The 72,089-nt window shown below is 34.1% G+C and overlaps 4 protein-coding genes across 5 annotated transcripts; 1 reads left to right on the top strand and 3 right to left on the bottom strand.

Moving 5' to 3' along the window:
* Positions 1-2,252: 2,252 nt before the first annotated feature.
* LOC145577894 (uncharacterized) lies at positions 2,253-2,729 on the top strand. Its single transcript, XM_081635315.1, has 2 exons — positions 2,253-2,625; positions 2,707-2,729. The coding sequence occupies exons 1-2, from the start codon at positions 2,253-2,255 to the stop codon at positions 2,727-2,729; spliced, it is 396 nt and encodes a 131-aa protein (XP_081491441.1).
* A 15,127-nt stretch (positions 2,730-17,856) lies between these two features.
* LOC145579080 (uncharacterized) lies at positions 17,857-32,704 on the bottom strand. The gene is made up of 7 exons (XM_081636359.1): positions 32,259-32,704; positions 30,799-31,022; positions 26,554-27,205; positions 25,416-25,788; positions 24,324-24,418; positions 20,545-20,739; positions 17,857-18,866 (listed from the first exon to the last, which is right to left on the bottom strand). The coding sequence occupies exons 1-7, from the start codon at positions 32,454-32,456 to the stop codon at positions 18,273-18,275; spliced, it is 2,331 nt and encodes a 776-aa protein (XP_081492485.1). The 5' UTR covers positions 32,457-32,704; the 3' UTR covers positions 17,857-18,272.
* Positions 32,705-34,928: 2,224 nt separating this feature from the next.
* LOC145579081 (putative aquaporin TIP3-2) lies at positions 34,929-37,498 on the bottom strand. The gene is made up of 3 exons (XM_081636360.1): positions 37,236-37,498; positions 36,040-36,293; positions 34,929-35,497 (listed from the first exon to the last, which is right to left on the bottom strand). The coding sequence occupies exons 1-3, from the start codon at positions 37,369-37,371 to the stop codon at positions 35,114-35,116; spliced, it is 774 nt and encodes a 257-aa protein (XP_081492486.1). The 5' UTR covers positions 37,372-37,498; the 3' UTR covers positions 34,929-35,113.
* Positions 37,499-39,451: 1,953 nt separating this feature from the next.
* Positions 39,452-46,231, bottom strand: LOC145580141 (uncharacterized). 2 transcript variants are annotated; one of them, XM_081637501.1, is made up of 6 exons: positions 46,082-46,231; positions 45,922-45,992; positions 42,065-42,113; positions 41,775-41,882; positions 40,492-40,573; positions 39,452-39,900 (listed from the first exon to the last, which is right to left on the bottom strand). In XM_081637501.1, the coding sequence occupies exons 1-6, from the start codon at positions 46,128-46,130 to the stop codon at positions 39,651-39,653; spliced, it is 609 nt and encodes a 202-aa protein (XP_081493627.1). In that variant the 5' UTR covers positions 46,131-46,231; the 3' UTR covers positions 39,452-39,650. The 2 variants fall into 2 exon arrangements, with proteins under 2 accessions (XP_081493627.1, XP_081493628.1); XM_081637502.1 differs by having other exon boundaries at positions 42,065-42,151; positions 46,082-46,150.
* Between the last annotated feature and the right edge of the window lie 25,858 nt (positions 46,232-72,089).

A 72,089-nucleotide genomic window follows, 5' to 3' on the forward strand; every position in this document is an offset into this window, starting at 1 on the left:
ATTTTAAATTTTGGACTGATTTAAATTAATTTAATTTTAATAAGTGTTATTTTGATTAAATTAAAACCAAAAAATAAATTTAATTAAGGCCGGCAGCCGCGGCTGGGTGGCACAGCCACGGCGGCTGCCGACCAGGTGGCAGTCCAAGAGGGGAGGGGGGAAGGGGAGGGCAGCGGTCTAGGGTGGCTGGGCAGCACCTGTGCAAGCGTTGCACACTGCTGCCGTGGCTGCCACTACTACTGCTTGTTGTTGCCTTGCGCAGTGGCTGCTGCAAAGCAGCCAGCCACCATGGCTAGCTTCGGCTAGCCAACCACGGTGGCCAGCAGCCGTGTAGTTCACGTTTTCCAAAAAAAAATTAAATTATTTTTGTTTTAAAATATTTCAAGAGAAATATGATTTATTTTGGGATAAAATTTAATTGTTTTGAAATAAAATCTTTTATTTAGGATAAAATCAAATCTTTCAAAAGTTGTTAAGTTTGATATTATCCATATTTAGTTTGTTAATTTTGGTGATTATTTATAATTAAAGTGGTTAATATTGGATAAGATTTGTGAGGATATTATGAGCATATTCCAAAAGGATAATAATTAATTTAAATAATATGATTATCCCTTAATTAGATTAGGATATAATTGATTCTAAAATTATTTGATTGGCTAGTAATTAGGATAGAATCTCCTAAAGTTGTTAGGATAATCATGGAAGATTAAATGTGATTTATCTTTCTAGATTAAAATATGATTTGATTCTATCTCATGCCTAAATTAAAATATATGATATTTTATAAACAGTCATGAATATTATATGATATTATCCAATTATGATTTAAAATATGAGATATTTTAGAAAATGCGTTGACTTAATTATGAACATTGGATGTTGTAGATTAGACAAGCATGTTGAGTGATTTATTATATGGCATATTATATAATATATGATATTATATTGCTATATATATACTAGTATGGCCCATATATTCTAAATATGATCTGCGCATTGTGATGTATTTTTGTAATCTAAATGCGGTCTGCGAACCGTTAAGTATTTTTGTAACTTTTATTTAAAGTAAATAGATTAGTTATATAAATAGTTTAGTCCAAAGAAGCCCATGAAGTGAAGGCCCAAAAGGAGCAAGGTGGATGGAGATCCACGATGATTCAAGTGGGAGCATTTTCATTTCTAGTTTTCTTAGGACTAAGGGGCCATACTATGTCATGTTTTATTGCATTAGTAAATTATGCATGGTAGATTTTATTTATGTTGATTGATGATGCGCTAGAGTTTACTAAATAATCACAACATAATAAATCGAGGTCCCAATATATTGAGATTGTTTTTCCAATTAGATACCCAACAATCCTTCGATCGTGAGTGATGGGTCGGCCTCAGCAGAGTGTCACTTGTTATCTTGGGTAATTTGGGTTAGATCACGTTCTACATATTTAATTGGTTATGCTCAACAAGGTTACCTAAAGCGTTTAGAACCTTGAAGCAAAGGGTAATAATTAAACATGCGATGGTTAATTATTCAACCAAGAGTTACAAGAGTTGTAATCAGTAAAGAGTTTACTCACCTTGAAATTGTAATGCTTGATGGTAGGGCCTCATCCGGTCAACTATTACACAAATAATTGGTCTTTGAATTACTTAAAATTCAATTGGGATCATTTAATATTGAAAAAAGTGTTGTTAAAGTTGCCAATTTAATTCGTTTATGGTACTTTAATTATTAAATTAAACATAATTATTAAACTTTGCCTTATTTTGACTTAGATGGGTAGCCGTAACAATGACAACAACATTTAAAATCTACGACCATTCCTTGAGAAGGATAGGTTGACAGGAGAAAACTTTTCCACTTGGGAAAGGATGCTAAGTCTTGTTTTGAAATCTGAAGGTAGAGAGGATGTCATTGACACCCTATTTCCAAGACCTTTGGGTGAGGATGCTACTGCAGCAGAGGTCCGTAAGTGCAAGGAAGCACTAGATAGGTTGTGCCTATCACTTGCTTGATGATTGCTACTATGGAGCCTAGTCTTCAAAAGTGTTTTGAGGACCAGGATGCATATACTATCATGCAAGAACTCAAAGCTTTGTTTAAGAAACAAGCTAGAGTTGAGAGGTACGAGCTCCATCGAGAGATTCTGGACTGTAAGATGGAGAAGGGTACTACAGTTCATGATCATGTTTTCAAAATGATCGGCCTTATTCAAAATATGGAAAAACTGGGTCACCCATATAGTGATGAGATGGCAACAGACATCATTCTCCACTTACTTCCAGAAACTTTCACCCAATTTATCATGAACTTTAACGTGTCTGATGCTACAAAGTCTATGAATGAGTTGCATGCTATGTTAGTTTGTACTGAGAAGGAAATCCCTAAGGAACCTAAGAAAGAGGTTCTTATGGTTCAGAAGGGAAATGGGTTCAAGAAGAAGGGGAAAAAGGCTAAGGGCAAGGGAAAGAAAGTTTCCAAGGCTCCTGAAAAGCCTAAGGCGACTCAAAAAGCCAAGGCTGCAGATGAAAGTGATTGCTTTTACTGCAAGAAGAAGGGGCATTGGAAGCGCAATTGCCACAAATATCTTGAGTTCCTCAAGAAAAATGGAGCATCCACCTCAGGTATTATGTTATAAACATTTTAACTTTCACTTAGGTATGTGATACCAAGTTGCAGTGCTTAACATTATTAATGTTGTGCAGAAGCTGCAAAGAGGGATCCATAGCCAAGGTAATAAATTGTTTTCATTTTTTCTAGATATGAGTTATTTTTGTTTTATAACATTGAAATAAGTAGACCACAAAAGCAAAATTAGATGAATTAAAATAAACTTACTTACAACAAAGTAATATTAGGTCACATAAACCATTTGCGGCATCCAAAGATTACAATTGGATGGACTCTTACTCTTATTTGATTATGAATCACTTGAGAATTAGAAGTCATGCTTGATAAGGTGACCAAGTTGCCTTTTAGTTGAAAGGGTGAAGGAGCTAATGATCTTTTTGGCACTCATACATATGATGCATGTGGACCAATAAGTTCAAGAATTAGCTAGAGATTTAACTATTTCATTGCTTTTACTAACGATTTAACTAAATATATCGATAATTACTGAATCAATTAAAGCTTGGAATCATTGAAATGTTTAAAAATTCCAAAATGAAATGTAAAATCAGTTTGAGATAAAAAAAAAATTAACACCACAATATGATTGTTGTGATAAATATTTGACTCAAAGTTAATGATCATCTAAAGGGAATTGTTGAAATAATTCACAATCAAGAAACACTACAATTAAAATGTGTGTTTAAAGCAAGAATCAAACTTTGCTTGCCATGGTTCAATACTAGATTAACTTTAATGATTTACAAATATCGTTTTGAGGGTATATATTAAAATAACAATTGCGAATATACTAAACATAAACTCAACCAAAGCAATTGAGAAGACGTCATATGAGTTATGAATTGGAAATGTTCCAAAAGTTGTCTTTTCTAAACAGGATTAAGGGTTATGGAATCAATGTAAAATGTTTACAGAGATGACATAACGCACCCTAAATCAAATAAATAGTTCTTCGTGGGTTTTCCCATAGAAACTAAGAGGTATTATTCCTACAATCGCGTAGATAACAAAGTGTTTGTTGCTCGCGATAGTGTCTTTATAGAAAGAAATCTCTTCCTACAAAGCCAAGTGGGAGTAAAGTTAGATCTCGATGAGATTCAAGACGAGCAACAAATGGATGTGGATAACACTACATCAGAGACAAGGGCGTATGAAATCAGCCAATTTGATATATCATATGTCGAAGCAAGCTAATTTAACAAGCGAGGCTTCTATCGTCCCACTTGAATGAAAGGCTTCAAAGAGTTGAAGAGAATAATTCTATTGTTGCTTATACCTATTGTAGGTTACTTAGGATCAAAACAAACAGTTTGTTGAAATTCTGAGAAAAGGTGGATTCTAAAATTTTCCAAGATGGAATGGTTGGAACCCACACCCTACAAGCAAGCTTTGGGTAAGTACCAACTAAGGAAATGGCTTAAGGCCATGAAATCCAGAATGGACTCCATGTCTATAGAGATGTGTTAGTTCGTGATCGTCTTACAAATGGGGTCAAACCTATTAGCTGCGTAAGCCTATTTGGATTCTTCTAGTGATTTCTAATTTTCGATTACGAAGTTTAGCATTGGATATCAAAATCACCTTCTTGAAATGTTCTCGATGGGTGGGATGTATATGATACAACCTAAGGGTTTTGAAATCCATAAATCAAACTTTAGAAATTCATTTATGGATTAAAATAAGCATCAAGGAGTTGGAACATTCGTTTCGATTAGGCAATCAAACAGTTTGATTTCCCTAAAAGAACAAAAAGGAATCTTGTAGAGACAAGATGTAATACCCCCAAAATTTCCTTTGCTAGTATAAACTCTTAAATTTATTATTTTAAAATATATATATATATATATATATTAATTATTTAATATTTTCGGATTTATTATTATTAAAAAAAAAAAAAAAAAAAAAAAAAAAAAAAAAAAAAAAAACTAACTGAAGTGACAACTGATAATTTCCAGAAAGTGATTTTGGATAGTTTTCAGAAACTGATTTTGAAAAAAAAAAAAACTGATTTCAACGTAGGATTTAATCCTATTGAAAAAAAAAACTAATTTTATCTACAATTTGAATTTTAATCTTATCTTAGTTACATGAATCTACCTCAATTTCACCCAAATTCCACCCTATATATATTGCCTTGACCGTGAGAAAGGGAGGACACCAAAAACAATAATACTACTTCTTCTTCCACCCTTTATCTCCACACATTGGTAAGCCAAATTATTAGGTAAGAGAACTCATAATCTCTTCTTTATTTTGATGACTTTAACTAGTCAATTAAGTTTCAATCTTACGATTAGTAATCTTTGATACCTTTCATTGCTAAAACCGTAATTCCGTTGACGAACCCTTCATACCGTCAAATATAATCACCTATCACCACCGCTGCGATCGTCCCTTTTGAAATTATGCCAAACTCAACAAATTATAATGACCCATTAATGAGTATTGATCATGGATTCTCGACCCACACAAACTTCCTACAAGATTTGATAATTCATCTTGCCGCCATTAAACCAAGCATGTTATTATACTTTGTAGAGATTAAATAAAAGGGAGGTGGAAAACAAGTGTTATCCTTGGGAATTATGGATAGCAGAGTATCATATAGGGTGATAGCGTGTTCTTTTGGTTTTGTTTTCTTTAAAGAAGATAATTTCTTTCATATATCTATATGTAGGCAAGTTGGAGGCGTGTATAGTATTACTAACTTAGTTTATCATCGGTTTATTTGTAGACGGAGGCTACTAGGTGAACGTTTCGGAGGTTAATTACCTTGAGTTTTATGCACGATCAAGGTAATTTTCAATGTCCATCATCTTTAGAAACCCGTTAGGAAATTGTTTTGAAATATTATGTGTCAAATACGTGGTTATGTAATTATATGTGATGAGTGTGCTATCGTATGATAATATGGAATCATATATATTATATATGAGTTTTTCTATTTTGTGAACTAGTATATGTAATTTTTAAAAAAATATGATTATTTGTTATCGTATGAGTTATTTTAAATAAATATAATCTTGGGAATTAGATGATTGATTATATATAATTGATGGTCTCTAAGGCCTATTGAGAATCGAGTTATAATTAGTATGTCATGTGGAATGACTATGTTCTAATAATATTGGAATCGAAATATTGTTACTTGGGATTAAATTGATGTGTGCAATGCTTGTGTGCAATGTGATCGGACAATGTAACCTAATAAAATGTACAGTGAAATATAACTTAAGAAGGGAAATGAAACCCGAAAGGGTGAAGAACAGGTTGCCCACTAGTGGTTATGGTTGCTACTAGTTGGTTTAAATTATTGTATGTTACTGTTAGTCTTCCTCCTAATCACTGGGTATTAGTGAGGGGTGTGCACACTAAGGACATTCTGTTTTATTTTATGGCCAATTGAGGTTACGCGCGACCCTCTATAAAGTAGGTGGTGACAGGGACTAGTCCCGGCTTACTGGCGTTCTCTTTCCCTTTCTTAAATAAAGTAATAATATGTTATGTGACTATTTGAACTTGGTTGAGTGTTAAAATATTTATGAGACTATATTATGTATAAACTGTTTTAAACTAAAATTTATTTATTTTACGGGATGGAGTTGGAATTACTCAGTTTATCTGATTTTTGGGAGTCTTCTCTCTTTTCTTGTTTCTGATTTATTTTGCAGGTTGGTAGAAAGGGGTACTCGGTTACGTGTGAGAAGACGTTAGAATAATCACGTAGCTAAGACAATTTAGTTTATCCCCGAATTTAATTATTTCCTCGCAGTTATTGGCTTCAAATAATTGCAGTTTGATGTAATGACTATTTTATTTGCCACAACTTAGACCACTTAGTTATTTTAAACATTATGTTATTTTTGCTTTGCATTTATTTTCTACGGAAAATAAGTGTAGCAGTAACACTTCCAGAGTTCGACGGTTGGGTTTTTGAAAGTTAAAGGTTACTCTTATTGTTTTTAAAGACTCGAATTTTGGGGGTGTTACACAAGAAGTTTAGTGGGAGCAATTAGTCTTCTCTGTCTTGTATGTAGATGACATACAGGTCATATGAAATGACATGTCAATGCTTGAATAAGTCAAGCAGTGATTAAGAAGTTGTTTCTATGTGAAAGACTTAGGAGATGTTGAGTACATTTTGGGAATCAAGATCCACGTAATGAATCTTGAAGAATGATTGGACAACATCGAGAGACTTATGTTGATAAGGTTATTGACAAGCTCATGAAGCAAGACTCTATGAGAGGATGTCTTCCCATGTTTCATGGTATTACGCTCAATAAAACTCAATGCCTTCAAAAGCTAGTAGAGTTGAGTTGTATGGACAGTGTACCTAATGCTTCTGCAAAAGGGTCCATTGTATGTGCCATGAAATGTATAAAACAAAATGTTACATTTGACTTATGCATGTGTAATAGATTTCAAGCAAATTCAGAATAAGCATACTGAAAGTTACCAAGAGCAAATCCTTGAGTACTTGAGAGGCACTAAAGGAATGTTTCTAGTTTATGGTGGCAAAAGTGAACAAGTTGTCAAAAGGTTATATGGATGCAAGTTTTCCAAACAGGCAAGATTACTTTAGATGGTGATCTGGATACATTTTGTGTCTGCATGGAGAAGGCCAGTAAGCTTGAAGAGTTCAAAGCATAATGTTGTCGCATACTCAATGTCGAAATATGTGTATTAAGCTACAGTAAGAGTAGTTAAAGAGGAAATTTGGATCAAATTGTCTTGTGACAAAAGGATACCTTTGCCAAAACAAAGGAGCCAGGGTCGCATCACAAATCCGAACAAATAGATATGAGATATCACCTCATTTTCGAGATCAATGACAAGCGAGATGTCGTGATTTACAGAGTTTTATTATGAATGAGAATATCATTTATTAAACCCCTTCCACAGACTAAAGTATGAGAGTCATATCAAAGTCTTGGATTGTAGCAAGTTATATAATTCAAGTTGTATATGTTTTGAGAAAACATATTACATAAGGAATGCATATATTTGCAGAATTATGTTTAAACAGAAATTTTTATTTCCCTTATTTAATTATGGTTTTGGAAATTAAATAAAATGTCCAAAATAATTATGAATTATAGGTTGATGACCTGGTGAATGAAACCCCAGAGGTGAACAAAATTCATACATTATTTAAGTTCCTAGTTTGAAATCATTAAAGTGGACATAAATGATTTCAATAAATAGACTAGCATGTAAGATTGATTGGATAGCGCAGTTTCATGGGCTATAGGGGCATAGTGATGCTCGGTCAATTACTTGGATATGCATAAATGATGCATGATCGAACTATTGACCTACTTTGAAGTTCAAGTATAGAGCTTCCGGATATATTAGTGGATTCCTTTGACATGAGTGGAACATTAATTCTATTCAATGATTGATTTAACTATGGTACATTCAAACGTCTACCCTAATTAGAGATTATAAACCCGTAACTGGAGATTGTAAAGGATGTTTCCTGGTTACTTCAAAAGTTGAGTGGGAGCTTTGTTGCTACAAGATTGGATTGAGTCTACCTATTAAATTAGGGAATGTGTCATGGCCGCTTGAAGAGGGAGAATTTAGAAAATACGTGGTCGTGTTCAAATGCATTACTCAGTAATCATTTGGTTTTGTAATTTGAACTAAGATTTCAAGAAACGATTTGTAGATTAATATGATCTCGACATGTGATGCAATCATATTATCAAATCGACACACATTGACTTAAGGAATTTGAATATTGCACACTTGTCTCAGACAAGTGGGAGATTGAAGGATTTATGTGTTCGTCATGTGCAATTACTAGATATACAAATGGATTAAATTATGGAGATAATTAAGTTCGTACATTTGGGTCGTCGTTATATCATAGCTAGAGGTACTAACAATCTTTGGGCTAGTAAACTAGGCCAAAGCCCAATTGGACGGATCCTATAAGGTCACACAAAGGGCCTAGATCGAGCACGAGAGGACGAGGCCCATGATGGGCCTCATCCCCTAGTATGGCCGGCCATATGGAGTGATATGGAGGGTTTTGGGCTTCGTGACTTAGTCTAATTATAATGGGATTATAAATAGACTAAGTGCCTAGGGTTTTTAGTATTGCAATTTTAGTGATCAGTTTGATCAACCCTAATTAGCAAACACGAGACCAACCCCTCTAAAACTCCCTCTCTCTCACGGCTCTCTCTCCACCTCGGCGCCGGTTGTGGTGGTTCGTGGTGGTGGTGGTCGGTTAGTCCATTAAAGGTGGTGATCGCGGTTTTGCTCTTTCACTCGATCAATCTAGTATTGGTGGACGGCTCGTTCGAATCCTTTAGACTAAGTACAGGAGCAACGCTTGGGGCTCTATTCTCTCCCTGATTTGCCTGTCGAATTACTACGTAGAATTCACGCTTCAAAGGTATGATTATGTGTCTTGTGTGTTATGCATGCGATCTTAGGATTAGGTGCACTATGAATATGATTCATGTTTTTCCGCTTTATAGTACCTATAAACTCCTACATTTCGTCCGTCAAGACTTGCTTCTCTTCGTCAAGTCTTAGTCTTCGTTAAAACTTGACCCCGTCGTAGACATTGGCTGACTATTATTGACTTTAACTTACAGAATTTTACCCATAACATCTAATATCATAAAATAATGATTGTGGGTATTTTATGAGTATAAAGCTTTGAACTTTAAAATCAAATCTCAAGAATGAATTTTCAGATTTTATAATTAATAGTTTGGAGCCTCTAACTACATTGAATTGGTGTATTTTTGGGTTTTAAACATACTAACCTACTATATAATGATTATTTCAAGTATACATGTTTATGGGGTTGTTTTATAATCTTAAACTAAAATTTCAAATTGTGTTCTTCACTTTAAAGTTGCTGGAATTTTATCTTATAAGCCATAATTTCATGATTTTAACATACAAACTTATAGTTGAATTATTATATTATTAACTTTGACTAATGGGAACAATTTAAAGGCATTATTTTGATGGTTTAAGAGGTTTTAAAATAGTTTGATATTGCTGTAAATTTAATTGCTTGGGTGTTGATTTAGTTCGTGTTGTTTGGTTTAGGAGAGCACTTTGTAGAAGGCGATTTCTAGTTTCTAAAGTGGCCAACCGACTCGTTTATTCAAGATACGTACAAGTTACGAAACCTTGCCTTTAGAAACATGTTTAGGGATGTATCGAAAACTTAGTATCATATATAGAGAAGACTTGGCTCAATTGTTTGGTTATACATTGTAATTTCCGTATGTTGTTTATTAATATACCTTGTATGTATTGTTTATGTGTTATTTTGCAAGATGTGCTTAGAGGCAAAGGTATGTGAGTATATGGAATGAATTATTTAATTACTCGTTCATGATTATTGAAATGGAATGAGTAAAGGAAGAATTAAAGTCTTAAAAGACGAGGTTAAGGTTTGGGGTGCTTTATGCACTTAAGGTGTTTATACACCGAGGTAATTAAAGGAATCAATAATAAATATTGCTTGTCACTAATAAATGAAGAATTGAATTGGAAATTTGGATTGCTTGGAATGATGTGATATTTGATTGATTATATTGTTTTGCATATGAGTCATCACCAATTCTAAACTTGTAAATCACGTAAAGTGCAAGATGGATGAGCAATAAAACTCTGGATTTGTGCACACCTAGAGTATTGACAATCAGGGGTTGGGGTTCACGGGGTATTAGCCGTGTGCCTTTTAGAGGCCGTTTAATCTATGGGTGAGCAATAAATCATGCTTAAATTATTTTGTTGATTAATCTATGGGTAAATTATTTTGTTGAATCCTAGTATCATGTTAAGATGTTATATTGCTTCCTAGTATCATGTTTAGGGTAATAACTAATATTTATAATATCATGCATGTTTCTATGATGCTTCCTATTTCTTTCCTAATATCATGTTAGTATCATCCTAGGAATAAAACTTTGATCTTTAATGTTTAGTGACATGCTAGGGTTTGTTATTAATCTTATTAGTATCATGTCTAGGATCTTGCTAATATTATTTTGCTTTATTGAGATTGAATATTATGATGATTATGATTGTGATTATTATGTTGCTTGATATATATTATTATTGTTATTGCTTGATCACGCCCTCTCTTGCAGGTTTAAAGGGAATTTGTACTTGTAATCACGCTTAATAAGATAATTAATAATCTTGTTTAAGCTAATATGATTATAATTCAAGTGATCTCCTATAATAGGTTTGTTTGTGCATTAATATTCAACCAACATGGATTAAACAGGTTTAGGGTAAACCTATTGATTGCATGTTAGTCAGAAAGCGCACATGAATACGAGAAGAATAAAGTAGATACCTATTTAGGGCAGGTTCAATCTCTTTTAGGTTGGATTTGTACCTTCATCCCCGAACTTCCAGTCATGGTTCCAGACCTATTGGAGTTAACGATCTCCTGGATCGTTAAGGGGTGTAACCTTCACCCTGTGAACGGTTTACAAGTTCCTAAAACTTGTTGGGTACTCTTTTACTCTAGCTTCCTTCAATTCCCTTTGGACCCCACCATGCTTAACTGTATGATCACAGTGGGGTTCAAGTGTGGGATGCTTGAAATATTCCCTACAAGGACGAAACTTCTTTTAAGGTACTGTAATACTCCGTAGTTTTATGTATTTTTATAAAGTATTTAAGAATTTATAAAATGTATTTTAAAGGCTCAAGTATTTTAATCAAATATTTTAAAGGGCTAAAGTATTTTAATTATAAAGTTTTATAAAAGTAAATTATATTTTGGGCCAAACGTTTACTAATTATTTGGGCTCATTTAAAATAACGTATGTAAACTAGTTCCACATACTCTTATTGGAATGACCCATTTTATTTAAATAAGCCCAACCCTTTATTTGAACCCTTGTGGTCAAATATTTTATAATTCAAGCCCATCTATTTATTAAGCCCAAATTTAAACCCTATTCCCTACTCTATAAATACCTCTCAAAATCCCAAAATTTTCCCACACAAAGAGATCAGAAGTCAAATTATTTGGGGGTAAGTATTCTTTTCTTATTTTCTTATTTTCTTTTCTTCTTTTTTTTTTTCCTCTTTTCCTTCTTTTCTTATTCTTTCTTTTTCTTTTCTTTTCTCTTGTTCCACCTGATGGTGTGTGAGGTTGGATGTAGATGGGGTGCCTTCCACCTGTCCATGTCATCACTTGCTGCCACATCATAACCACTGGCGACCCACCTCATCGACGTTGCCAGCGACCCGCAAGCAGCCGGCCAGCCACCACCACCGTGAGCCACTGTTCTCTCTCCTCCTTGTTTTAATTATTATTCCTACAATTATATATTTTTGGGTATTGGTTTTGGTAGTTAAATTATTACTAGTATGTTTGTAACTGTGTTTGATGATTAAAGAGTATAAATTTTATATAATTAAAGTGTTTTAAATTTCAAATTTTATAAAGTATTAAAAGTTAGGGTTTTAATTATTAAAGTTTTGATTTTTAGGATTCTAACTTGCAATAGATTTGGGGGTTTTATATACCCATTGATTATAAGTGGTTATAAAGCTTAAAGATTATATCTTTATGGAGTTTTAATGAGTTTTTATTAAAAATAAATTGCTGGAATTTTATTATAAAGTACAACTTTTGTGTTTTAATAAAAAGGGGTTGATTACCCATAAGTAGAGAAGGTTTTAATTGGTTTTAATGAAATTTTCAGATTTATTTGAGGGGTTTAGACCTTAAAAAGTGTGCTGGAATTTATATATAAGCACTATAATTATGTTTTTACTTTATGGTTTTAATTGCCAACTTAAAGAAAGAGTTTTAAAGGTTTTAAACCAAAATTAGAGAGGTTTTAAGATGTTTTAAAAGTTGGTGGAAATTTGTCTAATCAAGGGATTAATTGAGTTTATATCCTTGGTATTGTAGGAGACTTTAAGTTGAGTAATTTCTAGAATTGTGGCTAGTTGGAAAGACGATTTGAGATACGTATGCGCGTAGGATGTATTAATTATGCGTAGTACCATATTAGGAAGTTAAATTGGTATCAAGTATGAGATTAGTATCATGTTAAGTTGTGTTGTGATATTTGAATGGATTGATTGATTATCCATGCCTTATATGTAAGCATGTGAATATATTGGATTAATTATTATGAGCTTGATACAAGTTGAAAGTAATTAAATCATTTTATATTTTTTATTATTCATTATCAAGAAGACATGTAATTATTAAGCAAGGCTTATGTTTATTGAAAAGAGCTAAAGTATATTTATTGAGCATGATTCATGATTTTATTCTCACCCATTTATTATTGGAGTTGAGTCAAGAAAATTAGTTTATTTATTTACTCACCCACACAATTGAGGTCGAGTCAAGAAATTAGTTTATTACTCACTCACATAGTTGAGATTGAGTCAAGGAAGTTATTAAGTGCATTTTATGCACCAAGGTAGTAATCGTGCGATAACTCATAACATCTATCATTGACATTGAATTTTATGCACCAAGGTAGTAATCGTGCAGTAATAGTTGACATTGGCTAAGTATCATTGGCTTTTACTTACAGAATTTTACCCATAACATCTAATATCATAAAATAATGATTGTGGGTATTTTATGAGTATAAAGCTTTGAACTTTAACATCAAATCTCAAGAATGAATTTTCAGATTTTATAATTAATAGTTTGGAGCCTCTAACTACATTGAATTGGTGTATTTTTGGGTTTTAAACATACTAACCTACTATATAATGATTATTTCAAGTATACATGTTTATGGGGTTGTTTTATAATCTTAAACTAAAATTTCAGATTATGTTCTTCACTTTAAAGTTGCTGGAATTTTATCTTATAAGCCATAATTTCATGATTTTAACATACAAACTTATAGTTGAATTATTATATTATTAACTTTGACTAATGGGAACAATTTAAAGGCATTATTTTGATGGTTTAAGAGGTTTAAAATAGTTTGGTATTGCTGTAAATTTAATTGCTTGGGTGTTGGTTTAGTTCTTGTTGTTTGGTTTAGGAGAGGACTTGGTAGAAGGCGACTTCTAGTTTCTAAAGTTGACAACTGACTCGTTTATTCAAGGTACGTACAAGTTACGAAACCTTGCCTTTAGAAGCATGTTTAGGGATGTATCGAAAACTTAGTATCATGTATAGAGAAGACTTGGCTCAATTGTTTGGTTATACATTGTAATTTCCGTATGTTGTTTATTAATATACCTTGTATGTATTGTTTATGTGTTATTTTGCAAGATGCGCTTATAGCCAAAGGTATGTGAGTATGTGGAATGAATTATTTAATTACTCGTTCATGATTATTGAAATGGAATGAGTAAAGGAAGAATTAAAGTCTTAAAAGACGAGGTTAAGGTTTGGGGTGCTTTATGCACTTAAGGTTTTTATGCACCAAGGTAATTAAAGGAATCAATAATAAATATTACTTGTCACTAATAAATCAAGAATTGAATTGGAAATTTGGATTGCTTGGAATGATGTGATATTTGATTGATTATATTGTTTTTCATATGAGTCATCACCAATTCTAAACTTGTAAATCACGTAAAGTGCAAGATGGATGAGCAATAAAACTCTGGATTTGTGCACACCTAGAGTATTGACAATCAGGGGTTGGGGTTCACGGGGTATTAGTCGTGTGCCTTTTAGAGGCCGTTTGATCTACGGGTGTCTTAGTAGTGTAAACAGTTGAGTCATGCGTTTGAGTCTATAATTTAATTGTATGTGATGATTGCATAATAGTGGCATGCTAGGGATTTTTTTATTACATTTCGTAGCATGTATGTACTCGGCATGGCTGATTGTGTGCTTTTGTGTGTCTTCTTTGGTCATGGCCTTCGCCTTTTAGTGACCTTGTGACGATCCAATTTTTACACGTGTAATATTAGTGAGCAGATTAATTACAGGTTTTTACATATTCAGAATTTGCATCAAGGTGGTGGGATTTTGAGTGGAGTGTTGGTTACTTTTCACAACTTATTTTGCTACTTACTTTTGAATTTATTTAAACTCGGTTTCATTTATATACTACTTTACTAATTTGGGTTTTGAATAATGGCCTTAATGGTTCCAAGTTGTAAGACTTAATTTGGTTTTATTTGTTGGTTTTGAGACTTATTTATAACTGCATTAGTTTTTCCACTGCTAATTTCTGATATAGCCTTAACGTTTGAACACGTGGTAGTAGCACGTCAGTAATTCTCTTGGATTTTGTTCAGGGTACTCATAGGTTTAAAGAGAGAATTATCGAGGTGTTACAGATTAAAAACAAAATTTAATTTTATATGATTAATATTAATTTAATCATGAATATAGTTTAACATGATTAATACTAACAATCCTTGTTTGTAAAAGCAATTTCATATTTCGGTTATTTTGGTTTTTTGGATCCAAGCAAAGTCAATCCGGTCCGATCCGAAAATCTGAACTATCAAAAAATTTCAATCCGATCCAATCCGATTTAAATAATTCGGTTTGGATTTGGTTGAATTTCGGTTTAAATCCGAATAATGGACACCCCTAGCTAACATATGCAAACACCTATTTACATAGTTAACTTCATGGTTCCTAAGTCATCATCATGCTTATCAACCATAACTCATCATTGTTCTTGTTTTTCTATTGCTTATTATATATTGCTCAAGTTCCTTATACATATACTTGTCATTGCTCGGGTTCCTTGTATCTTGTTCCAAGCATAGCTTGTTCTTTTTATGTACAACATAACAAACATGTTAGATAGATAATCATCATTAGTTTACAATCATCAAAACCTAGTTACTCAACATAAGATAATAATAAAAACCCATTCAAAAAAATAATAATAAAACATGAAAAAAAAATGTGGCCAGCCATACTGTGTGGTAAGTTGACACACACCAAAATACTGATTTAGTAACCCCTAATCGACCGAGTAACCCTGGCCACACCGTATGGCAACCACATATGAAAATATGTGATCAACTTGTTCATACATTTTGCTTAGTAAATAATGAGCAAATTCGTGATACATATAAATAAAGGCTTTCACTTCACCTTAATTTCATGTGTTTCATCAAAACAAGCTAAGTTTAGATAGTTAACTTTAGAAAAAGGGAAAATTTGTTAAAAATAATCCCAACTTTCGCCGATTCGTTTAAAATAATCCCAACTTTGAATTATTTTTAAATAATCCGAACTTTGGGGTTATTCGCTTTAAACAGTCCCAAGTGACCGGTAACCTAATAAAGAGGTTTTATTTGGGTTTATGTGACACATGTCACGTCGTAATTGGTTGAAAATCTTTTGATTTTTTTTTTAAATACCAGTTGACAACTCACCACCAACCTTGAAATCCGGCGGCCACTGACTACCACCCAGCCAGGTATCCTTGCCCCTTACTGTCGTTGCTCCACTGCCAGCTCCGTCGCCACCCTTCCCTCTACCCCCTAAACCACCAGAACTATCTCCTAAACCACCAAAACAAGAACCCCAAAACCTCCTAACCAAAACCCGAATCCCTACATAAACCCAGCCCCACCGCAAAAACACCACAATCGGTCCCTCGAAACCCATGCGACTAGGGTTTCGAGGGTGGGGGAGGACCGATTATGGTGTTTTGGCGGTGTGGATGGGTTTTTGTAAGGGTTTTGGTGTTTTTTTTTTTTGTGCGGTAGAGGTTAGGTGATTTAGGGAAGGACGAGGGAAGCGGTGGTGGTCGGACGCCAACGTGACGGAGAGAAACTCCAAGAGCTGGCATCTGCGGGAAGGAGGGTTGGCAGTCGAAAGTAGCCGGCATTGGTGGAAGGGAGGTTTTCGTGGGTGGGCTGTTTTTATTTTAAGTTTTAATATTTTTATTAGTTCTTTTTTTAAAAAAAATTAGTCAACCAACCACATGGTGCCATGTGTCCCCATAACCTGATACAACAGGTGGGTGACCGGTTGGGACCGTTTAAAGAAAGTAACCCATAAAGTTGGAATTATTTAAAAATAATCCAAACTAGGGATTATATTGTGCGAATCGACGAAAGTTAGGATTATTTTTAACAAATTTTCCTAAAAAAAAAAAAAAAAAAAAAAAAAAAAAAAAAAAATCAAAAGCTAACATAATAGAATAACTAAAAGTAAAAATAATGAACTAAAATGAACATTAAGTATGATTTTGACATGTATTTTTTAAATTTGTACCAATTTAGAAAATGTTTTAAAAGCTTATCTAACACCTTAGGCCCATGGGCGTTCATTAGCAAGAAGATCATAGAGAAAAATAAGTTTAAAAAGCATTATCCAAAGCATTACCCCAATTTAAACACAACTAAAATAAGTTTTGTTAAGGTTATAAGTGAAAATTATTAAAATAGAATAAACCCTATATTCTTTCGGCAATTGTAAAAAAAAAAAAAAATAAATAAAATAAAAAAATAAAAAAAATAAATAAAAAATTATAGGTGATAAAAACGTCTTTATAAGCAAGTAACGGCTAAGGTAGTTGAGTACTTGAGTAGGATAATATTTTTTGTTTTTTTTGACTCGAGAGTAGGATAATATTTTGAAACAAAGCATTTGCTGATTTACATTGCATTTCTTTAGCTAGTTCTTGATATTGAACCTCATTAGCCGAGGAATAGGAGGATCGAAGCTATTGAGAAAGTTTTTGCACAACGGCACAGGACAAAATTTTTTATAGCAAAGCAACAATAGCTGATTAAAATGCATTACGATTGGTGCCTGAATATGACAGTATGTAATATGTATTGCCTTTTTTTTTAGAATAGCATGTAATATGTATTGCTTGGTTAAACTCAATCTTTCAAATTAGTTAGTTGATTAAAGTTGATCTCTTACACCAAATTGCTTTTATTTGATTTTAATTTACTTTAGTTTCATAGCTTTAAGCCTATGATTTATTGAAAGCATATCCTTTTTTAATGCTCACTTCTGTATTCACGGCCAAATTTAAAAATTTTAAAAACGTAAAATATTGTGAAATTTGTCTCAATGTGTAATTTCATAATATCAAGTTTTATGATTTTTTTTATTAAAAAATTAAAATATGTACTGGTACTATATTATAAGACAAATGGAGTATTTCGACAGCACAAAGAGCAGTCAAAGAACCATATTCAAAGTCAAAAAGTGATTAATTGCTAAGAACTTATACCAATATTTCGCACAAAATTACTTGCATCCAGTCTCAGCTTTACACCTTGCCTGGAATAAATGATAATTGCAAAAAGAAATTCATTGATGAATGTAAATTTATCAGCAGTGTAATTCAACCTTATACTACACTTTTATGGTAAAGAATAGTGTACAACAAATCAACGAACAGACTCCCAAGAATAGTATACAAGGACTTACGAAGCAACAATCCAGCATGAAGCGTGTCTGGTAAACTCTCCTTGGTTCCTATACACTTGAGTTAGTTTTTTAAAATCACTTTGCTAGTTTCTGCTCTCCAATTGTTACTCATTCACACATTTGTACACCAGAACAAGACTACACCACTTATCACAGACTGTAAATCGCAGTGACACCGCCTTCTCTCTGCATTTCTTTCCTCTTGGAAGAAAACAATGTAATACGTATTGAATTGTAGAAGAATGCACTGCTCTGCAAGAAATAAATAATAAACTGCTGTTAACTTCCTGGCCCTCGCATCTTTTCAACAATATGCCTACTCTTTTCTTCAATATGGCGCCTCTTTTCTTCAAATTTCTCCCCCATTTTTTTTCCCAAGTCAAACATCCTAGCTTTTTTTCCCACCGGCCTCTTAGACTTTGTATCATCATCTTCAAGACTGTTTCTTTCTTCTCTTAAACTAACATACCTAGAAGGTGAAGGACACTCGGGATTCTCTTGTTTTCTATGGATAACCATATCTCTTGACTCTTCATTCTGTAGCAATGGCACTTTCAAGTCCTGTGAAGGCATGCTGCTATCAGAAGAACTTCTACGGAAAGCTGTGGAAGGGACAACTTGACCATTTTCTGCATCAATAGACCGCTTTAGAGGATCAGTTTTCTTCTGCTTCCCTAGCTTGCTCTCTAGATCCCTATCCTCTGTTCTTTTGTTTCTAGATCCTTCATTTGAATTAGTTTCTGATTGCGCTTCTCGATTCAGCCACATCAATGGAGCAGCATTACATGGGATCCAATCATCTTTCTCTGCTAACATCCACGGAATACATACACTTTCACAATTTGGAAGAACTAATGTATCCCGGATAGATGCCTGCATTAACATTAAAACTAAAGTATAAGCAGAATACAAGCCGCATCCACATGACACATGACTTCTTGCTATATGCTGATAAATCAACTTGTTTCAATAAATACATGCATGGTTGAAGGACATCAATTATAACTCAAGGGAACAACAAAAAAGTAAATAAAATAAATGAAGTACCAACTGTGTATACTAAGTATATCAGAAATAATGTAATGCAGGCCATACACCAAAAGAGGATCTACAATAGATCAGCAAATGACATCCAACACGACAATCAATGCTGCTCAAATTTAAAACTTTACTGGATCAGATATTGGTCCAGATAATAATCTCAACAAACATATGTATGGTTTAGGACAACATATAGATTTCATCAGTTTATTGTTTAAAACATAAATGAACCGCAAAATGACTGTTTCTGAAGGCTAATAGAGAACACTGTATATGCAATATATTAATAACAAACATTATAAAGAGATGAAAATTAAAGGAAAAATTAACAAAAATAATCCAAACTATTGGCTCCCTTCTCATTTTAATCCCGACTACTATTTAAATCAGAATAATCCCAACTATAAGAGTCCCTTCTCAAATTAGTTTCAAACTTTTGTTAACCAGTTAATCAGGTAAATTGAGCCATTTTTCAACATATTATTTGTTTTATTATTCACATTATTATAAATTTTTTTAACAAAAAAAAAAAAAACCACATGCTCTTAAATCTAAATTCATACCACCACCTTCTGAATGTTCTGATCTCACCACCTGCCCAACCTAGTCCTTCCACTAAAACCACCTTAACATCCACCCCCAGCAACTTAAAGAATCTTTCCAGCAAAGCCCATCCACCGAAACCATCATTTCTACCACCCCGGCCATGAATCACCATCAAGCACTACTAACCACCAACATCAATCACACCAACGACTGCTGAACAGGAAGAGGAGATAGGAGAGAGAATGGAGGCAATTTGAGAGAGGGGAGAGGAACAGAGCGGTTGGACAAGGAGGAGATGAAATGGGATGCGCAGAAGGGGGAGGAGATGCGGTTGATAGCGGATTGGCGAGGTAGCAAATGGGATATAGGTGGGATTAGGTTGGTTGAGGTGGGGGCGCTGCTGGTTGAGGGAGGGGAGAGGTGGGTGATACGGAGGTGGTGGATGGGGTTATTGTTGTGGTATACGGTGGTGGTGGTGGTGGTCTGGCATTGTGGCAGTGAGGAGGTGGTGGGTCCATGGTGGTTGCAAGATTTGGGGTTGGTGGACTAGTGGTTGGCTGATTGTGGCTATGGTTGGGTTGAGGTTGAGGGTTGTAGGTGAATGCTGGTGGGTGACAATAATAAAGTAAATAAATAAATAAATAAAAAGTTAATTATTCTCTTATAAAAGATTAAAAAAAAAATAAAAAATTTACCGGTATTACAGGTTGTAGGTAAGAGGGACTAATTTGAGAAGGGACCCCTATATTTGGGATTATTCTGATTTAAACATTAGTTGAGATTAAAATGAGAAGGGGGTTAATAGTTTGAATTATTTATGTTAATTTTTCCAAAATTAAAAGCCAAATCTTCTGCCAATGTAGCAAAAATCCATGGAGAAATACAAACTATAATATCAAGCATAATTTAGTGCATCGAAATAAAGTATGAACAATGATTCTAAATCAAAGAACCTTCTTCTCACCTTAAATCGGTTTATTAGAAATGAAGCTACACGTCCATTGGTAACTTTGTGATCCTTGACAGAGGACTCCAATTGGAATTGTATATCAGGCATGCAGGTAAAGCCAAACCAGAGCTGATCAGAAGGCGGTGGCTTCATATGCAATTGGATTGTCCCTTTCAGTGTTACCACCCTTATTGCCAAAGTAAGAGGTACCTTGAATTATAAATAGTTTCCATTAGAACTAATCTAAACTTTAGGGACATATTGAAAAATATATTTTTAAAAAATGAGACTATAGTTGACAATGTCATTGTAGGATGTAAAAAGGCTCTGAATCGTATATACACATTCAAACACACACACTGCCAACAAAATATAATACAGTAAATAATAAAATAACAATTACCAAGGCAAAGCTACATATATGTACTCATTCTTGCACTTCATTCTGAGTTATAAAAACTCATAAGATACAGTTAAGTCACTAGTTAACACAAAGGAGACTTGCTATTTGGTAAAGAGAAAAAAAAAAATCCACTTTAAATTTACAATCGGAAACATTCCAGGGCTGTTTAGTTCATATTATGCATATCCAACATATACAACAGAAAAAGTAAACCAAGATAGTTAACAATTATGAGGTATAAACTAAACGCATTAAAAGCTTCTATCAAGGCAGCCAAAATAGCAAATCACACTTCAACACCGTTGTCTCTTCATCCAATCTTTAAGTAAAGAAAGAAAACCTTGTATTCTAGGATTTCACCAAGACATTTTTAGTCAATACAATCAACAATTTTTTTAAAAAAAAAGATACTTGCTCGGCTAACTTTTAGTTGCAATATTCACATTCTTCTATTTAATTACCTTTATTGATCTATATGTTGGGCAAGTTATAGTCATGTGGGATCTAGTTCAATTCGTCTAAATTTATATATGATATTTTACTTGTCTATAATCAAAGATATGATGGGATGTAATTACGCATTTGCTAGCGTGAAAGTCAAAACGTAGCAACTAAAAGACGATGGAAAAAGTAAGTACATATACAATAAAATTAAACCTCTAGGTCACTCGCAAACACAAAACATGATCTATGTCTCAGTGTTGCAGAATATGAGCTTACATGCCTTTGAAAAAACTTTGGGCTCTTTGATCTTTGTTAGGTCTGCCTAGGAATCTTACGCCCTATGTTACTTCAACACCATGTTGTACATCGAGTGTCATGTGTCGGATCTTCCGACACATTGACACGACAGACACCCAAATATATAATGCCCTTGTATGAAATTTTATAAAATCTAGAGTGCCAAAGGATCTGACACCCAAATCTGAGTCTAAGCAACATAGCTTATGCCTTTTTCTACACAAGGCTATGTGACCCACAGGAGGATACAAACTGTGCCATTACATGGTGATACACGTGTCAATATCCAAATTCTTGGTTCAAGTGGGTTTCAGAAATTTCAAGAACAAAGGTCTGCCTAAAGACGTATAATTTTGGGATAGCTAATATCTTTCATTTCCAGTAAAGTCAAAGACTTGTAAAAAAAAAGAGTTTTTTTTTATCATAATGAACTAAATTAACATGTCTGCTCCATAGATTTATAGTAAAGTAGCATATGGCCATTGTATATCAGATTGATAATGAAATTGGTCTCTCCACCATTGCAGGGAAAAGACTGCGTTATTTAAACTTGATTACCCTGCCCAGATGGACGCCTCTTTGTAGGCATTGTGATGTGAACTGTGAAGTGCGTAATTTGGCTTAGGCCTTGCCTGTCTTTGGAATATACTCATTACAAGGGTAGATTCTATGGGGGTAATTGATACTAGAGGACTAATTATGGGAGAATATTTCAAGGACATTAAATTAGACAAGGACACAAGGTTTGGATTAAGTGAAACAAATAATGGGTAACGGATGAATTCTTTCAGACACTCGAGATAAGATTCATATGAACATGCCTTTTTTTTTTTTAATCAAATAAATTTAAATATACTATGATATTAAAGTAGGTTGTAAAACTGAAATTCATGACAAAATTATACAAATATAAACAAAAACTTTTTTCAAATTTAATTCATGTAGCTGACCCCACTTATGTGATTAAGGCTTTGATTGATTTATTGAAACAAAAACTTTTTAAAATTCTGGACATATATAACAAGATAGTACGGAGCAACTTCACAAATCCCATCAAAAATCAAAATGTTAAGAAACACTTCAAAAATTATAATCAAATTTAAAATCAAAATGCAAAAGAAACAAAAAAAAAAAGGAAAAAAAAGCTACATCTAATAATAGTAATAAAATAAAATCTTATAAATTTGAAGCAAAATTTGAAACTAAATTATTCATTTGATCTGGGCCAATCAGGGGTGAGTGCTTAATTTGGTCTGGCGAGGCGTTTTGGGGGTTAGGCACACAAAAAGCGCCTGAGGCGCACCTAAGGCGCACTTGAAGCAAACTTCAGCCAAAATTTTTTAACTGCCCATATACTGCGCCTCACTTCAAAGAGGCGCACCTAAGCGCAGCAGAACCCCTCTCGCTTCAGTGCGCCTTGAGCATTTTTATAAATAGCATTTGAAGCAGATCAAGTATTAAATAAAAATTCACGAATTTTTCAAACTTCAAATTCGATGATCAAGAGAAATTGATTAAGCCATGGAAAATATTAATCAGCTTCAACCAAATGCAGAGGAAATTTGATTCAAAAAAAATCAGAGGAATTTCAAAGAGAGAATAATTTAGTGGAGAGAGAATGAGTGGACGGTTACCGGCTGGTACAGTAAAATGGTTGAAGTTTGGGCTAAATTTTTTAACCCCTGAATAGTTACCCTAGGGGGCCCTGCCGCCCTAGGTAACGTAATACCCTCATTTTGGGGGTAAATATTCAGCCCAAATTATTTCCCCTATTTCAGGCTTTGTACTATGGTCCGTAATTATTAAGCCTTGAATTATTCCGTCCCATTACTATCAATCCAGGCAGGGCCTCAGCCCTCAGCTGATAAAAATCTCTTGGGTAGCCCAAATCCATAGAGAAATAGCTAGGTCACATGATCAACTTAGATTAATATACTGTACTTAAGTATTTAAATCAGCGTCTTCGTTTCTTCAGTATATATCCTACTTGTTTAATGAAAGTTCATTTGTTTAGAATAAGGTGTAAAGTTCCATCAGGAGCTGCTCTCATGCAATGACAGCACTTGGCAAACCTCCTCCAATGGAAAACAAATTGAAATCGCTTTTGTTTAGCTACCCCCCCCCCCCCCCCCAAACACCCCGGCTAGAGGGGTTAAAGTGATCTTACTGCCTAAGTAACAGACATAATATGTAACAAGTGCAGAAAAAAGAGTATTTTTGTCATTAGTTTACATCATCCCCACTTGACAACCCCCTTCCTTTTCCCTGCTAGAGAAACCCTGTTTGTCTTAAGCTCTTGACCCCCAAGATTACAGGGAAACAGTCAACTAGTCAAGAGGGATGATCAGGGGACCCTTACCATGTTCCAAGTTCAAAATTCAACACAATGACAGGTAGATCAAGATAAACAGATGACAAGTTCAAGCAGAGATGATGATCAACCATAATAAGGCTACCATGTATCTCAGAACCAGTAATCTATTTATCTGATAAAAGTTTAAATAAACAAAGCAGGATACTTAAATACAAAGAGAATGCTGCTTAAGTTTGCAAAGCAAAATTTGGTAAATTAAAAAGGAAATAGAGCATGTAATCCAATCAATAGCATTGTAAGACATGCACTATGAATGTAACAAAAAAATTAGCAAACCTGAGACACATGTTTGGCAACAGAATTCAAAATAGACTTCCACCTAGAACCAGTACTGGCAGTAGATACACCTGTCCTGGAACTCCTCAGCAGCTCTGAAATTTAACACCGGGAAAAAGAGAGAAATAAAGAAACTGCAACACCAGTGAAGTTAACATCTACACTTGATCTCCATTTCAGAGTTACTTCTCAAAAAGAGTTTTGACTACTAAAATCAACAAAGCAGAAGTAATATTATTGAATGAAGTATAACCAGGTACTGTGCCAATAATATTGTAGGTCCTCATAAGTCATAACCATAAAAATGTCACTAATTTTGCTAATACAATGCAATAATGTTGGATTCTTATGTTCATATTTACACCTTTCCACACTCTTACTTTATCTTACACCCAACCACCTTCATACTCACTCTTACTTTATCTTACATGGCTACAACCACCCATTTTTACACCCTCTCTCTTACTTTTCCTTACACTCGCTTATCTTTTTCAAAATTTTCTTGAGATACATATCAACAATAAGTGAGTCAAACATATAAAAATTGCCCAATAGAAACAATAAATTAAATATATAAAAAAAAGAGCAAGCTCATTACAAAGGAAGTAATGGAAAAAGGGTGGTGGGCCATACACAGCGTAATTCCACAAAAAACTAGTAAGTGGCAGTGTTAGACAAACAAACCTATCTTATAATACTAGTATAATCTTTTTTAAATGGAAAAAAAGATGCACCAATTCAAATTAGTTTTTTCACTTATAAGATTCCTAATATCCCAGAATAACTTTTTACATATGTATTTTAGGAAGGTCCCAATAGTAAGCTAGAATCTCCCATCACATCCTCTCGCTTTCAGTCACAAATTGCCAAACTATCTTCTATCACAACTACTTCTTAAATGAATTAGAGTTCATTATCTCCCATCACATCTGCTTTATCAACCAGATAACAATTAATAACCAAACAGCTTATCTATCTGCCATTATTAAGTGTCAAAAGTAATTTAGAATGGAGCAATTGTTCGTAAAAAGTGGTAAATTAAAGTAGTTTCTCACAATTTTCTATTTTATGAAATTACAAGACATAACTCACCATGTTTGAGATCTTCTGCATCCTTTTGTTCTGAAGAATCATTATTCCCATCATAAAGCTTCAAATCTTCTTCTTCTTGCAAGGGCTTCAAATCATCCAAAATATCAGTCGTTGCCTCCCCAACAGAGCTTGACTCAGTATTGTGGTCTGCCAATCCACTATGAGAATCTAGTTCAGGCACTTCAAGTCGGGCTTCAATATATAAAACTACTCCACCAGAATACTCTATGTCCATTTCCATGGCCCAAATGTCATTCATGTCAGAAGGAATAGCTCTCATCCCGTGGATATAAGGGGGCAAATTTCCTGGATCCACATCAGTGCAGGTCACTTCACCAATATAATTGGGCAATCTCATGTTTGAGAGCGATCTCTGGAATATCATACATTAAAGTAAGATTACTCGATGTAGAAGGCAAAGTAATGTTCTTACGTTCACAAAAACTCAAAATAAAGAAAAGGGGAACATAATTTATAAGCTGCAGCTACCCAAAATATGAAAATTGTTGCCTTGTCATAAGATACAAATACAAATCAGCTATCTCAATACTATCTTTTAGTATATATCTCAATAATATCTAAAAAGTTAATCGTTTTCTTTTTACAACTTAGACTTGATCTTCTAATGTCTTATCATAATAGATTTAGCTCCTTCAGCCCTATGAACACAGTTACTTATCAACGGCAAAAATTATCCACTTATTGACATTAGTGTAAATCTTTCATCAACTATACTAATACAAGCCATATAAATTTCAGATGGAAGACATTCTTACCACAAAGCTTCAAAGTTGAAAATGCATCCAACTATCAGAGAGAGAGAGAGAGAGAGGAGTGGGGGGGGGGGGGGGGAATAATAAATAAACAAAAAGGAGTTTGGAAAAATCAAACAAAAGTAGTTCATGTAATCAATAGTTCTTGATACTCTAGGCCTTTAAGGCATATGAGGAATCAAGAAATGGATACATTTGACAGACCTACAGAAAACTACTCTGTTCTATGGATTCCCTTGACAAAACATCAAAACTCACAAAGCATAAAAAAAACATATCACAGAATTCCACACTCACAATGAGTAAATTTGATTGACAAAAAGAAGATAGATAAATTTTACTTCTTTTCTTTTTTTTTTTTTTACCTGAATCCGAGCCTTTAAACCAGTTTTAATATCTACATTACTCTTGGCGTCAAAAAACAGTCGAGAGACCAGTAAATTCCAGCAAAGTGTGCCCTCATCAACAATAAACTTCTCAGCAGTGTCTGCATCAGAATTCTCAGACCCAAGAACTGAATTCCCCGAACGAGTAGATGCAGTGGAAGAAACAGAAGAGCTGTCTTCCTCAAATTCATTTCGCATTTTTCCCAGAATAGCCGCCTTTGCAATGCTTGGAGCAGAATAAGGATCTTGAAAGCCATGAGATTTATCAGCAACCCTTTTCTCATCAAGAGTGACCAAAGAAGTCTTTCTCGAAAGCTTTCTCCAAATCTGACGAACCTTTGATGGTGGATCATCAAGCCGGTTAGCTTTATCCAAGGGCCACCCTTGATAACCCACTAAGGGTTTGATAAGAAATGGATATCCTTCACTTAAAGATTTCAAATAGCATCGAAAATCTTCACTTATCTTAGGAAACCAGATTAATTTTTCTTTATCATCCAACGAAGCTATGCGAAGTGCTTTACACCAAGATTCTTTCTCACAGGAAGTTTCTGCATATATATATAGCACCTTGCTTCCTTCATACAAAACTATGTTCTTGCTTTCTATTTTGATTGGGAAACGTTTTGCCCTGAAAAACAAATATAAAAGAAATACAATAAGAAAACAAAAACTGCTGGCTCAAATTACTGTATTCTTCATATGTGCTGTATTTTTGACTCAAAATGTCAAAATGTAACTTATATTATTTCTAACAGAGGAAAACAAGTTTTATGAACCACATTAATCATGTTGACTAAAATGATATGATTGGATAAAGGCAGTATTTTCTACTATATCTATACTTTGCATATATGCTTGTAATTATAGAAGACATAACATGTTCTGCTGTTACACCCTATTCTTAGATGTTACTTTTCCAGATTAAGATGATGACACGAGTTAAAGTTTTGTATTCACATTATTCACACAACCAAGCTCAGAGACCTTAAGGCTACATGAAAAACCAAAAGCTTTCCCTTTTGTTCTGTTCCTTAATGTTAATTACACTTTACCATTATTGGCAGTCAAATATTCACCTCACGGGATTTAACAAAATAGCAACCAAGTATGAATTTTGCCCAAGGCAAGGCTACAATTTTGTGAGTTGCAAAGTGTTGGGATCGCGAGGCGTAGGGGAAGACCTAAGAAAATTTGGAAGAGGATGATTGAGAATAATATGAGTGCTTTGGGGATAGAAGAAAATATGGTGTTGGATAGAGCGGTATGGAGGGAGAAAATTCACGTCAACAATGTGTCATGATTTAATATATATACATATACTTTAATTATTCTATTCAACTCGTGTTTTATAAACTCTATTGATTTCCTTTGCTAAAGTTTTCTCAAATCATTATGTTTTTTAATCGCACATTTTCACCACTCCTTTAGAACTCTCTTAAAATGTATTCTTGGTACCCTTTTAAACTCTCTAAAATTTTTGTATACTCTATCTTTGTCTTACTTTACACAATTTATTTTTTTTAGTCAAATTTTTTACAACCGGTTATCTTGTTATGTTTGTTTTTCTTTCTCAACAATTCCTTATGATGATTCATGTTAGCCAACCCCAAATTATTTTAGGACTAAAGCTTTGTTGTTGTTGTTGTTGTAAGGCCACAATAGAGCAAGATAAAAGCAGCGTTAACCTCTTAAAATGTTCAGATAAGTTTGTCGAGGACAAAGGAGGGAACAAAGGGAAGATTCCAGAATTATGTAGGATCGGCAAAGAAGTGTCACACCATAGTCAAACTTATACAAAAGTATAACTAGTGCAGGAATAATACCATATCAAGGATATCATGCATCAATCTACTAATAAAATCGAGACAAAATAATTTCCACCTCAAAGGCAATACTGTTTCTCTAACTATACAATATCTTAAAAAAGGAAATTTATATCCTTGACAGATAAAAGCTTTGCCATAAAATTCCACAGGCATCTTTACTTCTGCAGATATGACTGAAGTCCTGTCATATTGTTAGCCAAGTCAGCATGTACTTGACTGTACTGGACTTCCCCACCCCACACCAGTTTTCAGAACTTTCCTAGATACACTCCCAATACGACCAATGCCAATGTTGTTCCCAACTGTCAAATTACTTCACTTCAACCCTTTTTGAAGAATCAAGCATTACAGCTTTGATTGTGTCACTAGGAGATGGGATGTATTTAAGGCATCCTCCGAGGCTCCACTGATGAATTAAGATATCAAGTTACCTTATACATGGTAAAAGTAAACCTTGCCCTTAAAATTTATTTATATCCTCGAGTCTTTTTTCTCCTCAGAGTATTAAAAGACAGACATACAAATTGCAATTAAAACAAGTTGTGTTTTCATCAATCCATAAGCTTTTCAAGATTAAATGAGCTAGAGCAGCTTGAGTGTTACTGGGTTACTGCAGGTTCTGTCAGCAATTAAAAGAACATTATAAGCCTAAGATAAAACTAATAAAGAATAGTGAACCAAGGTCACATGTACAGACCAGAATTACAAGGAATGCGGTAAAGACCGCTGTTCCGCAACTGGATTCGTAGGTACCAGAACGTGACGGAACACGACCTGGATTCGTTGAACCTTAAGATCTGGATTGACAAGTCTTAGACCCAAACATAGAAAGTTTTTTGCTTGCCGTAGAAAAGTCTATAAACTTTGTTGGATTTGTTGCAGCTTGGAGAAGAGTGAGAAAGAAAAGGTGAGAGAGAAAGAAATGATGACTAAATTTCATTTATTCTTTTGTTTTTCATTTTGTTCTGCTCTTCCAAGGCAAAACTATTAATAGCATTCCATGTATCCATATCATACCACAAATCGTATCATATTGTATCACGTACCATGTAACTTGATACAAACAAAAATGAAGTAAATTTAAAATAGCAATCAAATAGTAGTTGTGTTACCAAAAATATACTCCATCCGCTTTTTTTAGTGTTACACTTTGACCAACACATAGCTTTAGGTAAATTGATTGACTTTAAGAATTTATACTTCCTTCGTTTGTTATTAGATACATCACTTTCTATAAATGGAAGTTTTGAATTAGATGCACACGTTCCTTTTTAGTTAATAAATTCTCTCTACCTCTCTTATCACATGGGCCCTTTTCAATTTTATTTTTTTTCCTATCTCTCTCTACTCTAAAAATTGTCTATTACAAAAGTGATGGATCTAATAAAAAATGGAGGAAGTAAGAAAAAATAGTGGCATTAATAATATATTGAAAAGAGAAGGAAATAATAATATAGTAGTAGTAGGTTTAAGAGGGGAAGGACTATGGGAGGGGAGAGATATAATCTTAAAATGGAGTAATTTGCAAAAAAAAAAAAAAAAAAAAAAAAAAAGGGTGTAGCAGTCAATAAAAAACGGAAGGGGTAACATATCAGTACTATATTTAGTTTACTTGATTGATTTTATTACTGCAAAGACAAGCTTATGTCAGAAGAGGATCAGGAATCAGGATTCCTCCAAAACCTAATAACTAATTTACAAGAAGAAGCGGGGAAGGCATCAATTCCATGGTACATCATTCTAAGTTAAAAGGTTCTCACATTAAAAGGTTCTAACATCAAAGAGAGGCAAGATAGACAACTCCCTCCAATGAAAATTGACACCCCAAATACGTATTCCAAAACCTTACCACTAGAATGATAAACGGGCTGGTTGAAGTTAAGCCTTAAATTGATATGTCATGCCCATATTATATTGTACAGTCTAATGGTCCATTGAATGTGATATTAGTCCATCAAAATCAAAAATCCAAAGAATACTACAGCTTTGAATTACAAAAAATGCAAACCTATAGCACACATGAAATAACTTCTTACTAAACCTTCAACTGGTAGCTCTTCCCCAATCCCTTCAATCCAAAACAAAAAATTGAATTTACATATAAGCTCTAAACAAAGAGCGCATGTTATATGTTTATATAGCAACTCAACAAGCCCATGGATACCTTCTTCCTCAACAAATCATTACTTTTTCTTTTTGTTCATGGATAATTCATCAAACAAACTAATGTCATTACGCTATTTTCATCTTATTTTCCTAGGTAGCCTGGATAAATAGGCAAGCTGTCAGTGAAAAAATTTGATATGGTATATGGAGAAAATACTAAAAAGGGAAATCGCAAAATCAAACTGCAAGTACCATACTACATTACATAAATAAAAGGAACTTGGGTTACCATTTTCTTGTAGGCAGGCTTGTAGCAGAAACTGCAACTACTTTACAACCCATCAGCATTACTTTTGTGAGCGAACCATCTGCTTCTGCCAGAATAAGCATACGATCTTTGACTTTTGCAAGTTTCCGGACAGGGGAAACCTCTAAAATTTCCCGCTTCCTAGTTTGCTCAGTTGGAACAGGAAATTTAGGATGGCGTTCTGGTTCTAAAACCCAAACCACTCCCTGCAACCAAAAACATTGAGGAATAGCACTAGAAAAATTTAGATCTTGGCCAAGGACTGAAATACACTTGATCTTTCATCCTCAATTATTGAATTAAGAGCCAAGAAATTGGCGCAACAAATCATGAAGGTATTTAATGGATTATGCAAACACAAATAACACTAGGCGAGGTGTGACAAAAGTAAAAAGACTATTGTCGCTCATGGATATCTAAATCCTTAATCTTAAAGAGCAACTTTTGTGATATCTCGTTAGATTAACCATTAGTAAAACCACTTGTCATGTCTTCAATTTCAAAAACATTATACTTGTATATATTAAGCTCATTCAAACAAGCCATCCACAATATAATTTTATCACTTAGCATCACATTGACCAAGTAGGAGATGTGACCAAGGAGAGAATTCTGCAAGAACAAATGGTTGTCAAACATTTGAAAGCGAGTTTCCATAACTTTACGGTTTTTCTACCACTCTCGTTTTCGACTCATTAGGGAAAAAAAAAAAAAAAAAAAAAAAAGGGTAGTTTTGTAAAAGTTAGCCGAATTCTCCACATTGAATGCAAGTAACAAAACAGCATTTTCAACAGACTTGCTGAACTCTCCACATCGAATGCAAGTGACTAAACAGAATCTTCTACAAACATGCTGAATTCTCCACATCGAATGCAAGTAACAAAACAGATTTTTTGACAAACTTGCCGAATTCTCCACATCGAATACAAGTGACAGAACAGCATTTTTCAACAAACTAGCCAAATTCTCCACATCGAATGCAAGTAACAAAACAGCATTTTCTACAAACTAACTGAATTCTCCACATCGAATGCACATAACCAAACAACATTCGAAAACTGAAAAACTTAGATTGAGAAAAGAAAAAAGGAAACAAGAATACTGAAAAACTAAGCATGATGATGCTACCCACATAATCATACCCAAAGAATTCCCACAATTGATAAACTAATTGCAACACTCTTATCAAAATAACAAAAAACCCAACACTTGTTCCAATTATTCCAAACCCACCAAAAAAAAAAAAAAAAAAAAAAAAAAAAAAAAAAAAAAAAAAAAAAAACTGCATGTTGTTACCCACAAAATAAAACCCAGAAAAATTCCACAATTAACATTGAAATTGCAACATTCTAATCGTAAAAAAGCAAACCAAGCTCTAGTTTACATTCCACAATTAATTACAAAATTCGAAAAAACAAAAAATTTAAGAGCAAGAAACTAACCTGTTTCTGACATACAGAAGGCAGAGATTGGCTAGAATCAAGAGGATTTGGAGGAGAAGTATGAACACCAAGTTTGGGTGATTTAGTTGAGTGTGATAATCGACGGATCACATACAAAATCACAACACCTTCAACCGCAATTACAGTCAAAGCACCAACAATGAACCCCACAATCAACCACACTGAAATCATCACCATTTTCAATTCTTCAAAAAATACCCAATTTCATTCATATATTTATGTATCTAATTGTTGCATCAAAAATTGAATATCTCAACTGTATTATTATTTTATTCAATTCTGGATTATGAAGAATAATGCCAAAGAAAAGGTAACAATTATAGACTTTGTAAAAGAAAAGGTAAAATAAATAAATAAATTGTGGGAGTTTTTGTGGGTCGGTTTTAAATGAATTATTTTGGACGGTTTTTGATTTTGGGTGAACTCAAATGAAAGTATGTATGCGGGTATTGGTATACGCGCTAGAAATTTTTTAATGTAATCAGATGCTTTTTCTTAGGTCACCAAACCAGGTTTTTTGTGTCTTCCGCAAGCATCTCATTTTTTTTTTCTTTTTTTACTGAATCTAGGTTGCTAAGGGCCTGTTCTCGTCAAGTGAACTCAGCTGAATTGAATTGAACTGAACTGAACTGAACTGAGATGAAGTGAGCTGAACTGAACTTATTAATTAGTAATTTTTAACTACAGATTAGTGATCTTTGATTATTTATTATTATACATATGTGTATATACAAATATACATATTAAAATATTTAAGAAAAATATACTATATTATTAAACTATTTTCTTTTCGAAGAGGACGAAAAACTAACCGATTATGAAAATGTGTATCAAAAAAATATAACCATTTGAATAATGAATTGTATAAATATTATTATTATTATTATTATTATTATTATTATTATTATTATTATTATTATTATTATTATTATTATTATTATTGTCGTTGTTGTAATAAGAGCTTAAAAGAATGAAATTTGGCTTTATATCATTAGCAATATCATTAGACATAAACTGAACTGAACTGATTAAAGCTGAACTAAACTAAAAATAAACGTATAAGAACAGGCCCTAAGTATATAAAGTTGGTAAAATAAACTAACTTTATCCTATGTAGTGATTTTAGATTAATGAATGCAACTTATGGGTCGATTCAATTAGGCTAGGTTGCAATCCATGCAAGTCATTTTAGTTCAAATTGAAAAAAAGTTGAGTTGGAAACAAGTTAAGAAGAGTTAAAGTGGATTCGAATTCATATTAGATGAATCTTAAAAAAGTTAGGTTAAAGTAGGTTCAATTCATATAAGGTATGTTCATTTTGGTCTAAGTGCTAATCAAGTTGGGTTAATCAGCTAACGAATTGAAACAAGTCATGTTAAAATATTCTTTAAGGTACTGAAAGAATGTCCTATAATTTGTTAAAATAAACTCCCTCTATTTTTTTTTATAAGGTAGAGTTGAGATTTTCCACTATTCATATATCATCATTGATTTAATTTTTTTACCAATATATAATATATAAATACGATCATATGATCATATAATATGTTGTCGGATTTGTCATAATGTCTCCTTTTATAAATTAATTTTTCATAATTTTTACTAATCTCTCATTTAAAATATTGATGGTCAAAACTGTCTCTCGACAAATGTACAAAGTTGACTCCAGCTTATAAAAAAAAAGATGGAGTATGATTTAATACCATTTAGTAAATCAACAAATGTTTTTCAATAATGACAAAATGCTAATGTCTAACACGAGTATATTTTATGTTAATGTCTAACCTTTCTAAAGCTAACCTCCATCGAATAAGATGAACACTTTATACAACTAAGCAAAAACAAAAATCTATATTAATTAAAAAAAAGAAAATGAACAGTAATATTATAAGAATGAACATCCTATAGAATAAAAGTGAACATTTAATTTTATAAGATTAAACATTCTACAGCAAAAAATGTACATTTTTTCAAAACGAAGAATCAACCAGAATTAGCTGGTCACGGGACCGGCTAATACTGAGTGCCTGTGAGCCCCACCTTCCTGAGCCTAATTTGCTGGGATGATGGACTCATAGAGCATTGGACTTGAACATAAGTTTTGGACTTTTAAAATGGGATTTTGACATTTGGAGGCCCAAATGGGGTTAAGCACCCAAACAGCAAGAATAGTCTACATGCTCAAGTGCTCAATGTACTGTAAGTTTGTAACTCTGTTTTTGCTGGAACTCTTTCGTTGGCTTGTTGCCTCACCCTGTTGCAATTCCTCGTTATAGACTTATGGTTCAACAACTATATGCTGCATATAATGTGGGTCATACACTATTTGAAAAGTCAGCTATATTGTTCTATACATTATGCAAAAATTTCTTATCTTCTTCCCTGCCGTTATTCATTTGTGTCAACAGTTCAGACTAATTGACAAATTTGGCGACAACAAGAAGCAACACAATAACTGGCATCATTATCACCATCCTCGATAAGGAGCAGCGCCAACCTTAGATGTCATAAACCATTAGGATCAGCCCAATCTTAGATGCCTTAAACCAGATTTCACATTTTTTACTAGCACGATATAATTGTAGGAGACGACAGTCGACAGTACAACTGAAGGAAGCTATTCATATTATTTAAGGTCAACATTGAATATAAACGCAATGACACCTTTTATTACAGACAACATACCACAGTATATGCCTCTTAAGTACAAGTCCAAAGCTTAAGAGAATTCACACAACAACAAAAGAAGACGACTCAAATAAGACTACAAAATTAAACACCCCCAGCAAACATAAAAGGAACTATGCAGTGTTTACATTTTTATGACGACGAAACTAGTAATCTTCTGGTGCCAAAGGTTGGTGAGCATGAGGAGGCTCAGTAGGGATCACAATAAACTCATATATCAGTCCGGCAAGCCCACCTCCGATCAACGGACCAACCCAGTAGATCCAGTGATTCCTCCATCTCCATCCAATTAAGGCCGGTCCAAATGCTCTTGCTGGGTTCATTGATGCTCCGTCAAATGGCCCACCCACTAGAACGTTTGCTCCTACAATCAACGCGATAGCTAAAGGCGCAATGGTCCCTAAGCTGCCTCTCTTTGGATCAATGGCGGTAGCATACACCGTGTATACTAGACCAAATGTCATCACTATTTCCAGAATTAAAGCTTGAAGATTGCCCTCGCCATATGCCACTCCTAGCCCAACTGGTCTCTGTAACATATTTACAAAAATGAGATCACTTAGATTTTAGGACAACATTACCTGATTATGCAAATACTAACAGAAAGTAGAAGATACATGTGTTAGATCGACAACTTAAGTACCTCTTGGCTTTTGATCACAAGTTGAAAATATTTGCCTTACATAGTATCGGTGATACGTATATTAGAGTCACTAGTTTATGTAGCACATACGGCTAGAGGTGTAAAAAAATAAACACAACCTGACCTGATACAACCCGACCCAAGTAACCGGATTTAGATTTAGACTTATATGGTAAAATAATTTTACATGAATCAAACCCAAACTAGACCCGACCTTACTAGACCAAACCAAACTTGACTTAGTTACCATAATTGACACCTTAAGCATAATATACCTTATGTGGATAACTTTTTACCATTAAAAATCATTCATTCTAGGACAGTAAAAATCAATACAAGAGAACAAACTTAAACCAAAGAATGTGGTTATCTTTTAATTAATTTTGAGCAAGGGTATTGTAACACAATAAGCAATTAGCTAGAACTCACCATGCCATCAGTAACAAGCCTGAGAAGTAGGGCAGCAACAATTGCACCCAAGAGTTGTGCTACCCAATATAAGATAGCACGAAGAAACGAGACTCTACCACCAACAAGGGCGCCAAATGTAACTGCTGGATTTACATGCCCTCCTGATACATTCAAACTCGCTGCGACTGCAGCAAACAAACCAAATGCATGTGCCAAAGCTATCACCATCAATGATGAGGCTCCCGTTGTTGCCTCATCACCGTATAACTTCCCTGCATTTTAACAGAATAAAGAGAGGTATTAAAGTGATCATCATCAAACCTACACAAGTAAATAAATAATGTCCAATAATTTATTGATTACCATCAGAATTCTACACAAATTTCTAAACATAACAATAAAAATTAGAAATCCCAATTCAGTTATATTAACTCTAATTCTTACTATACTACTATGAACTATCTGGCTATGCTCAGTCGGATTTTGTTCGTACTAAAATCTGATAACAACAGTGAAAAACCGTGAATTTCCTAGTACTCAAGGTAGCTTTTGTTAGTATTGTTACATTGAACCTTTTTTTTATTTTATTTTATTTTTTTAAAAAAAAAAAATTTAACTTTTATCTATTTGTTTACAATTTGTTAAAATTTTTTTTACAATTTGTTACACGGAACTTAGAATCTACAAAGTGTACAAGAAAATAGATGATTTTTTTTTTTTTTAATAATTTTATCATCTAGTACATATTTACCACATTTTAATTTAAGAGACCTAAAACCGTTACCCCTGTCGCATAAAAGTCACCCACCACAACGTAACCTCTTTTTATGTTTGTACCATTAGTATGAAATCTATGCCATGGATGCTAAAGGTTAGTTGGTTGAAGTGTTGGATTCGATGTGGATGTTACATCATTTGTACAAGATGGTATCAGTATCACATGCACTAAACAATAATAATATAACTGATTTATGATCGATCCTTTCTGAGCTTTGAATTGCAAAGAAGAATAATTTAACTTTTATACAGTATTCACAAACTTTGTATTAATCATAGACATTTATAGTATTATAATAGAAACAAATGTTATTATACTACACAAAAATGTATGACTGTGTTAGTCAAAGAGTTGTGAGTTAGCAAACATAAAAAGTCAAAAACGTTACAATATCAAGAAAATGAGGAAAACATGCATGCAAGAAAGAAAAACATACGGAGAGCGAGCTGAGAACCCTCGCCAGCAAAGACAAAGATTAAAGTGGAGATGAATTCAGCCAAGGTAGCTCTCATGGAATCAGGGTGTGTGGCCTCTTCCGGCCTTCCAAACGCGTATCTTCGAGGCGGTGCCATGCTAGCTACTCTCCCTTCTCTACAACCCCAACTTGAGCTAAGCCACCGTCAAAACACCAAGCTAACAACAACAACAACAACAAACCTATCAATCTCTTACCGCAACTTTTGACAAGAAAAAAAGGCCTAAAAAAACTTTCTCAGGTATAACAATATTGTTGCTACTACTACTTTCTCAAGTGAAATATAATTTGATGAGTAGAAATGGAGAAAGACAGATGACGATAGTTGTAGAAATTGGACAAAATTTATGAGAGGAGTAATATGGACACTTGGGTTAAGGCATGCAATAATTTTGACACGTACAATATTATATGCATGTGTTTGTATTTCATATTGTGATTGACTCTAGCTAGCATGAACTTAGATGATATCAAAGTTACGATGAAATCATCTCATCTCTATCTAAAACCAGAATAATTCTATTCAATTTTTATAAATGGGGCCCATTTTAATTGGTTTAGTTCCCACCCGTGTAAAACAGAAAATAAATGTGTATACGTACTTGATTACGTTCAGATCACATGTAATATAGTTAAGTGTTAAAGTGTGTTAAATTTGACTGTATTAGATATTATGTAACAAAGGAAATAATTTTTTTGAATACTTTATTGTTTAAAGAAGAATTGATCTAAGAGGGAAAAGTGATTGAAAAAAAGTGACTGGTGTAATAAAAATAGTAGTTTAAGTAAAAAGTGTATATAGTTTAATAAAACGGCATTTCCCTACCTTATTAAAAGTAGAAAGTTACTCTTATGAATAGTGTAATGCCAAGTATACCCTTTAAAATGTGTATCCCTACCTTATAAAAAGTAGAAAGTTACTCTTATGAATAGTGTAATGCCAAGTATACCCTTTAAAATGTGTATTTACATATATACCCTCATTAATGTATACATGTTTTTTTAATGAATAGTATTTGGACAATTATACCCTCTAAAATATTTAATTATGTACTTATTTGCTCTCATGCTTTAATGTTAGTTGTCTTGGACATTTATATACTCATAAACATAGTTGTTTACATATTTTTTTTGTCATTAAATCTGTCAACAACTAAATTTATGATTTTAAGACCAAGCCGAAAGAGTCTAGATTTGACTAGCTATGTGCGCGCATCGCGCGCGTTAGCTACCCTAGTAAAGTAAAAAAATCGAACGAAAAATATACATGTTATGGGATAAAATGAGTATGCTGTTAAAAAGGTTTGTCCGAGAATTATAAAATGGACAAAAACTAATAATGTGAGTTAATACTACATCCCTTGTGATTACTAAAGCCCTCTATGTAACAATGAATATTACTTTGTAATTACCACATTAGTTCACTTAGCAATAACTAATATACTACTACCTTATCTTATGAAGTTTATTCCAAGTGTTACCAACAAAGAAAGGGAGTTCAGAGATAGGTTTTTTATGTTTTATGGATCGAATTTTTATATGAATTTGAGTACCGAATCTAGCAAAGATAATTATACTTCAGTTTTAAATCTACAAATGGATAATTCTACTAATTCTACGGAAATTCAAAGATACACCCATCAAATAAGATCTCATCTCTTATGGTGTTCTCACAAGTCACAACCATCTTCAAGTAAATGCTTTTCACAAGCTAAGATCATATGATTATCATAAACCTTACCCAAATATTTGAGATAGTGTTAGCTCAGTTGGCAAGGTCCTTAAGAGTTGTTGCCTTGGATCAACAATTCTTCTGAATCAAAGTCCTTTTTTTCTGATATCACAAACCAAAACAGGGTATTAATGTACACAAACCAAAACAGGGTCGGCTCAAAAAAAAAAAAAAAAAAAAAAAAAAAAAAAAAAAAAAGAAAAAAAAATAGACAGTTACATATTCAGCTATCTGGGAAGTCACAGTGATCACACCAAGGGTGAGGAGATCCTGCAATCTTCCTCTCAAGCTTCCAGAGAAGGGAGCAGGGTGAGCGTAAGGAGGAAATGATGATGAACAATCCTAAAATACCTTGCATTAAAACTCAAAGATGGCAAAATGCAAATGATATCTATGAGAAGATGGCACCATTCAAGAAATTTGATCAAGCAAATATGACAAAACATACGCAAAAAGAACTAGCAGCTGCTTGGATTTCGAAGCTTTAATATGTCAGAGATAACGATACTCATAACATCAGATACAAAAAATTCAGAACATTGGAGAAACTTCCAAGTTGAGAAAACTGTTTTTACATTTTTTTCAACTTGGAATACTGGCCAATTAACTACAGGTTAATAATGTCCAAGACGGATACAGTAGAATCAATCTTCACTATCAGAACTTTCATATGCTAATCCTAGTAATAATTTCACAGTATCATCAGCTTTTTTTGGGGCTTGTTCCTTTGATAATAACAGAGAATCCTTTTGTTTTTCACTTAGCTCCTCAACCTTGTGCTCTGGCGTAGCAATCTCATTTATATCTGAATTTGACTGATTACCCTCAGATGGGCTTGACAACTTTGATCGCTTAGGTTTTATCGCTACTACTTTCTTCAGCAGGTCTTGTTGCCTACAAAATAAATGTGTAAACAAATTAGATTCAGGGTATTTCTCAAGAAGAAATATAATAATTAGCTTCTCTAGTACTTTTTATCTAACTAAACTTCACTTGCAGAATTATAAGCCAAATCTAGTATGCGCATTCTGCAGTATTACAAGAGTGAGCAACCACCTACATCCATGAACAAGGTAAGGGTGCCTAACAAATGGTTTAGTCAGTTTGGCTACAGATTGGGTAGATTCATGATCAGATCATATTCATGTGTTATAACCATACAAGTGCAAATTTATGGGCTGGGTCAAACCAGGTGAATATTGTCCATTTGTGATCAGAAATTGGATAGACTCAAGGAGTTTAAAATCAATCTCATTTTAAATTAATTTAAGACAGGCTATTCAGATGAAGCAGGCAGTGATTTAGAGACCTTTACGCATAAATTAAAAATGACAATTGAAGCAATGGGTATAAGATCATGATGACTCCCAAGTGTTTTTGAAAATAATAATTTGAAAAAATTATCTTGCTCTTCATCCACCAACTTAGTGCAAATGGTCCAAGAAAGATAGATGTTCATGATTTGATGCTAGAGATATAATATACCTTATTCCACTCTTTGATTTGAGCTCGACTCGAAGGGACAAGGGAGTAGGTGCAGGTGTAGAATCTGCCAAATTCGCTGCTCTGTATGAACAGTTAAGAATAACTGTAATTCAAGCATTCATCTACGTACAAAATATCAGATAGCATTACTACACAAGTGTAAAAAGGCCGTCCTTGCCAGAAGGCGAACAGGACTACTGTTACAACTTTGAAACTGCTAGTTATTCTCATAGCATTTAATATTAGGTAGTTGCTCCAAATACTGTAACAAGAGAAATGCTAAGCAACTAACAACCAATATTTCAAGAAAAAAATATTTTAAAAAAATAAAATCATCAAATTATCAAACTTGTAAAAAAGTAACATGCTGACCCTTTTGAATAATTTACGAAAAGGACATATCTGTCTGTTAGATCTTATATTAAGCTTATGAGTTATACAGTTATACTATGCATATGAATAGATGATTACACTAGAAAGTGAATCCGGTGAAGTTGATCAAAAGACTAAATTTTTTAAGCACCTCTCATGAGACTCACAATTATACCACAAAATATTAATAAGACTACATCTTTATTACACCAGAAAAATTGACACCAACAATCCCAACTACTATAAGTCTATCAACAAATTCAGTAACAAACTAGCAAGTAGAAATAGTCCTAACGTTGGGAATTGTTTTCTTAAAACAATTCTTAACTGGATTGAAACTAATAAGCAGGAAAAAAATGTCTCAACAAATGACATAAGGCTATAAGAAATTTACAAGAGACGTACCATTGGCCAACCATCCTTTTTGGTTCACAAAAGCAAGCAATGAGATTACAAAAACACTTTGAGAACTAAAAAAACAAATCTACATGGATAAACCCATACGAAGATTCTATTCTATGGAACAACCAAACTACAATTGAGCATGATCAAAATCAGCTTCTGAGTTCTGACAAAAGATATCATACTTGAAACATATATTCATATAACTCTTGCAAAAACTTTGGAATAATGACCAGGCAAAGAAAATTATTTAAAAAATAAATAAAATCTTGTAGAACTTGTAGATGCAGAGATAGCAGGTAAACAGCAAAACCTAAGCTTGACAAATAGGAGATGAGCTCAGGGCAACAATATAACCAAGCGTCATAAAGTGTTTTTTAAGCCGTTCAGGTTTAATAATATAGTGAGTTACTGACAACATTTTGTCCCCTTTCGAATAGAATTTTAAATTTACTCAATAAACTTATTTTTTTTGTGGTGAAATTGTTATAGGAAAACCAAAAAGGATATTTTGAAAGCGGCAAATGCTCGTTTCTCAGTGCGACGTAAAAGGCGCTCAGCATCTTCCTCAGCTTCCATCTGCTCCTTTAGATAGAGAAGGTCATCACTATCCAATGCTGCATGATAAAACTTGACCAAAACTTAGATGATAAGCCTTTAACAATAAAAAACAACAAAAGTACCATCCTTTCAGAGGCTCGAAGTAAGATATTGTACTCTCTTACATGCTAGACGTACATGTAAAGAGATGCACGCAAGGTAAATAAATAAATAAAAAAAAAAAAAAATTGGAAATTACCGCCTCTTCCATGAAGGTAGCCTCCACGTTCTCCAGCAACCTCTTGCATCTGCTTTGTCAACCAACCGGACAGAAAAGCCAGGATCCCTGTCAGGGCATGTTATCAGAAAAATCTAGACATATATAAATTAAGTCCTCGAAAAATCAATTTGGATAGTACAAACTCCATGTAACATAGTAATCTCTTTATACACAATACCTCCAATTCCTAATCACTGCAGAGGAAAGGAAAAGAAAAATAACATCTTCGGGAACTTCTGCCATGACAATATATCTGTGGATAGGTACTAAATGTAATTTACAAACTAGGATGTTAAACAAAAAGTCCAAAACTGGCAGCTTTCACCCCCGTTGTAGCACAGCTTATCTCCTCGTAATTATTTTATTTTATTTTTTTCCATTTTTTGAAGTAATCTATGTAAGACCTAAGCAAAGCAAATTAAGTAACAATAAGGACAATCAACACTGTTTCTAGTGACAGCAAAAAAATATCCATGACAATCCACACTCACAAAAGAAGATCATTTTAAGTCACCACAAACTTATCCAAAACCTCCCCAAAGGGGAAAAAAAAAAAAAAAAAACACTTCAAAGCCAACTCTGTTGCAGCCCTGTTTATAAAATCTACTAGATCCTCAAGGTGTTCCCATCTCCCTGAGCCCCTCTTCTCTTCTTTAAATATTCCATTAAAACTGCAACTTAATACCCATATCAGAAATCAAGATTACATTATTTTTTTAACTTGGAAATTACCTAAGACTAAGAAAAATTGAAGCTAGTATACTAGAGTCGGAGTTTGGAATCATGGAATTAAAACTCAGTCGTTCTGTTACAAATATTGGACTTTCTATTCCACAAAACCATGTTACATAACACCGTGACAGAATTCACGTCTTACTCCCCACATAGTCCATTACATAATGGTGACTCACCAAGCTAGAACCATTTTTACTATTATATCCATTTTTTTAAATTATAAATTACGGAGTATGTAATTTATAAACATGAATATTGAAGTAACTTTTGTTCACTAAACATATTACCAAGTACCAACCCATATTATGATAAATTTGGTAACATTACATTGAAATAATAATTCTTAAACTTAAAAAAATGTAAACAAGTCTAAAACCAATGAATGTGATATTCTTGAAGTAATTCACACCGCGTCAGCCCCGATACATACTATTTGTTCATTACAAGCTGTTTATGCAACAAATTAACAAAAGCTGTTTACGCAGCAAAGTGATCATGACAGCATCCATGTTTTTTTTAAATACGTGGACTTTAGTTCTCAAGTACCAAGAAGAAAGCAAAAGTAATAGATCTAAGGAAGCAAAGGTGTTTATAGTAAGACCAATCTCTCAGATATAGCTCGCAACTAGCAACCTAGTGTCACCAATCACCATGGCCCTAGCTTAAGTAAGAACTGACTCAACAGAAGGTAGCCAGTGGCATCATAAAGGAAACATAAATCAGAAATTAAACAAAAAAAACTTTCACCCAACTAATACATTGGATTTCTATAATTTAAAAAGAACTACAAAGGACCAAACAGATTAGATGATTACTTCATAGAACACAACAGTGCTATATGATTTTTTAACCTACCAAACTAATTACGGTAGATCATTAACTTATGTGCTTCTTTATTTTGTACTAGCCATGGATGAAATGTTTATAGTAGGGATAATATTGTAAACCTCTTACTTCAATACTTTCTAGTTTCTACACTTTTCAGAGTACTAAGTGGTTCACTCATAAATAGCATTGGATGAAAGCTGGATACATGGTAACTATGGTTAAGAGGGAGATCTTTCATATCTTTCGAGATAAAACCCTACAATAAGGGGTCCAAAAGTTAATATCAAGGATCTCAAAAACCTGCACCTATAATTTCGTCTATGTCCAAGACATGTTGCATCACATGATCAAATTTTCTGATCAAGACTTCCAGTAGTGTTACAAATGAGGTCTAGAAACAGAATAACAAAACTATGACATCTTTGATGATCGTCCCATTAACCACTTTAGTGGCTATGGTTCTATTTGCCTTAAATAAACTTTGGCAACATTAAGTTTTTATCAACCCAAACAAGCTTATTCAGCAAGAATAAGTTATGTTGAATTAAAAAGCTGAGCTAAGTTAAGCAAAAAAAAAAAATCTAGTTCATTAATACTTTAATAGATAAGATGAGGAGAGCATAGCCTAAGTCCTCCTAGCTATACATCCATAACCCTAGCAGAAAACAACTAAATAAATAAGCATTATTTGTTTCGTAAGAACCATAGCATAAGTCCTCCAGTAATTACACCTTAATAACTATGCATTGTTTGTTTCCTTTTGAGAAAATGTCATTCCGAGTAAACCATAATGGATTTTAGTCATTTTACTACATAAATTTCCTGTGAACAAAGCAGAATTTGTTTCCAATACCTTAGAACACTCAACTTGGTTAAAATTGTTTCCTCAAGATACTAATCATAACTATCGTTGGTTCGCAGCCCCCCATTTCCATAAGGTACCTAACACCCCATGAATCACTGGATGGAAATGAAGGATAATGATGAATTATTCATTTACATGGTAGCCAGCTTCACCTAGTGGTTTTATTTTTAGTTGGTAGGATTCAATCTAACTGTGACAAATCCCTTTGGATCATATGACTCCTGCTCAATTACAGACTCATTGGAAATATATCATTCTGAAGAAAGATGGCTTGGGCAGAGATCTATTACTGTACCAATAACCATTACTCTCTCTATTTAAATTAACTGCGGCATTCAAATTACAAGATTCGTATTATAAAGTTTTCTCACAAATTTTACTTAGGCCTTGCCTAGATCTCGTGAATAGCCCATAATGTTTCATGGGATAATTGTTACGTGCCTGTACATACACCTGGAATGAGAGAACTTATTTGGGTCCATCTTTGAACCCATCGACTTCATCTATGGTGGCTAACTGAAGCTATCTCCCCTCTCTCCTCCTTCGAACAAGCTAAATCTTTAAAAATTTGCTCCATTCTCTTCCATGGATTTGTATTGAAGTTCCTCCTTTGTAATTTTCCCAAAGCGAATTCGAAGCTCAAGGTCAGCCATCTCCCTATTCAACACCTTTCATTCAGTTTTTGGTGATTTAATCTGCAGTTTTCTTAAGTTCATGAATCCATAATTGTCTTTCGTGATATAACCTGTGATTTGTCAATAGATTTTAGTGATTATCTCTGTTTTTTCTTATTTTTACTTTGTGGTGATTAACTAAAAATTTGTGTTATGGTAATGTAGTTGCAGCTTGCAGGCAGCAAGACGAGGTGTTTGCAAATAACAGCAGATGGTCCAACACTCATCACCCTCATGGCCTAACCTTTGCTAACCATCCTACCCTTAAATCGATAGCCCATTATAAATATCCCAGCAACAGTTCCTCCCTAATCATTACTCCCCTAACAATTACTTTATATCCAGGCAGCCCCTTAATCTCAAATTTATACCAAATTCACAAAGACAAAAACTAACGGAAGGAATTCGATCTAGAAAAGCAACATCCTAGATTAACTTTGCATCAACGTAACAGTAAAACACGGGGATTATGAAGAGGGTTATTTCCATTATCTTTTATACAAGCTATTGCACTGAAATTTCTAAGAAATTCTGAAACTAAACCGAAATAAGGACAAATATTGGAATTTAATTTAACAATGGCATCAACAAATTAAAGCATCAAATTTAAACAAACAATCAATCAAACCCTTTTTTATCATCCAAGAATTAATTGTAAAACCCTTTGCAACAAACAGTTTAACAGATGAACAAACAAAATTGAATTCAATTAAGGGGAGATGCGACCAGCTAACCTTTGCAACCATGCGTTGAAAAGTAACATCTTCATCGTCGATTTTATCTTTACCTTTACCAAATTTCTTATCTGTAAAACAACAAAAAATTTACGATTCAATCATCAAAAAACAAGCATAAGAAACTTTTCGGTATTGAAATTGTGAAGAAAAATTAAACCTTTTGGGTCTGAGAGGTTTGTGTACTCCCGAACTTCTCTTCCTGCCATGGCGAAAATCTGATGTTGGTAAAGGGTAACAGACTACAAGTCAATTTGGGATTGTTCAATTTTTAAAAGTCAAGAGAGAGAAAAAGAAAGAGGAAGTCCCACTTAAATAAAAGTTAATATTTGGAGTAAATAAAATTTGTGTGTATAGTGATAGTCTTTGTGTGTTTTCAGTTCAGAAATTTCTAGTTTAGAAGAAAAAAAATCAATAACTTTCTGCAACATTTCGTGATAGTAACTTTACATAAACGTGTAATATGGTATGTAAAGTTACTCAAATTCAAAGCATTTTGTAATTTTGGCAACTAAGGTTGTAAAGTTTCAAGCTTTAGATAAAGTAGATAATACAAGAACAAATGGTTGAAGCATCTCTTGCACTGCTAATCACTCAAAATACCATCAAATAGTGTATATGACTATTTGCAATATTTAAAAAATCAATAACTTTCTATCATTCATAACAGTAACAGTGGTTTTGCAGCACCAACAATAATCTTCATCACAAACTAATGTACTAATCATTAAAGTACAGATTATTGTGTCAAAAAAAAAAAAAGAGTACAGATTATGTAAGGAAACATAATATGGTATGTAAAGTTTCTAAGGAGCAAATGGGATAAATCAGTGGATGTATTTAAGTAGATACCTTTTGTTTTGGGGTTTTTTGTCCCTCGGGAGAGTTACAACTCGAAGACTGATCCTGCCGGCTCTGTACCTGCAAAATTAACGGAGACACCGGGTGGATGGTGCTCCGCCTCCAACGCTCAAGTTAGTAACTTGAAGTAGAGTAAAAGGAGCAGAAATTAAGGTGGGGATCTGCTTGGATTCCAAGCTCAGTTGTCTCTATCAAAGGGACGGTTTTCAATGAATACCTTAAAATGTGAACCTGCCCTCCAAAAGAGGGGAATCTCCCTATTTATAGGGTCCTTGGGAATTGTGCCCCTGATTAGGGTATCAAACCCTAATCATTGGTGGGCTGCGCCGTTCTACGGCTTTCTCGGGATTTGGGCCTGAGGGCCGACATTTTCCCAAATATCTGGGATGACACGTGTCAAGCGGGGAATGGTCCACTTTGGACTATCCTTGGGCTGACACGTGTCGCCCTCCGATTAGGCCACATGGCGGGGTAAAAATACCCTAAACACCTTTCACTCCGACTTTTGAAACCTTGCACAAGGCAAGCACAAATTCAAGGTCTTCTAGCTCGAGATGCTTTAGCCCCTCCTTTAAGCTCACCATTGTGTTGTTTCAAACCACATAGAAACACAATAACTCAATAGATTTCTTGAACACCCAAAAAGAATACTAAAACTAATGGTCAAACATACTCCTTGCCAAAGAAATAAGAATCAATGGGCCTATCCCTATTCTAAAGCCTATCAAAAAATTTAATCACTTTCAAAAGTCTAAATTTTCTATATGAAAGAAAGCATTTAGGACATTGCAGTGTTACTAATGGACATGCTTTATTTTCAATTTTTTTAAATTAGAAACACAAATGAAATTCTTATGTGACTTAGAAAATACAATATAGAAACTACCAATGCAAGTTAACTCGTGATCCTGTGCTCCCTTTTCCTTGCTGGTTAGGTGAATATTGCTCTTTACTAACAAGACAAATACCCTATCTTGTTCAAGAGTATTAAGGGGTTGCCCTTATTGTTAATAATTATTACCTCACTACGTAACACAACAAAACATTAAAGAAGTTATCCTCGATGAAGTTTAGAAAAGTTGGATCGCTAGAGAAATAAATAGATGAACATATGACAAAATTAAAGATGCATACACTTTCCATTAATTAAAAGATAAAGTTAGGACTACAATTGTACAAGGTGAAGGAAAGATTAACTCCATGTTCATAATTGGAATAAACGATCAATTTTCAATACATGTTAAGTAAACTAATCTATCGTTTGGCTACTAAGCCAAGGGGAAACTAAGAAAATTGTAAAGAAAGCTAAAAAGGATACTGAAATGATTTTTGTTGGTTGATTTGATGATGTCTTTTCTTTGAAATTCTTCCTCTATTTATAGGCAAAGCATTCCTTTAAAGTCTCCCCAGGATCTTCTTATAACCGCTAGTCGGTTGATCTTCTTGGCATCAAACCTCCTTCTGAATTTGTCTTTAACCATTTACGACAACATGGTCTTTCTTGATCATATGCCTTTTCACTTAGGCCGGATGTTCGCCTTTAGCATTCATTTGACACTATGACTCACTTAGCGCTTGTAGACACCTGATTGTGTCTCCCTAAAAACCAAACCTAGTGATGAGTACCTTTCACGTATTTAATTATCGAGTTAGGTGAAGAGTTGAAGAGTTTCGTGAATTTCCCTTTAGCTTTAACTATTTCTAACTTTCTCTTAAATGTTTTTATCCAAAATTATTCATTTTGTGTCTTTAAATCAAAATCATTTATTTCGTGTCCCTTAAAATCATTCATTTTGTGTCCTCTTTATAAACGTCCAAACCAGTCTATTTTGATCCATAATCTGTGTCTAATAATTATTTAGTTGGATAGGGTTTGAAAAGAGCTTCCAATGATATATTATAAGCCCAAATCCGACTTTAAACGAATAAGTTATGGCCAAAATACTAAACCAAGCCCAAACCGGACCAAGGTCCACCTTACGTACGACCCAATGATCATGTGGAGGATCCATTAACCTTAATCCCAATCCTAAAGTAATTAGGATTCATTAGGAACTTCTAGAAGTCTCTAGAGGGTTCTAATATATCCTTTCCAAAAGATAAAGATCAAAGAGTTTGAAATTGAATAAAACTCCTCTTTTTGAAAATCCCAATCCCGTTCAAATTCAAAGAAATTCAGATATGATTTTCGTGACTCATATTTTTTATCTAAATCTTAAATAGTTGGATAGCCCTTGAAATTATATTCCAAGTGATATATTATAAGGAAATTTTGATTTTTACCACCTTCAAATAACGACTTTATTGAATTTACCACCTCCAAAAAAAAAAGATTTACTTTACCACCTCATAAAAAAATTAAACATCAATTTTCCCACCTAAGCCTAACTCCGGTGACGGAAACCGCCAGTGGGGCCCGCCATAACAGCTAGTTTTTAAAATTATCCCCAAATTCTCTCGATTTTCCTTCTATTTAAACCAACCTTCTACATTTCCACATCAAATTGTTGAAGATTGAAGTTTTTTTTTGCGATTTTCTTCACAAATCTTTAATTTGGGTAGTAAATGAGCCAAAGTTCATCTTATAATTTGCTTATAGCTTGGTTTTTGGTCTGATTTGTATCCTTAATGGCTTAAGGATTGCAAACAAAAACGTGTTTGATCTTATAAATACCGAATCCGTGGATGAGCAACAACAATTACTCGTACCTGAGCTGCTTCAATTTCTGTTTCCTGAAGCTGATTGTTATATGACAGAGGTTTTAGAAAACAGACGGCGACGAAAAATAGATCCGACTTCTGGAAAAAAATTGTTCTCGTAATTCAGAGGTAGTATTGTCATTTCTACTGCCAAATTTTCATTGAAGTTAATTGTATTTGAACACAATTACCATAATCTAACCTTAATTTTACTGCCCAATTGAAATATCAAAAACCCCCAAATTAATTTACACTTACATGAACCCTAATTATTTACAATATGAAATTGGGGTTGAATTAATAACAGAAAACATGCAATTTCAATTATACTTAGCAATTGTAACATAATCACGCAAACAATTGCAAAAAATTACAACAGAATTCATGAAAATTGCTTACCTTTTCGCTGTTTGTCGTCGAACAGTTCAATTGATTCAGGGCCGAGTACAATCTTCAATAATTTGATAATTTGAGGATGTGGGATTGTTAAGGATCACCCAAAATCAGAATTTGTGAAGAAAATGGCAAAAAAAAACTTCAATCTTCACGAAATAGATGTAGAAATGAAGAAGTTAGGTTCAAATCAAAGGGAATTCGGGAGAATTTAGGGATAATTTCAAAAACTAGCTGTTAGGGTGGGCCCCACTGGCAGTTTCCGTCACCGGAGTTATCCTTAGGTGGGAAAACTGATGTTTAATTTTTTTATGAGGTGGTAAAGTAAATCTTTTTTTTTTGGAGGTGGTAAATTCAATTAAGTCGTTATTTGAAGGTGGTAAAAATCAAAATTTCCATATTATAATCTCAATTCTGAGCTATGACGAAAAAGATATGAATGAAATATCCAACTCTTTCCAAAACTAACATTGTTCCACTATTTCGGTTATAATACCCCGTATTTTTGAAACGTAATTAATTAATTAATTAGTATTCTCTTAAAAAGGGTATTTTAGTAATTTATTTTACTATTTGGATTTTGGAGCCAAAATAATAATTGAATTTTGGCGCCAAAAGTATTTTAAAACTCAATTATTATTTTTGGATTTTGGATAAGATTTATTATCCATTTATTTTATTTAAAAACCGGATTATATATATATATATATATATATATATATATATATATATATATATATATATATATATATATATATATATATATATTCGGATATTTTAATTAAATAAAATTATATTTTATTATTTATTTAAGATGGCCGAAAATTCCTAATTTAATGACTATGATTTTCGGATTTTCTATGTATAGAAAATCTGATTTTCTTAGTTATTTTATTTAGTGAATAATTGAAATTTTATTAATTAATTATTTTATACAATATATATTATTTACACAATTATTTTTAATTCCTTAAAACTATCAAATTAATTCCCTAAATATCTAAAGCCACCATGATGGATTTTTGGGTGACTTATTTTGGTAAATTATATTTTTAATTATCTACCAAAATCTCTTATTTTCCTTAATTCTAATTCTCCATCTTTTTAATATTTAATCATCATATTTTCTTGCCATTCATTTTTCTTAATTATTCCCCAAGTAATTCTAATTTCCTTATTATTTTTCATGACATACATACCTTCCATATTCAAGTATACACAATCACCTTAATATCCAAACTTTCCTTAATTCTTTTATTCACTTCTCCAAGTAATTTCCTTAATTCTTTTTACCATAATTCTTCCCACATTCTCTTGCCATAATTCTTGCATGAGCTAGCCTATAAATACCCCTTCATACCTCTCATATTCTTCACACCAAAAATCCAATTCTCTTCTTCTCTCTTATTCTTCTTTTCCCTAACCTTTTCATACTTTTCTTCTCCTCTTTTCATACAAATATTATCCTATATACCTTTGAAGCCAGTTTTCGGGCACTTCTGGTCAGTTTTTGAGGTATTGATGTTTCACAGAAGATTGTTACTCTCGAAAAATCCTTGAGGTTAGGCTCAAGAATCACCCAATTCGAAGTTATATTGAAGGAGTTATGACCTCTGCAAGTTCTGCCTATTCTTTCCAACGAAAATTCAATTCTCTTTAATCCTATTCTTTATCTTCTTCATGGTTAGTTTTCTAAAATACAAATACCTATTTCAAAGCTATAATTTATATTAAAGTATTATTTTAAAAGAGTTTTATAGTCCATGCACATTAGATTTGAGTTTATGTTGTGATAACCTTATGGTTATGTTATTTGCAAGGTGTATTCGTGATTGAACTTTGAAAGTGTGAAGTATTGATTGATATTCGGAATCAAGGTTCTTGAGGTCCTTTTTGTGTGGTCTTGCTAGCAAGGATCAAGGTACATTTAAGTGGCTAGATACCTTTGAAAGTGATTGGTTTGAATAACATGTTTTACATGATTTGATTGGTGATTGAATTAAATTGATTTGAATTATGATTTTGAAATAAATTATGTTTGAAGGTATTGATTTTAATAAAAGTATTTTGAATGATTGATTTTTAAATCATGTTTTGAATGGTTTGAATTACTTATGGTGTTTAAATAAAGGATTTGATTTTAAAAGGTTTGTTGAATTAAATAAAAGGTTTTTCAAGGAAGAGTTATTAATTTTGAAAAGTTATTAATATAAGATTTTATTCTCAAGTATCTATTTAAAAGGTTTTGATTTTGAAAGTATGTGGAATTATTAAAAAGGAGTTTGAATTATATTGAAATTTATTGGATATTAAAAGGATTTATTGGACCATTGAATTATTATTATTAATGCTTTATAAGCATGTTGGTAATCCCACTATGCGGATTTGGTTTATTGATAAGGCCTTGGACTTTGTATGACCGGGTTTTTCCTCAAGAATAGCCTTGTAATATAAGAAGACTAGCTTGGGGGGTGTGCACACTTGGGTGAGGAATTGGATTAAAAGAAATTGGTTCTTAATAAAGGAATTGATTTTATTAACTATTATTTGAAATATTGAATCATTGGAATCGGTTTTGAAATAATGAGTTTGGAATTTATTGGATTAATTATTGGGATTGATTTTTAAAGCATGTTTGCAAATAAATTGAGTTTACATTATCTTACACTTATCGTACTTAGCATAATTTGCTAATCCGTATTTCTTAATTGTTTTGGTTCACCCTGTTTACGTTAATGGTAAGCAGTGTTGACTAATTTCAGGTGGAGTCAATGATTGAGCATGTGTAGTCCCGGGAATGGTTTCACCTAGATTAGGAATGTTGGTCTTTATGTTTTATTTTAAGTACTCATGACAATGGTTATTATTATGGTTTAATTAATAAAAGAGTATTGAAGTTTCCACTGCAAAGTATTGGTTTATTTAGTAAGTTTGGTAGCCTTGCGTAATCACGCGGCGGTAATACGCCCAAGTCTATCTCTATGGTATAATTATACGTACTATACTGGTATTTCCGTAGAGGGAGATTTGGGGTTGTTACATCTGTAGGAGATTTTAGGTACTAAATTGCGGAAAATATATGAATCATATTCATATAGCACCTAAACCAAGGATCTCATGCATAACACATGAAGAAGTAAGAATTATACCTTTGAAGCGTGATTCCACAAGTGATCGAACAAGAACAATAAGGAGAACAATAACCCCAAGTGTGATTCCTCTACTTAGTCCACGAGCACGGATTAAACCTCCACTAATGCTAGTTAGTTGTGACTGAACACTTCAATCAACCTTCAACGGAGATTTGAGCCACGAACACACCACAACACTACCCACGCGCCACCCGGGGAGGAGGGTCATACGGACAGGGAGGAGAGAGAGAGGGCCGAGTAGAGAGAGAGAGAGTTAGGGTTTTGGGAAGCTTGGTTGCTTGTGTGACAATTCACTGTATGTCAATTGTTATCTCATGCAACCCTAGGCATGGTTTATATTTATAGATCATATCTAGAAATAAAACCATGTCAAGTCCAAAACCCATTAGACTCTTCTAACTATTCAAGCCCAATTATCAACATGGTATGTCATGAACTCATGAGGCCCAATAATGGGCCTCTAACTTGTTTAACCCAATACTCTTATGTGTGACCTTGTAAGATCCACTCTATAAGGCTTCGGGTCATTAAGCTAGCCCAAAGATCAATTGTCATATCTAGCACCAAACATTGACGACCCTATAGAATGAACTAATTATCTCCATAATCGTGATCCTTGATATATCTAGTAATTGCACTTATCGAAGACATAACTCCTTCAATCTCCCACTTGTCTGAGACAAGTGCGCAATATTCAAATTCCTTAAGTCAATGTGTGTCGATTTGATAATATGATTGCATCTCATGTTGTGATCATATTAGTCTACAAATCTTTTCTTGAAATACTGAGTTAGATTCACAGAACAAATGATTACTATGTAATGCATTTGAGCACGACCATGCATTTCTGAATTCTCCCTCTTTAAGGGGCCAAGACACATTCCTAATTAAATAGGTAGACTCTATCCAATCTTGTGGCAACTAAAGCTCCCACTCAACTCATGAAGCAACCGGGAAACACCCTTTATAATCCCCAGTTACGGCTGGACGTTTGAGTGTACCACAGTTAAATCAATCATTGAATGGAATCAGTGTTCCACTCATGTCAAAGGAATCCGCTAATATATCCGGAAGTTCTATACTTGAACTTCAAAGTAGGTCTATAGTTCGATCATGCATCATTCATGCATATCCATGTGATTGACCGAGCATCATCACTATGCTCCTATAGCCCAAGAAACTACACTATCCAATCAATCTTACATGCTAGTCCAATTTAAGAAATCATTTATGTCCAGTTTAATGATTCTGAACTAGGAACTCAAATAATATATGGATTTTGTTCACTTGTGGGGTTTCATTCACCAGGTCATCAACCTGATGAGCCCATCAATCCATAATTATTTTGGACAAATTATTTAACATCGAAAAACCATAATTAAATAAGAGAAATAATAAAATTTATGATTAAACATAATTCTGCAAATGAATGTATTACATATGTAACTTATTTTTCTCCAAAAACAAATACAACTTCTAATTACATCATTTGCCTCAATCCAGATTCATTAGCATGTTTCTCATGCTTTGGAAATGGAAGGGGTTTAGTAAGGGGATCAGCAATATTCTCGTCCGTATGAATTTTGCACATCTTGACATCTCCTCTGTCAACGATCTCTCGAATGAGGTGATACTTCCTCTCTACATGTTTGGATTTGAAGTGTGACCTAGGCTCCTTTGATTGAGCAATGGTGTCATTGTTATCACAATACAACTCGATTCCCTTTTGAGCACTTGGTATGATATCTAGCTCAGTTAGGAACTTCTTAATCCAAACTGCTTCCTTAGTTGCTTCAACAGCAGCTAAATACTCTGATTCAGTCATAGAGTCTGTACTTTGCTTCGAACTCTTCCAGCTCACTGCTCCTCCATTCAGACAGAAAATATATCCAGATTGTGATCTGAAATCATCTCTATCTGTTTGGAAACTCGCATCTGTATAACCTTTGACAACCAACTCATCTTTGCCACCATATACTAGAAACATTCCTTTAGTCCTTCTCAAGTACTTAAGGATGTTCTTGGCAGTTGTCCAGTGTGCTTCTCCTGGATTTGCCTGAAACCTGCTACACATACTCGGAGCATATGCAACATCCGGTCTTGTACATATCATGGCATACATGATTGACCCTATTGCCGAAGCATAAGGTTTATCAACAATACGTCTCATCTCTTTTGGCGTGCTAGGGCATTAAAATTTACTAAGTGTAGTGCCATGAGACATGGGGAGAAATCCTCTCTTAGAGTCTTTCATGGAATACGTATCAAGAACCTTATCAATATAAGTCTATTGACTCAATCCAATCATCCTTTGAGATCTGTCTCGATGGATCTTGATCCCCAATATGTATTCAGCCTCACCTAAGTCCTTCATGGAAAAACAACTCTTCAACCATTCCTTGACTGACTCAAGCATTGGTATGTCATTTCCCATGAGTAGTATGTCATCTACATACAAGACTAAGAAAACAATGCTGCTCCCACTAGACTTCTTGTATACACAAGGTTCCTCTTCACTTTTGACAAAATCAAACTATTTGATTGCTTTATCAAAACGAAGATTCCAACTCCTGGACGCTTGCTTCAATCATAAATGGATTTCTGAAGTTTGCATACCTTTTTAGGATTTTCTGGATCTTCAAAACCCTCAGGTTGTATCATATACACTTCCTCCGTCAAGAACCCATTCAAGAAGGCGGTTTTGACATCCATCTGCCAAATTTCGTAATCGAAAAATGCAGCAATCGCTAGAAGGATCCGAATGGACTTAAGCATAGCTAATGGGGAAAAGGTTTCATCATAGTCAATACCATGAATCTGTCTGTACCCTTTTGCAACCAGTCTTGCTTTATAGATGTAGGCATTTCCATCCTTGTCTGTTTTAATCTTGTAAACCCATTTGCAACCAATAGGTTTTACCCCATTAGGAAAGTCAACTAGGGTCCACACTTCATTTTCAGACATTGATTCCATTTCGGACTTCATGGCCTCAAGCCATTTATCTGAGTTGGGGCTCGCCAAAGCTTGTTTGTAGGTTGTAGGTTCCTCATTCTCCAGTAAGAAGATTTCAGAATCCTTAATTATCAGAACCTCAACAAACTGTTTGTTTCTGATTCTGGCAGACCTACGTGGGGTAGGAACGACAATAGAAATATTCTCTCCAACTCCTTGAAGATTTTCACATGAATTAGATTCAAGTGGGACGATAGGAGTCTCGCTAGTCGAATTAGCTTGCTCCGACGCATGATTAATCGACTCATGCGCCCTCACCTCTGATGTGGTGTTATCCACATCCATTTGTTACTCGTCTCGAATTTCTTCGAAAACCACTTTACTCCCACTTGGCTTTCTAGAGAGGAATTCCTTTTCTAGAAAGACACCATCGCGAGCAACAAACACTTTGTTATCTTCGCGATTGTAGAAGTAATACCCCTTTGTTTCTTTTGGATAGTCCACAAAGAAACACTTGTCTGATTTAGGGTATAGTTTATCGCCTTGTAAATGTTTTACATAAGCTTTACATCCCTAAATCTTGAGATAAGACAACTTTGGAACTCTTCCAGTCCATAACTCATATGGTGTCCTCTTAACTGCTTTAGACGAGCTTCTGTTTAGTACTCTGGCAGCTGCTTCTAATGCATATCCCCAAAATGATATGTGAAGATCAGTAAAGCTCATCATGGACCGAGCCATATCTAGTAAGGTCCTATTCCTCCTTTCTGACACACCATTCTACTGTGGCGTTCCTGGAGGAGTTAACTGTGAAAGTATCCCACAATTTATTAGATGTTCATCAAATTCTTGGGTCAAATATTCACCACCACGATCAGATCGCAGTGCTTTAATTGTCTTCCCAAGTTGATTTTGTACTTCATTTTGGAATTCTTTGAACTTTTCAAAGGCTTCCGATTTATTCTTCATTAAGTAAATATAACCATATCTACTTAAATCATCAGTAAAAGTAATGAAGTAATTAAATCCACCCCTTGCTTTTGAACTCATTGGTCCACACACATCTGTATGTATGAGTCCCAAAAGGTCACTAGCTCTTTCACCTATACCCGTGAAGGGTGACTTAGTCATTTTCCCAAGCAAGCATGACTCACAATTTTCAAATGATTCATAATCAAAAGAAGAGAGGAGTCCATCCTTATGTAATTTCTGGACGCGCTTTTGGTTAATGTGACCAAGTCTACAATGCCATAGGTAAGTTGGGTTTGAACCATCTGTTCTTTGCCTTTTATGATCAATGATGTAGACATGAGTTGTATATTCTAAGACATACAAACCATTAATTAACTTTGCGTTAGCATATAATATATTTTTTTTAGAAATAAAACAACATTTGTCTCTTATTTCAAAAGAAAAACCTTCAGTATCTAAAACAGGAACTGAAATAATGTTTTTGGTAATAGTTGGAACATAATAACATTTATTAAAAACTAAAATTAAACCAGTCGGAAGTCTCAAATGATAATCTCCAATAGCAAGTGCAGCAACTGTTGCTCCATTTCCTACTCGGAGTGTAACTTCCCCTTTTGCTAATGCCCTACTCCCTTCTAGGCCCTGCATGTTATTAACAATGTGAGCACCACAACCGGTATAGAATACCCAAGTTGAAGAAGAGGTAAGATTAATTTCTACAACAAAAACATCAAGTAACTCCTTACCTTATGTTTTCACTGGTGTATAATGGGGACACCATGGTGTATGGCGAAGCCAATCACCACAATAGAAGCATTCGCTTTGTCTCCTTTTCAGGTACTCCTCAGCATGGTTGAGTAAAAGGTTGACTAATGTCACCGTCGAGCCCTCATCATTATGAGTAAGCCTGACTATATCAAAACCATCGTGGAGTGAGAACAAGATTATGTCATGTGCGGAGTCATCATCAAACAGTTTCCTAAGGACGTCCAGCTGATTGAATAAATTAATCAGTTCATTGACATGGGTCCTTACTGACTGACCAGGCATGAGCTTCTTAGCCATTATCTTACAATGAACATTGTAAGCCTCATACCTTATGCTGTCAGTCCAGGAATAGTAAATCTGAGGGATCGAATTAACGACCTCTCTTACATTGTAGTCGTTGAAGTTTCCTCCTCCACTTCCTAATGCCCCAATGCCACCTCGACAGATGGCACGAAGACATTCACACAAGTTGGTTAACTCATATTGCCTGAACCTTCTTTTCCAACAATTTGAAATAGATTCTAAAACGAGATTCCTGATTTTCTCTACATCCGAAACAATTTTCGCATGCCTTTCAGGATCATAACCTTCAATATACTTGCCCTCAACAGGTATGTATAAACGAGATTCAAGCTTTTGGCTTATGAGAACATTTCTCAACTCGTTCTTCCATTCCCTAAAGTTTCTGAGATTCAGCCTTAAATTCAGTTTCGTTGGCAAAATAGTGTTGTCATTATAGTTATTCATCTACAAACAAAAACAAAACGAGGCAAAATTCAATAATTATGTTTAATAAATTTAAAGTACCATAAGCGATTTTAAAACTGGTAACTTTAAGGCATTTATTCAATTTTAATTGATCCCTATTGAATAAAATGATTCCAAGACCCTTTATTTGTGCAATAATTGACCGAACTTTGGCCCTACCATCAACTATTACATTTTCAAGGTGAGTAAACTCTTTACTAATTACAACTCTTTGTAATTCTTGGTTGAATAATTACCCATCACATGTTTAATTATTACCCTTAGCTTCAAGGTTCTAAACTCTTTAGGTAACCTTGTTGAGTATAACCAATCAAAATGTAAAATTTGTTTTTACCCCCACTCCCCTAAGATATAATATGACACCCTGCTTTGGCATGACCCATCATAAATATCGAAGGTTTCATCGGGTTTTTGATTGGAAAAGCTACCTCAATATTACCGGGACCTTGATTTATTATGTTGTGATTATTTAGTGAACTCTAGCGCATCATCAAGCAACATAAATAAAATCTAACATGCATAATCTACTAATGCATAAACATGACATAGTATGGCCCCTTAATCCTAAGAAAACTAATAAAGCAAAAAGCTCCCACTTGAACATTCATGGATCTCATCCATCTTGCTCCTTTGGGCCTTCACTCCATGGATTTCTTGGATTAACTACAACCTGTAATACTATTCTATTCTATCTACTACTTAAATAAAATAAAATAAATTACAAAAATACTTAACGGTACGCAAACCGTATTTAGATTACAAAAATACATCACGATGCGCAGATCGTATTTAGAATCTATGGGCCATACTAGTCTATATAGCAATAAATAACATCATATATTATAGAATGCCATATAATAAATCACTCATCATGCTTTCCTAAACTACAACATCAAATGTTCACAATTAAGGAAACATGACTCCTAAATATCTCATATTTTAATTAATTACTGTAATTAGATAATATCATATATTATTCATAACCAATTATAAAATATCATATACTTTAATTTAGGTATGAGATAGAATCAAATCTTATTATAATTATGGAAGATAAATCATATTTATTTTCCATGATTATCCTAACTAATTTAGGAGATTCTATCCTAATTACTTGCCAATCACATATTTTAAATCAATTAATATCCTAAATATAATTATGGGATAATCACATTATTTAATCAATTATTATCCAAATAGAATCTTTTTCTCCATAATTATCCCATCTTAACAAAATTAACAACTTTAACTTTGTTAATTATCTTTTCAAAATCAAAACTTAACCTTTAAATTTTTAATTTTGAAAATTGATTTTTATCCAAAATAAAATAAAATTTTTTTTTCTTGAAAAACGCACCAGCCATCGTGGTGTGGCCAGCCGAAGCCAGCCACGGTGGCCGTACACCTTGCGGTGTACGCTACCTTATAGCGACGCAAGGACAGCAGCAGCAGCACACGCAACAAGGTGGTGCACTGCTGCGCTGCCCCTGTTCGACCTCTGCCCAGCCCGCCCTCCCTCCTGGACCACCGCCGGTGCGGCAGTCGCCGTGGCTGCACCACCCAGCCACGGCTGCCGCACCTAAAATTCCATTTTTTTTTAATTTAAAACAAAACATTTTTATTAAAATTAAATTAGTGTGGTACTTCTAATTTTAAAATTAAATCATATTCAATTTCAAAATTAGGGTTCTTCATGAATTTAATCCCAATTCAATTTAACTTTTAAATTAAATAATTTGATCATGAAAAATTCATAATTTAACATGAAATCAAATAGATTAAATTCTTTAAACACATAACTATCGAATTAAATCAAAATCAAAAAACACAAATTTCACAAATTAGGGTTTATGATTTCGAAATTTTCGAAAAAATAGGGTGGTTCGAATTAATTAGGGCAATTTTCGGATCAAATTAAGGCTAATATGGAGCAAATTAAACAACTTTTAATGATTCTATATTATTAAATCACATTTAATATAATAATTGACCCATAATTAAATTATTCTCCCTCCTAATTGAATTAAAATTGTGGATTATCAAAGAATTAATACTCAATATATGTAATTGCAAGAGGCTAACTGATACCACTGTAGGAGATTTTAGGTACTAAATTGCGGAAAATATATGAATCATATTCATATAGCACCTAAACCAAGGATCTCATGCATAACACATAAAGAAGTAAGAATTATACCTTTGAAGCGTGATTCCACAAGTGATCGAACAAGAACAATAAGGAGAACAAGAATCCCACGTGTGATTCCTCTACTTAGTCCACGAGCACGTATTAAACCTCCACTAATGCTAGTTAGTTGTGACTGAACACTTCAATTAACCTTCAACGGAGATTTGAGCCACGAACACACCACAACACCACCCACGCGCCACCCGGGGAGGAGGGTCGTACGGACAGGGAGGAGAGAGAGAGGGCCGAGTAGAGAGAGAGAGAGATAGGGTTTTGGGAAGCTTGGTTGCTTGTGTGACAATTCACTGTATGTCAATTGTTATCTCATGCAACCCTAGGCATGGTTTATATTTATAGATCATATCTAGAAATAAAACCATGTCAAGTCCAAAACCCATTAGACTCTTCTAACTATCCAAGACCAATTATCAACATGGTATGTCATGAACTCATAAGGCCCAATAATGGGCCTCTAACTTGTTTAACCCAATACTCTTATGTGTGACCTTGTAGGATCCACTCTATAAGGCTTCGAGCCATTAAGCTAGCCCAAAGATCAATTGTCATATCTAGCACCAAACATTGACGACCCTATAGAATGAACTAATTATCTCCATAATCGTGATCCTTGATATATCTAGTAATTGCACTTATCGAAGACATAACTCCTTCAACATCAGCGATGTTTTTTATTCTACAAAATATTATAATTTTCTTCCAATTGGGTTGAAAATTATATTTCAATAGCTTTCCAACGACATATTATTACCTTCGTTTCATAAAATCTGCAACAATTTCCTAAAACTGAAGCTACACATTATATGCAACCAAAAAAAAACTTTCCTAATATAGTAAATTTTTTTGTGTGAATTTACCAACCTACCCTTACTTAACTTTAATAAACTACCTATTAACTTATTAACCTAAATTAATCAATCCATAATTTAAACCCTAAACCATATTCTCTATCCTCCTCACATCCCACATCCACCACCAACATTACAACCTTTTCTCTCTCCTCCCTCTTAACCACAAGTAACACCTTTTCTCTCTCTTCTCTCACAAGTCACAACCACCACTCCACCACCACCACTCATATCGATCAAGTCAACGCCCCACACACTCAATTACACGTGAGATCTAGTTGCCGCCCCTCACACCCCGATCCAGTCGCACCTCTTACTCGTGACAGTCGTCGGCACTTTCTCCTCCCTTGGTCAAAGCCGTCAGCTCCTTTCTTCCCTTGTCAAAGTCTTCGCTCCTCCTTGTGGGTAAGTTTTGGTGGTTATGAATTGGGTGGGGTAGGGTTTTTGGTGGTTATGGTACGTGGGGGTTTCGAATCTTGATGGTGGTGAGAGGGTGAGGTTTTGGTTCGTTGGTGGGGCTGAGATGGGGTTTCAATTGGTGGGGCTGAGATGGGGTTTCAATTGGTGGTGATGAGGTGGGGTTTTGAATTATAGTGGTGGTGAGGTGAGGTTTAAGATCTTGGTAGTGGTGGTGGTGGTGAGAGGGCGGTGGGGTCTCAGGATTTTGTTCATGGTGGGGTTTCGGGTGGTGGCGGTGTAAGTGGTGGTGCGAGTTAATTGGGTGAGGTTGGTTTTGGGTGGTTATGGAGGGTTTCAGATCTGGGTTGTGTTGAGAGTGATTACAGGATGCGGTGTTAGTGGTGGTGCGAGTTGTCTGGGATGGTAGTGCGAGTTGGCTGGTGGGTGGTGCTGCTGGTGGGTGGTGCGGTATTAATGGTGCTGTTGGTGGGTGGTGCAGTGTTAGTGGTGCTGCTGGTGGGTGGTGTCGAGGAGAAGACGGCAGTTGGTGGTGGACTAGTGGTGGCCCTTGATTATTTAATTATCCCATCTTTCTCTCTCTTACCCTTAATCACATACCCTTCACTTTATTAATCAAGCATTATCAAAAATTCTCTTGAGAAACGTTCAACCAAGTTTGTTGCACATTTTATGAAACGGAGGTGGTATTTATCTTATTCCGATATCTGGATCAAAAGTTACGATAAAAACAAAAACTCCTTTCTATCGCAAGAGTTTCATTCCGATTCGAATTCAGATCTTTTTCTAACCTTTGACCCTCTTTTTTTCCTTATAAATAGAGGTCGTATCACCCCATTTTCAATCATTAACAAGCTTTATCACCAACAATCATCATCTTAATCCCCTCTAAGCTAAAGCTTATTCTTCTCTCTCTTAATTTCTAGCCTAGCCTTAGCCTAAACACATTCCGATGCGTTCAAGAACACACCCCCTTTTATGACTATCTAAACAAACACCATACTTCCATCATGGGATTCGAATACGCCAAGCCCTTCTCAAAGTTGCCTTCGACCTCGACGTGAAAGGTTGATAATTCTAAGGGTTTGGTCTCAAATCCATAGTTCAATTCAAATTTGATTTATTCGTTTAATTTAATATTTCTTGAAGTTACTAACGTGTGTATTGTTTTGATAGAAAGAGGTACGAGGCATCAAAGTGAGTAATTCGATTACTTAATTATTCTTTTGATATATAGAGATCATACTTAGAATATTATTTAATTTCTAGTATCATGTTAAGATGTCTTTATGATTTCTAGTATCATATTTAGGGTGTTAATTAATATTTTTAATATTATGTTGATTTCTAGTATCATATTTAGGATAAAGCTTTGATTTTTATAAGTGACATTTTAATATGATTTTAATTCAAGTGGTCGCCAATAATAGATTTATTTGTGCATTAATAATCAACTAATCAACGTAGATTAAATATTAGAGCTGTCAAAAACCGACCCAAACTGGTGAATTCGAACCGTTTCAAACTGTTCTGAAAAGGAACCAAACTGCTAAGAACCTGTTATTTTAAAACCGTAAATCGACCCGACCCGATATTTTATGAAACTGAACCGATCCAAATGTTTGAGAACCGTTAATGAACTGTACCCGTTATCAAGCCGAACCGATACAACCAGAAACTGAGAACAACCAGAACCAAGTTCTTCCAAACCCGATAGCAACCTGACCCATTGTAAACCGAAACCGTTTAAACCTGACAAAAACCCTATAAACCCAAATCATTTACAGCCTGTAACTGGTTAGGACCGAACATTTTATAACCCGTAATAAGTTATGACTGAATCGTTTACAGCTCGTAACCGGTTATAATCAAACCGTTTTTAACCTGTAAGTCCGTAACCCGTTATGAACGTAGAGTCTTTTTTTTTTTTGGTATATTTTATCGATAGTAAAACAAAAAGGTTTAATTTGAATTACGAAGTATTTATATTGAATAGTTTTGGAATTTTGATGTCATCGAAACTCTTATGCTAAAATATTATCATCCTTTTACGAGTAATGGCTTATGCAACACTATATTGTATAAAAAAAAAACAAATCTAAATCAAAAGGTAACTCTAGATTTGTTATTATTATTTGATCCTGACAATCATTATACAAAAGAGGGACATAAAGCTAAACAACTAATTAATACTTTGTATGATCTACTGGAATAACTAATTAAATAATGTTGAGGATATACTAGAAGATATATGTTAACGAAACCCGTTTAAAACTGGCAAAATCAGTTGTCAAATCGATTGAGTTCAACTCGAACCGATTATGACCTGAACCGATTACAACCCGACTCGATTAGGACCCGATATGTTTTGACCCCAAACCCGTTTTAAACTGACAAACCCTGTTTTTAAACCGACCAAATTTAACCTGAACCGATTATGACCCGAACCAATTATAACCCGACCCGATTAGAATCTGATCCGAAAAGAAACTGTAATAAAAATAAACCAAACCGAACTGACTTGAAATTATTTAAAACTGACCCAAACTAACCCGATAATAATTCCAACCCGTTAAAAACCGATCCGTTACAAAGCGAAAACCGATAAACCGAATCGCAAATCCAATTGACACCTCTATTAAATATGCTTAGGATTAATTTATTGGATGTATGTTGATCGGAAAGCGCACATGAATATCATTAGAATTAAGTAGAGGCCTATTTAGGGCGGTTTCAATATCTTTTAGGTTGGATTCGTACCATCATCCCCGAATATCCAATCATGGTTCAGGACTACTATGGATAGTGATCTCTGTGATCATGAATGGGGTGTAACCTTTACACTCGTGGACAGTTTACAAGTTCCTAAAACTTGTTGGCGATACTTTTGCTCTATTTTCCCTCTCTTTGGACGCCACCATTCTTAAGTGCATGATCACAGTGAAACTCAAAGTTGATGTTTGTAATATTCCCTACAGTGCTAAACCATCCAACGTTAAGTTCAGTATCTCAATTATGGTCAAACTCTAGGGTCAATGTAAGTTAACGAAATTTTAATTTTGGGTGTAACAAATGCCCCCCTAATTTGTATCTATGGTTGATGGCGTTTTGAAAACATACAAACTAAAACTTCAGAAAAAATTTAATCAAGTATTGAGTTATGTTAAATGGCACCACTTGATAAGAAGAAAAGCACTTAAATTATTTCATTAAAAATATATAACTTATACAAAATGAAAGAACACTTCAAGAATATATATATACACAAAATCAAAGTCCTAAATATATATACACAAAATATGTTTATTGTATCGTTAGAGATATTATCAACTTTTTCCCTGGTCTTTGCGCTCCTAAGGTAGCCCTGCCTCAAACTCATCATCGCTGGGTTCAGCGACCAATTAGCCCTCTTATTGAAGTCAATCTCGTAGTCCTAGCACTATTTGTACTGATGGGTATGGATCCATCTATTCGCCCCTCGAGTCACTTTGACCCGGTAGTAATCACTAACATAGGAACTACACTTTTTGTCAAGCGCTGGTTGAAGTCAAGGGGAAACACCGCTCTAACTTCTCTCGCCTAACCCTTGTAAACTACGGCAGCGTTGGCTCGATCACCAACGTCAATCTCTAGGATGATGTAATTCCTCGCCAAATTATGGTTGCCTCCTATGTCAAAAGCATTAGGAACGGCGGGCCCATCAGGATCTACAATGATGGTTGGCTTCTCACCCCATCGCTTGCGAATTCATCGACTGAACTTATTCCTTTTACGATGCACATAGTTACACCACCATTTGGTGTATCTATATATCCATGGCTAGATCATGGCCGAGACATTTTCTAGGATAGCTTAGAGACCCCAATTGGTCCAACACTACTTGGGGATGATCTTTAGGATCGCCAAGGTTTACCTCCATTAGAGAAATTTGTTTTGAAAATAGGAAACACAACTTCTTGAACAAAGTTGGTGAAGAGAAATGCAATAATTGTAAGTATTTACTTTTGAGTCACTGAACGATTATTCAATTTGTGGAGTTGGACAATTTTCCTTGGCGAAAACAATTAAAATCATGTCTTCAAACACGTCAAACAATTCATTTGATACATACCCTTTTGTTAGAGGTGATTATTGTTCTTTACCAACAAGTCAAATATTGTAACACTCTCAAATTTGAGTCTTTCTAAAACAATAAGAGTAACCTTTTAAACTTTCAAACCCAACCATCAAACCTTGGGAGTGTTAATGCTACACTTATTTTTCATAGAAAATAAATGCAGAGCAGAATGGAATACAACTTAATAAACTAAGTGGTCTAAGTGGTGGCAAAAGAAAATAGTCATTACATCAAAGCTGCAAATTGTTTTAAAAACATTAGTTAAAGGAAAATAAATAAGTTCGGAGTTAAAATAATTTGTCTGAGCTACGTGATTATTCTATGTCCCCTCACCGAGTACCCTGTTACCAACCTGCAAAATAAATCAGAAACAAGAAAAAAGAGAAAACTCCCAAAATCAGATAAACTGAGTAATTCCAACCCCATCACGTAAAATAAATAATTTTAGTTCAAAAACATTTTATACATAATACAATTTCATAGACATTATAATACTAAAATCAAATTGTCACATAACACTTTATTACTTTATAGAGGGTCACGCGTAACCCCAAATGTCCTTGTCATCACCTACTTTATAGAGGGTCACGCGTAACCCCAAATGTCCATAAAATAAAACAGAATGTCCCTAGTGTGCACACCCCTCACTAATACCCATTGATTAGGAGGAAGACTAAACAACAATATATATTAATTTGAACCAACTAGTAGCATCCATAACTACTAGTGGACAACCTGTTCTTCACCCTTTCGTGTTTCATTTCCCTTCTTAATTTCAATGTACATTTTAATGGATTAAATTGACCGATCACATTGCACACAAGTATTGAACAAATCAATATAATCCCAATTAGCAATATTTCAATTCCAGCATTATTATAACATAGTCATTCTACAGACATACAATTACAACTCGTATCCTAATAGGCCTTGGAGCAACAATTACGTATAATCAATCATCTAATTCCCAAGATTTAAAAAAAAAAAAAAAAAAAAACTCATACGATATCAATTAATCAGATTTTCGAAAATAATTATATTAGTACACAAAATATAGAAAACTAGTATAAAATATGAATCCAGCATATCATATGATAACACACTCATCACATATAATTACATAAGCACGTCGTTGGCACACAATATTTCAAAACAATTTCCTAATGGAATTCTAAAGATGATGGACATTGAAAATTACCTCTAAAATGCGTGAATACAAGTTAGTAGTTCTCCGAGTAATCACCTATACGACCTTGGTCTACAAATAAACAAATAAATGGCCTAAGGTAGATAATTATTATCATACGACTAATAGAGAAGTTGAGCGTTAGATTAATATATAACCACCCATAATCTAATCACCCCAAAAGTATACTAATTGATAAGTTTAGTGATAAACATTGAAGATGGCCATTTAGCTTCCGTAAAACCAAAAGTCAAAGGTAAGAAAAATCCTTTTTTATTTTTTTTATTTTTTTTTTAATAATTACTCAAAAGTAAAACAACTAACGTGATTAATTAAGAAACCAAAAGCAAGAGCAACTTTGTAGCCTAATTTAACAAGTTGCTTCAAAAGTAGAATAGAATAGAACTACCCCTGTCATTCCTCCATTACCGAACCTTTCAGCTTTTTTTTTTTTTTTTTTTTTTGAAGAAAACCGAACCTTTCAGCTTTCGTTTTCCATATATATATTTTTAAATAATTCAATGGTTTTTTTTTATTTTATTTTTTTTATACAAATTCCTAATACCTCCCTCGAAAGATAGACGCGACTCCGTCACGAACGACCTAGCTCCGTCTTGAATGCTAATCTCCGGCGACATGGCCGGCGAATTAGCATCAAAATAGTCGGCCCTTAGGCTCGAAGATGATGAAGGGGGGATTGATTGACCTTGAGGAAGTTGATTTCCCTAAATCGAAGGAAAATCTTGACCTATTGCTGGTGGGTCGGTTTTGCACTTCTAGACCGTATAATGTAGAAGCTTTTAAACGGACGATGCTCAAGGTTTGGGCTCCGTCTAATGGTATGGTAATTAGGGTGATTAGCCATAATTTGTATGCTTTACAATTATTCCATTGGGAGGATAAGGAGAAAATTCTCTAAGGCAGACCATGGTGCTGGGAGAATCATCTATTGGTTTTGAATGAAGTAGAAGGGAGCGAACAGCCTGACCAAGTTCGATTGAATAAATCGCCATTCTGGATTAAGGTTTTAAACCTCCCTTTTAATTGCAGATCAGATACTCATGTTAAAGCCCTTGCTATGAATCTTGGAGAATTTCTTAACATAGAAGAGGATGTTCTTGGCTAGGTAGGTAATGTGACACCCTAGAAATTCCTTTCTTTTAAAATACCTGTTTTGCTCTGTTTAAAACTCAAAATAGGAAAATCCAAAACATTACCGCCACCGTGAAAACGGTTAAGGCAATTATCAAAGACACACAGCAGAAGACTACTTTTAAAAACATTCTAAACAACTCAACTTAAAAAGTCAACCAACGAAAGTAAAGTCAAACCAAAGTAAAACAAAGTTAACCTACAACTTGGAACCATTGTAGGCCCTTAATAAGAGCGAATCAATTCAAAACCTTTGCGTTAGTCTCACAAACATAATATCATAAAATAATTAAAGCAATAAACATATTATAAACTTATAGAAACTAGCATGATTTGTTCTTCACTCATGTCATCATGAATATGCTTCATCACCTGAAAAGCTTCTCTCTACTTGTTTCCATTACTCTCCATTAAAAATGGGTCATCATAGGGCCAAGGTAAAGACAAGACCAACAAACACACAATCAGCAAAACTGGGTACATAAGCGTAATTAAACACACTAACATGCTTTCACCTATCAACACACAACTTACCTCGTTACACCTGTTTACAAGTACATAACATACAACAAGACTTCTCAACTAAGAAACTAAATGATTCATTTAGCATAAATTACGCATCGAACGGGTTTCCCCCCTAACCTGCCCCAATAAAGGGGTACTAAATAACATGGGAGCTAACCGTGCCAGTATGAAATAACCACTCATAAGTGGTGGAATTCCTGCGCATAATAATAAAAGGAAAATACAGCGTCCTGTACTTCCAGTAGAAGTTATGGTTAAATATAAAACCCCAAAAATCCCCTCATATGTTCATACTCAAGGTGTATGCGTTCCAAGAGTTTTGGTGCATAATCTATTTCACTTTACGTTATTTACATATTATTAGACTTGGTGATGACTCTCAAACCATAGCACAATAAAACATTATAATTATTCAAACAAATAAACATTTCAATTTAATTATTGAATAATTATTGATCACATAATATTTAATGTTGAGCCCTTTTTAAAACTACCTCAATGTCAAATACACCTTAAACGAGTAATGCGCCACAATTCCTATCCCTCGGTGTTAGGATCACCTTAAGTGCACTAAGGGACCAATATATAATTTATTCCTTATGTACATAGACACTTAAATAGCTCTTTCCCCATTCTTATAGCATCAATAAAATTATATGAACCATAATAAATTTCTCTTTGATATTTTAAACCAAATTAAACATTTAGTTTAATTAAACATGCTGTCTATCATGCCAATAATAAAAGTGGGGTTCATACATAACATGTCAAGATAATTATTTTCCATTCAATAATCCATCATAATTAATCCATGCTTCATAATTCAATCACCAATATAAATCAAATCATAAATTCTACCCGAAACTATTACAATACTATTTGGAATCAATTATTCAAAGCCTAGTATGATCTTATATCACTAAATAAATACCAAGTACGCGAACGTACCTTGAATACAATCTTAAAATCGCAACGACTAATAGAAATCACTTACTTCAAAGTCTCCTACAATCCAAAATCATAATATGGCATTAAAATCTACTCCACATAAATTTCCAGCAATATATACTCTTATTAAACCACTCATAATTTAATCAAAACAAGATGAAAATTAATTTAAAACCTCTTACTTTTAATCCCAATTAATGGGTAGTCAAAATTCCTTTAAGAAACTTAATTTTTAACTTACTAACAAAATTTCCAGCAATATCAATTCATGAAAACTTGCTATAATTATGCTTTAAAACCCTCAATATAAAGGTTTAAACCACCCTAAATCATATTTCTTCAATAATCAATTATTTATAAATCTAGGGTTTTAAATTTGGGGCTTTTTTAATTAAAATTAAAATCAGAAAATTAATTTGCACCATACTTAAATCAATCATCATAAAAATCATAATCAATAATTAGATCTAGGATTAAACAAGAGAAAATAAAAAAAAAAAAAAAAAATTTTCGAAAGGGATGGCTGGACAGCAGCAGCCACGGCACCACAGTCGGCTGCTGCCGTATTGCTGGTGGCGGCGCCGCTGCTACCGGCTGTTGTTGGTGGTGGCTGGTGGCCCATCGGTGGTGTGGTGGTGGCCGGCGGTGGTGCAAAAAGGGGAAGGAGAAAAGAAAGAAAAAGAAAAAGAAATAAAGGAGAAGGGAGAAAAAGTTTACCTTGGGTATTCTCTACTCTGGGCAAAGTTTAATTTGCCCTAGTGTTGAATATTTATACGCCTTTCTCTAGAAACCCTTCTTACTTAAAATTTTCTTTTTTAATCTTTACTAATCCCTTTCCTAATAAAACTTAACTAAAATAAAACTTTCCTAATAAATCCCAACTTAATAAAATAATTAATTAAATAAAACTTTCCTTTTATAAAATATTTCCAAACTTATTTAAAATAAATAATTAGAATGCCATAAATAATTCATTTCAAATTATTTAAATACCTCACAAAATACTTATTTAAAATAAAATACGTTTAAAAATATGGGGTATTACAAGTACTGCCGAATCCGAATAATGATAGAAATTGAGAAATCTTTGCGACGATTTCGGTGGATGAAGGATAAAAAAGAGGCAGAGATTAGAGTGGAATTCAAATACGAAAGACTACCTTATTTCTGTTTTGCTTGTGGGGTGATTGGTCACTCAGAAAAGGATTGTACTACGGTTTCGGATGAAGAAAAGTCTAAGAAGTTAGGGTGGGGACTCTATCTGCGAGCATCTCCGAGAAAAATGGTGCAAAAGAACAGTGAGGAGTTTGCTCAAATAACTAGTACCAGGCGCCAATTATTTGTTACTAAAACAAATGAGTCGACTGGTGCTGTGGAGAAGGTTCTGGAATGGACAGGGGATGATGTAGAGGAAAGAGTGGGGGAGTAAAGGAGAAACAAGGAAGAATCAGGAAAGGTGGTTGGTCTTATTATGAATGAGATAGAAGGGGAGCAGATTATCAAGCAACCTGAGACCTGAGTGCAGTTCCCTGATTACCTTAAAAGGGGAAGCACATGCTTCGACCCTGATTGAGAGTGAGAGAGTTAGTAGTGTGATAGAGACAGGGGAGGGGGATATATCCTCACCTGTTTTTTGTGTTTAGGGCTGGTCAACAAGAGGGAGGGGGAAAGAAAAAATGGAAAAGGGTGGTGAGGGAAAAGGAGGACACTATGGAGGTGGATGAAGGGAGAATAATCTCTAAACTAGAGCATCAAAAAAGAAGTGGAGAGGAGATTGAACTGGAGACTACATGAGATAAAAAAGCATTGTGGAAACGAAGCAAAAATAATATCCATGAGCCTATGTTTACTGTTCTTATGACGGAGGTTGGTGATAACCAACCCCGTCGACCATCATGAGTATCTTGTGCTGGAATTGTCGGGGAATGGGCAACCCCGAGTCAATTCGTAGACTCCGCAAATGGAGTAAAAAAATTGCCCCTAGTCAAGTCTTTATCTCGGAGGCTATGATTAGCAAGGATGCGGTCGAAAATATCAAAGGCAAAATTGGTTTCACCAATGCTTTTAGGGTGGCGAGTCGAGGTAAATCGGGAGGGCTGTGCTTATTTTGGAATCATGATATGGTTGATTTTTCTCTTGTTTCTTTCTCTCAAAACCATATTTGTGGTGATGTGAGCAAGGGTGAGGAAAGGTGGATATTTTT

Source organism: Chenopodium album, chromosome 14 (assembly GCF_948465745.1).
Source record: "Chenopodium album chromosome 14, dcCheAlbu1.1, whole genome shotgun sequence".
NCBI lineage: Eukaryota > Viridiplantae > Streptophyta > Magnoliopsida > Caryophyllales > Amaranthaceae > Chenopodium > Chenopodium album.

Excerpts from the sequence above, each read along its gene's own strand:
- LOC145579080 (XM_081636359.1), bottom strand. The coding sequence starts at position 32,456 with ATGGTGATGATTTCAGTGTGGTTGATTGTGGGGTTCATTGTTGGTGCT. Across the intron at positions 24,419-25,415 it reads TGCAGAAGATCTCAAACATG|AGCTGCTGAGGAGTTCCAGG; the intron begins GTGAGTTATGTC and ends GTTAAATTTCAG. Across the intron at positions 20,740-24,323 it reads TTGCCAAACATGTGTCTCAG|GTACCTCTTACTTTGGCAAT; the intron begins GTTTGCTAATTT and ends TTATAATTCAAG.
- LOC145577894 (XM_081635315.1), top strand. The coding sequence starts at position 2,253 with ATGGCAACAGACATCATTCTCCACTTACTTCCAGAAACTTTCACCCAA. Across the intron at positions 2,626-2,706 it reads AAATGGAGCATCCACCTCAG|AAGCTGCAAAGAGGGATCCA; the intron begins GTATTATGTTAT and ends AATGTTGTGCAG.
- LOC145579081 (XM_081636360.1), bottom strand. The coding sequence starts at position 37,371 with ATGGCACCGCCTCGAAGATACGCGTTTGGAAGGCCGGAAGAGGCCACA. Across the intron at positions 36,294-37,235 it reads GGGTTCTCAGCTCGCTCTCC|GGAAGTTATACGGTGATGAG; the intron begins GTATGTTTTTCT and ends GTTAAAATGCAG. Across the intron at positions 35,498-36,039 it reads GGCTTGTTACTGATGGCATG|AGACCAGTTGGGCTAGGAGT; the intron begins GTGAGTTCTAGC and ends AATATGTTACAG.
- LOC145580141 (XM_081637501.1), bottom strand. The coding sequence starts at position 46,130 with ATGGCAGGAAGAGAAGTTCGGGAGTACACAAACCTCTCAGACCCAAAA. Across the intron at positions 45,993-46,081 it reads AAACCTCTCAGACCCAAAAG|ATAAGAAATTTGGTAAAGGT; the intron begins GTTTAATTTTTC and ends GTTGTTTTACAG. Across the intron at positions 41,883-42,064 it reads CTACCTTCATGGAAGAGGCG|CATTGGATAGTGATGACCTT; the intron begins GTAATTTCCAAT and ends TTTATCATGCAG.